Source organism: Pinus tabuliformis, chromosome 8 (assembly GCF_031772625.1).
Source record: "Pinus tabuliformis cultivar Carrire ecotype Pingquan chromosome 8, CPIR1, whole genome shotgun sequence".
Lineage (NCBI taxonomy): Eukaryota > Viridiplantae > Streptophyta > Pinopsida > Pinales > Pinaceae > Pinus > Pinus tabuliformis.
The window spans coordinates 1,046,649,593-1,046,721,681 of record NC_142294.1 but is presented as its reverse complement, the minus strand read 5'-3'; the positions used below and the strand labels follow the sequence as shown (position 1 = coordinate 1,046,721,681).

General features: G+C 37.9%; 1 pseudogene; it reads right to left on the bottom strand.

Annotated features, from left to right (window-relative positions):
* Nucleotides 1-28,352: 28,352 nt before the first annotated feature.
* On the bottom strand, nt 28,353-55,005 carry LOC149238943 (ketol-acid reductoisomerase, chloroplastic pseudogene; annotated as a pseudogene).
* Nucleotides 55,006-72,089: the final 17,084 nt, after the last annotated feature.

Here is a 72,089-nt window from a genome sequence, read left to right as displayed (position 1 = left end):
AGTCCTTCCTTTCTATTATCCATCAAAATGAAGAGACACAACCTACAGTAGATCCGCTGTAATATCCTTTGTTTTCTTTCACAGTCTCACCTCTCTATTTCTCACTCGGAGAATACACACATATTCCACAGCCTCAATACAATACCCTCATAAAGAGAGGGGTTTCCTTCTAGGGCAAAAAAACCCTAAACTAAACATAAATTCTACTGTCAGATCATCTACCTAATGAATGGCCCAGATTGACTAGAAATTACTAGACTTTTACAAGGCAATTTTACATCTGTTTTTAGCTTCGGGGGCGCTGCCCCCGAAACCCCCACCGAGGAACTGCTGGCCCCCGAACCCCTGCAGGGGGGACAAGTTCCCCCCACATCCCCCTGCGTGGAGGGGTGTACAATCTTCCTGGGGTATACATCAGGCTGAAATAAAGACCTCTAAGTAATCATGCTTCACACCCAACAAGAGATTCAAAATAGGCCTAATGGTCGCACTTGTCATTTATCCCTCCTTCTAGCGTCACTTTTTGACGGTGTTGGAAATCCACCAACAAAAGGGGTCTTCTCAGTATGAAGTCCCAATTAGACCTCACACCATTTGGAGTAGGAACCCCATATGGATAATAGGTCTGGCCACCATTATTTTTAAGTATTTTCCTTGGTTGCAATTATCAACATAAGAGTTAATGCAAACAATCTTTGAAACAAGCAAGTTGACACTATGAGGCATACTATTGTAATGTATGTAAGGTACTTTCATGGAAGGGAAAGAGAGAGTGAGCCTCTAGAAGAAAATTAATAGTATTATCTTAAAAGAGGCACACAAGAGCATGGAAATAATCATTAGTTAACCTACAAAATAGTTCAAAAGATAACAACGATCATAAATAAAGCAACATTGCACATTCAACAAGATGCATACCAAAGATAACAAAATAGTTCATTTTCATTAATATGTGTGAACATAAACATACAATGAAAAAAAATGAAAGAATAATCTTACAATCATTCATGATATATATGCATGAAAGTGTACTGGCTCTGAGAGCTTCATATATTAAGTGAAAGTCCAAAGATACATGATTACAACGATGCAACACTAGTCCCAATAGTGGAACATTATGCCACCACTTTCTCCTCCAAAGAATGATTTTCTCTCCTATGACAAACTAGAGAAGCCAAGGTGAAAATTCCTTTACTTGAGCTATGAGGTGTATTTATAACAAATGAGGTGACTCTCCACCTCCTTTGTGACTCTTGGCCTTCCCTCATGACTCTTGAGCTCCCTATTTGACTCTTCAAATTCCTATGTGACCTTTGAGCTTCTACATGAATTTAGAATTTTCTAGTGACTTTTTACATTCCATGCAGGACCCTTGGGCTTCCAAACATTTTACATTTTCTCATTTTTTTGGAAATTACATAATTACATCCATAAATAATGTGGCAAAAATACATTAACAACATATGGTTATGGTGGTGACACTTTGAGAAGCCATGACTTGGCGATGGTAACATAAGACTTCATTGTAATGTACCGATGCTAATTTATTCTCTTTGCTACTGTTATGAAACCATCTCAAGAAAAGATAGAAAAGATAGATCAACGCCTTAGAATTCAGCCTCTTTGAGGGGGCAACCTCCTGTACATTACATAAATGAACAATTCTTGGATGATTCAAATGACAAAACCTCCTTTCTATATATAGGAGTCTAAGGAGTCACAATATAATCTAGCCGACCTAACAATAATAATATAAAGCCACAAAAATAACAATAGAGGGATTCTATGGGGCACAATAATAACAATATGGGGGCGATAGGGGCACAACAATATTAATAAGGGGTATAACTACAATAGTAATGGGGTAATCACTAGTATTATAGGGACCCAACAGCTACCATATCTTCAATTATTCATGATTGATTTGCAAGGTTCTTCATCTTCATCCTCCAAAGGATCTGATTATAATACTAGATCCTTTCATGTAATCTCAGTCTCCATCCATCTATCATGGTCCAAGGTTCCTCTACTCTTGCATGATATCATCTTTGTGAATTATCTCCACGAGTGTCCTTCTTGTAATATATCTTACTGACATCTTTGATCATCATCATGCCATGATAGGGTGATGCCACCTACAAATGAAATTCACTCATGAAAATATAACATTAGTCCCATAATCACCTATTCTACCTTTGCTCATGTGAGGTTTCCTGCGATGGGATAGTGAACAAGAATTGAAAGGGAAGCCTGGGGATTTCTCAGTGCATAGAGATAGGAGGTTAAGGGCGAGGGTCTGGGCACTACAACTATACAATGAACAATGGATAAGGATAAGGTAAGTCATGGACTGCACAGTGAGAAATTTCATGAGGTAGGGAGGAAATACTAGGCACTGTAACTGTATAATACACAGTGACTGAGAAGAAGACTCTTGGGAATCTGCAACTAAGCACTAGAGTGACGCAAATATGGCTCAACATTCCACTAGAAATGTGGAATGCATAGTTGAGGCAAGGAAGGACAAGGGAGTGCACAGTTGAGAAAGTTAGGGAGATAATGGAGGCATGTTTGGGCATTGTAATTGTGAAATGCGTAGTGATTGATGAGGACAATCATAATACTACATAGTTGGGCACTACAAGAGTCCAAAAGAGGCTCCAATTTCCATTGTGATTGTGTAGTGTGTAGAGCAAGGGAAGTCTAATCAAGGTTACACATTGAGAAGGTGTAACTAGTAGATATGAGTGACTGAGCACTAGGATTGCATAGGGCACAGTTGAGGGAGACTACCCTCTAAGATTGCATAGTGTGTAATTCCAAGAGGAAGAAGGTGCTTCACTGTGGCTTAGGACTACACAGTGCACAATTGGAGGAGGTTGAAAGGTCAATCTTTGGACGGGCAAGTCTCGAGGAAAGTGAGAACTCCGAAAATTACTAAGTGTGGGATGGTGAGACAAGAAGGTAAGAGTGAAAGCATATAACATGACTTGAACATGATCACATACTCATAAAAAATCAACCACATGACAAGGAGATACACATTACCCAAAATCAACAAGCATACTGTGAAACGACAATAAAACAACACTTGTCCCCAAGTGCGACACTTAATATGTACCTTTAAGACATAAGTGTCGCAGTGCAACCAAAAAATGTGGCATGCCATAGCATGTGTCCAACACATGTTATAATGATAAATAGTATCAACTAATGCCAAAGAATGTGCTAGAGATGCCTCTAGAAGGCCTGCCAAGGTTCTCTTATGATGCGTGAAAATAAATAAAAGCGACACATGCCAACACAAAGAAAACACAAGTTGCACATGTAAGAATGAGAGAAGACAAAAGCGACACTTGTGAGAGTAAGAATAAGTGAAATGAAACTTGAGAAAGCTAAATAAAGTGAAAGCGACACATGCAAAAGAAAAATAAAGCAAAATCAACACCTGCAAAAGTGAAATCAAGCAAAAACAACAATCACCAAAGTGAAAGCAACACTTATGAAAACAGATGCGCGCAAAAGTGTTGTTACACAACATTTTGTCACTATCCCTATACTCCCCATCCCATGATCTTGGAAGATATCTACAGCAAACCATACATGCTTTCCCATCATGAAGAAACTCCCAGTATGTCCCTCTTCATGAGCATAATGATTCCCCTTTACACCATTTCCCAAGAATCTTTATTCCATCCCAGTTTACAAGACCAACTCTACTGACTAGTTTCCTCCTCACGCTGATTTACAGAGGTTAAAACTAGCCCTCATGCCGATCAGATTGACTGAGCCCTTTTCTAGTTGTGTTGATCCTCTTTTGGAAGGTTTTTTAAATAAGGAGCCGAAGCTTCCATGTCTAGAAGCTTTGTAACGGAAGTCTGGTAGATGGTTGGGCCGAATAGAACCAAGGAAATCAATTTGGGCTCCTTTCCCCTATTAGGATGGAACAACCACAAGAGATAAGACCTTCTCCCATGATGATAGGAACCATCTCCCATCCATCCAAGCTATATAAGCCTCTCTTTTTCCCAAGCAAAAGCTAGTTGGAGTTTTAGAGAAATGTTGAATAACCAGCAATTCATTTATAGCTTGAAGCTTTCTAGTGTGTGTTTGAGGGAGAATAGTGTGATTTTCGTTTGGTTTGAGACTAGAGGGAAAGAGGCCTTAAAACTTCCATTGTTGGGGCTATCCATGAAGTGCTAGCAGAAGTGTGGGAAACCAGATACGTCGAAGGAGACTAGCAATGTTAAGGAACCAGTTGTAATCTCTTTCGTATTTATATTAATGCAACTATTGATTGATTTCGTACATGAAGTGTCATTTTACATCTTTATGGCTTAATGTTCCTTGTCCAATTAAGTAGGATGAATACAATATTGCATGCTGTCATGTTTGTTGTTGTTGTTATTTGCTTGTTTCAGGTATTCGAAGGAAGGAAACGGAAGATAGCTGGAGGGAGGAAGTAGGATCATCACCAAGCGGAATAGCGTTTTAAGAGGTAGGCCCTCTTAATTGATTCTAGCTTAAGGAGATTTTCCATAGATTGTTTGTTTGCGGCTAGACCCGCTCTCTCGGGCTAGAGGAATTGTTTGTGTCTGCACTGAGAATTTACTTGCACCACAAATTGGCGACCATATTGGGGATTTTATCCTTCTATTTGATTGTTTGTAATTTCATGGTTTTATGTGAACTTTTCTAGTATCACCATTTCCCTTTAGTCCTGTCTTCTTTGCCTGGTTTACTGCTCTGGGTCTGAAATTTATAATAGCAAGTCTAGTCTCAGCCTTAGAAATTTTTTTATTTTTTCCTTGCATCCTCGGTCAGCGCATTTATTTTCTTGACATTCGTGCCGATCAGCGCGAATTAATCAAAAACAGTCGCTCCGACCCCCTTCTAGCACTTGTTGTCAGTTAGGCAGTCGTGCCAATGCCTGTAGGTAAAGATTAGGGTTTTCCCTAGATCTCGACTAGTGTGTCTTGCTCTCTTGATTTCTGCCTCTAAGCTTGTTTAGGCTATGTTCTCCTTGATTGGAAAGCTTCATTTGGTTTCGTTTATGTGCTTGTTGATTTTCCTTATTTTTACTTGATTTCTTGAGTCCTTGGATGGTTGGTGGTCCTAAAGCATCCAGGTTGTCATCCATTCAGCTAATTGTGAACTTAGCGATTCAAGTGGTTGGTGAATTTAATCCTTGCATTTTTCTTGTAGTCCTCTTGTTGCTTTGATCTACATCACACAAGTTTGAAAGGTTTCGCTTGCTTAAGCATCTCTTTTCCAGCATAGATCACATTGCTTGTCTTGTTTTTGGTAGAGTCATTGCGTCATTGGTTTGGAAGAAAATCTCTTTTGTGTCTTTTCATTTGCTTGAGGATTGATTGTCTCGAAAACTTTTTCATTGAAGTGTTTTATGAAAGATTCATTTTGTCATTTCATGAAAAGTACATAATTCTAGTTTGTTGCATCAATATGTTATGTTAGTTAGCATCATTGAAGACTAGAGTTGCATTTGCATTTGAAAAGAAAAAATAATTCTCTTTACTTGTGAAAGGACTGCTTGAAGTGCACTTATTAGGAAAATAGGAATTGGAAAGAGTTTTTCATTAGTTTATTTTCAAAAAGTAAAGTAGTGAAAAAATCATTTTGCTTTTAGTTGCTTGATTGTTTGCATTTGATTGTGTTTTCTACTCTCTCTAGTGTAAACAATTCATCAAATTGAAAGAGTCTTGTCTCATTTAGCTGCATATAGGATTTTTCAAGTCACATCACTAAGGCCTGAAAAACTGAGACATAATTGAAGATAAAATTTAAAATGAACTCAATTAAACTAAGGCGCATTTGAAACCTAACAATCACATCTAGGTCTAGGCTAGAGATGTGTTCCGACGTATTTAAACCTAGTATCTGTCGTTTGCTTCGACACTAGACAATTCTAGTACAGACTTGTGCTCCCCGTACCGTCGTGTATGTAAAGGGAGACCCCATTAGGTTACAATCCTTTATCCATAGGAAGTTGAGTCTGCCACCTTGTAAACATGATACACTAAACATAACATTCGGGGAGATTGCCTGCTCGTAATTCTCGATTCGCCGGGAGGTATTCTGCAGTTCATGATTACCTGGTAATCCTTTTTACCTAGATCATCCTGAGTAGTCATTTGATCTTTTTGACTCATTAAAATTAAATTATCATCCGAGCGCTTGTCCTTTCTAGCTCGTTTCAAATCAAAATTGATATAGTCATCTTCGTTTCTTTCTCGACTCTTAAAACATGAAAGATCACCAGTTTGTTTATGTGTCTTGAAAAATTGTTGCCCACGATCTCATAACATCCCTATTCATATTTTCTAGACGAAATCATGAGTATTCCTTAAAGTAAATTTTAAAACCTTGAAATTTATCTCTCTTTTCCTGTTATTTGAGACGAAGTCATCGTGGTTGAACCATTTGGTTCACCTAGTTCCTCTTCCTCTCCTCCATTTGAAAGATTGTCTGAGGATCCGTTTCCTAAATTACCATAGTCACTTGAGGACCAAGGTGTTGAACTCGGAATTGTTCTGAGCATTCAACTTTTGTCATCTCATCCTCCACCTCCGTCAGATATTGGATCACTTTCTAATATTGGCCCGAAATCTCTGGACAATCCTGTCCAGACTCCTGAGAGTTCACCGACTACTAAAGGTCAGCTTGAACTGGTTGTTTATCCTCTAAATCCTTTGTTCGATCCTGTTTTGATATCACCGCAACATACTTACAGTCCCTACGATCAGCTGAGTATTCCTTTGGAATTATCCCGTTGAACATCTTCGGTTGTTCGTCGCTGCTTGTTTCCACCTATGGAATCTAAAGTCGAAATTCCAGTCTCCTCTCTCGGTCACTCAGAGGTCTCCACTCCACACACTGTCGAAGAGGAGGAATATCCTTTTCCACCTAAAGGTTTCCCCTACACAGGAATCATTCCCATCAGTGTTTATCGAGATTTACCACTTAATTATGGGACTTTAGTACAACTGGTCTCAGGTGCACCTAGTGCCTCATCGCTTTATCATAACCATGTTTGGGCATATGGCGTTATGCCTACCACAGGTTGGTTCATTTAGAACCCGATCTCCCAACAGATGGTGATTTCTGCAGTTACTTTAGTCCCAATGCGACCCACCATTCTGAACCCTCTTGTCTCGTCAGTTTAAGTAACCCGTCCAGTTCAACCAACGGTCTCGATTCATGTCTCTCTTAGTTCATCAATCCCTCCAGTAAGTGGATAGGCCATGCCGCCTGGGGGAAAAATCTGTCAGGCACAACCAACGTGAGTGGCTCACAAGCTCACATGGTTGGGATGAATCAACCTTCCTCTAGTGCTATTCAAAACCCTACTGGTCTTGCTGGATCAAGCAATGTCCAGTACCAATAGGTCCAAAATCCCGTTGGTCCACTTGGGTCAAGCAATTTCCAGTATCAGCAGCCTTATGAGGCTCAAGTTCAACACCAAACTCCTTATGTTCCATATGGTTCCCAAGGAATGGTCAATCCAACTTACATCCTTCACTCTGGACAATATGTTCAGCCTGGTTCATCCACCATTCCCGGTGGCTATGGCCAGATATAGTTCAAAAATTTTCAAGGTATCAATCGGGGAACTATTCAAATACCCTTACAGCAGCAAAGACAACCTCTGCAGCAACAAGGGCAACCTTTTTTGCAGCAAGGGCCATCCATGCAGCAATAGGGGCAGGTGATGCCGCAGCAAGGACAACTGCAATAGCCGCAGGGTCAACCCTTGCAACAGTTGCAGCAAACCATACAGCCGCAGATGCAATATGTTCAACAAACCTCACAACCTATGTATTCGCAATGCCAACCTCTACAGCCGCAGGGACAACCTTTGCAGCTGCAAGGTCAAACCCTATAGCAGCAAGGCCAACCCGAGCAGTAGCAACCCTTATACTCATATCAATGAGGGCAACCCTTGCAAGGACAAGGTCAGGGTCAAGTCCTGCAGCATCAAGCCCAAAATCCTAATGTCCAAGGGCAACAGTTTCAGAATCCTTTTGTCCAAGGGTAGTAGATCCAAAATTCTTATGTCCAAGGATAGCAGGTGCAACATCCCTATGTCCAAGGTCAATAGGCTCAACAACCTTTTAACCTGTATGTTTCTTATCAAAAACCTATGGCTGGACAATTTCAAGGCTTTCATGGTCAAAATCCTCCCTATGGGCATGGTAACCTATAGTGGGGGCAAAATCAAATGCCATACAGACAAAACCCTCCACTATGGGGACAAAACCCTTACCAGTAGGGATGGTCTTCTCTGGTTGGACCCGCTTAATTACCTCCAATGCCTTTTAATACTCAATTTCTGTTCCTGGCTACACAAGAGTTGCCAGATGTGTCTCGTCTCACAAATGATCCAATTCTTCATTCGCCATACTGGCCTCGAGTCCCTTCCAAGATTCTGAGTGCTTGTCCGAAGTTTGAAGGAAAAGAAAAAGAGGACCCACAAGCCCATGTGATGACATATCACCTATGGTTCTCCTCAAATTCTTACGTTGATGATTCGATTCGTCTTCGTCTTTTCCAACAAACTCTTATAGGTGCTGCAACTAAGTGGTATATCGAGCTACCTCGAAATACCTATCATGACTTTAACACTCTCGCCATGGCCTTTCTCACACATTTCCAATTGCCGGTTTTCTATGAAACTAACACCCATTTGTTAACGTCACTCAAATAAGACACCACGACTCACATCTCCGATCACATCCATGAATGGAGATGTAGGCGTCGTCTCATTAAGTTTGAAATTGCTAATCAGTTGTTGACCGAGTGGTTCACCAAATCCTTCGTCAACAAAATTGTTGAGGACATAGCTATGGGAGGATGTATCACTAAGGAACAAGCTATCGCGCGTGCCGAGTATCTAGACCTTGTCTATTCATAGTCTGGCACGTTATATGATGTGTTACCTGATGCACCCAGACCACCATCTAATCTGACGTCATCTAAGTCTCCTGCTACACCTCCTGTTGATGGAGTAATTAATTCAGTGACTCAGACCCCTGAAAAATATTCTTCCAAATAGAAGTCGGTCTCCAACACTGCTTCCAATGAGTCTTCTTGTAATCAGAGGTCAACGTTGTTCACTCTACCATAGCGGACAAATCCTCAAAAGGTAAGAAGAAAGGCAAAGGCAAGGGTAAAGCTGATGCCCCAAAACAGGGTCCTCCTAAGTCATCTATTGGAGATGCTTCCCAATGGAAGCCTAAGTATCCGTGTCTCATTTGTGAGGAGGATCACTATACTAAGGATTGTCCTAGATGATAAGAAGTTATTTTTTTTCTCAAAGGGACCCCAACTGTCCTAAAAGAGCCATTTCCGTCCCAGCAGACCCAAATGGTAGACCAGCCTCAGTCGTCTGCTTCCTCAGGTTCACAAGTGTTCATGATGAGTATGCCCATTAATGTGGCTACTAGATCAAAATATTATCAAACTCCTACCCTGACCGCAATGAAAGAAAAACAAGCTACCCTTCTTCTTCTACCCCGTCAAGTTCTGGTCCTCTTCATATAGAGTGACCTAACCCTGATTCCGCCGTTCGACCACCTTCTTGAGGTGTGCTACGAAAGTCCTCGTACAATCCCAACGCTTGATCCGCTCAACACTATAATATTGTTGAGGATTTGGCTCAGGCACCATCAACTATGTCTACTCTCGAGGTGCTTCAAATCTTCCCGTCTCTGTGAAAATCATTACTGTCGGCTATTGGGGGTATTGATCATATTGATTCAAATATTATATGTTTGATCTAGAAAACCACATTCCACGTCTTCCTCATTAGATTTCCTTTCTCATTTAGGTAATCATCAATGAGAAAACCATTCATAGGACCGTCATCGATGAAGGTGCCTCTACCTACATCATTTCAGTCGCTTGTTGGAAGTCAATTGGCTCTCCTACTTTGAACCAATCCCCTAAAACTTTGGAAGCTTTTGACAGGCATGATTCGCGACCATTTGGTGTCTTACCCAACCTTGCCATTACTTTGGAGGGAAAGACAGTACATGTTGAAGTAGAGATCGTTGATGCTAATCTTAATTATAATCTTCTACACGGATGGAGTTGGACCCATGCCATGCATGCTATAGCCTCCTCCCTATTCCGGGTGATTTGTTTTCCCCATAAAGGGAAGATAGTCATACTCAACCAACTGTCCTTCTTTGCCTCTTCCTCCTTAGATGGCAATGTTCTGTATGTCAAGCACACCAGTGCTCCTTATGAGAGTGTGGGGGCAGGGCTTTTTAAAGATCCTGCTTTTATGGGAATTTTTCGCTCCCGCCTCCTCATGTTGCCTCTCTCAACATGATCTTGGTCAAATCTAATCCTTGGGTCATACCTTCATCGGATCTTGTTGATACATGGGGCGAGGTTATGCTGTTAAGTCCCGTCGAAATTTATTACATGGAAGTTGTTTTGACTTCACCTTCGGTATCCTCTGGTCATCCTGTTTCGAGTTCATCTCTTGACGTGTCTTCTCATTCCCTGTGCCTTCGTTTCTGGCCCGACGGTCATGTCTATGTGTCTTGAGAAGTTCTCTTAACCCCTGCCTATTGACATGTCAGTTTCTCCTGACATTGTCAAAATATTTCAACTGAGGGCACCTTTATCTCTTCATGGATTCAGGTTTTTTGTCCCTCCCTGAGTTTTTACCGATTGCCCATTATTGTAATGGGGTTGTCATCTGACTTGTAACCCTCCCTCGCCCAGGGGGCATGGGGGCACAAACTTATATGAGTTATACTCTATTATTTGTCTGAGTCGATGCTTACTCATCATGACAACTGTAAAACTCCAATCTTCATCTGTGTTGATTGATTACCTGAGTCCGAGCATGGACTCTTTAAAAAAGGACTATGCTTAGGTCATCTTGCATGGCTACTTTTTTACAATAGTGTGTCATGGTTTGGTGTGTTATTTTGCAAGCAACTTATTTGCTTATTATGTTTTTTCCTGCTTGGCAGAAGTCGGTGTCCCCTCATGTCGGTTTCGCTGATGATGCTTGCCGTAGTACCCGGAATCTATCATCTGCGGCATGGGCCATATATGACCCCCATTGTGAGTTGATTCATATTCAAGGTATATGTCTAGGTCGAACAACTAATAACATCGCTGAGTATAACACGATTATCAAATTATTCTCAGAAGCTATTTCTCTTGGCATCCGGGAATTGGTTGTCAACCTTGATTCACATCTTGTTGTTCTTCAACTCAATGGGAAATATTCCGTCAGAAACCCTCAGATATTGAGAATATATCTATGTATTCATTTACTAGAGAGAAATTTTGATTACATTACATATCATCATATTCCTCAACACATGAATACATTAACATATGCATTAGCTAATTATGTGCTGGATAGACATTTTCAAAACACGTAACAACTCAAAAACATAAAAATTTGTACCATAGTAAGCAAGGAAGTACATCATATATATATGTGTGTGCCAGTAATGTTTGTCATACATCAAAACCTCAAAAAATAATGTGTGTTAGAAATACATCGGTTGCTCGGAGGCCTAAAAAATATGGAATGCTAGACCTATGTACTAAACAACATGATGCTCATGATAGCTTGTAACTGCTCGTACTACGCGAGTCAGTAATAGGCGAATTCGATCTGACACCCCCACTGTATTCCTCTGGTATTGGCATGGGACACCACCCATCCGAGCATAATCTGGGATCCCATGGGTCAAACCCTCAAGATTCTACACAATCTCCTCCTCATTGTCGCTTCCCTCCTGATAAGGAGTGACATCAAACTATCGAGTGACGTGCATGGCAATTAGTGACATCTCCACCGGAAGTTCTGGTCCAACATCTGCATTCATAAAATCGAAGTGTCATGAACACATATATTTCTAAAATAGTAAAAAACATCAAAAAACTAAAAAATTGTTTGTTTTTACCTCCATCATCAAAATCCCCCCCTTCTGGGAGCGGCATATCCGGGTCTTTGCTGAAGTCGGTACCGCTCTAAGGCCAATCCTCCACTATGATCAACTGTCGTCGTAGCCACGAGAAAAAGGAGGGCTTGTAGGACATCTTTTGGCCCCCAGTGACCTTGGGCATGAACTCGCTCCAACAGACCATTCGTGGGTCTCGAGGCATCGACGGATCTACCTCAGTCAGATGGTATTGGAACAATGGAACACGCTCCAGGAAGAAGGTCACTAGCACCGATCCAAAGCAAAACTGATTTAGGTGTCCCACCTTAGCTTTTAATAGCTGGTGCTTCATGTTGATTTTCATTGCTTTCGCCCAATTAAAGATGGTGGGCACCATGCAGTCGATAGCATACTGAAACTTCAAATTGTTGGTCTTATGTGGCATTTGGGACCCGATCACTCTGTTGATGGTCAACAGTAGGACTCTCAACACAATATCCCGAACATTCATAATCTCGATCTTGCCAATTTTGGATTTGAGAGCTTCTGGGAAATGTTCAGCAAGTAGAATAGTCACACTTGCCCCAATTAGCCTTGACCCATATAGGTTGACTGGTTCCCCTCTTCGGGACAGTCCTGTGATGAAATAAATGTCTGAAGTCTCCAACTCCAGCTCTTGGTCATCGATGATGAAAATTTCCCGATTTATGTCCCAAAGACTAATCAGGTACTGTAGCAACTCAAGTTAGGCCCATATACCTAGAGTAACAAAGAATTTGAGGAGCCCACAATTCCTTAAAGCCTCCAAGCAATTTGGATCAACTATTGCTTGAGTATCAATATCCTCATGCTCACGTTCTTTCCAATCTACCATTTTTCACGATTTCTTCCTGCAAAAACCATGTAATCAAGTCAATGATCATCCTTGGCTGGAAAAATTTGGGTTCAAATGACTGAATTGAGCAAGGAATATGAAATTTTTTTCTCACGGCATCGGCGCAGTTGGAAGTTTTAACCACTCCCGATCGACGCGATTCCATGCCTGGAAATTGCGCCAATTGAGGGAAATTTTTTTTTTCCAAAAGCTCCCCATGAAACCCAAAAAATGGTTAAAAACAAGAAAAATCAGTATGAAAATGGAGCTTAAGGTCTCAACTCTTACTTGCAACTGACGGCTCAACGAATGACCTCTTGGATCTTCTGCAATCTGCTCTGGAAAAATTAGGGCACAAGTGGGAAAAAATCTCTTCACACAAAGATAAAATGGTAAATGGTAAAAAATAATAATTACTTTTGCCCCATTTTATTCATTTTTTCATGAAATATTAGGGTTTTGAGTATTTTTGACCTATTTTTCCTCAAAACTGGATACTGCCTTTACCTTTTCTTGTGCAACGACAAGTGATGGATTCTCGATGATGGTACTAGAGTCGTGTCTCAGCTCTTCTCTCGACTCGTAAATCTCAAATGAAAAAATCATCGAGTATTTTTCCCTTTTTGACTTGTAAAAAGATAATAAAATGGGGGGTCTACTTTCAAGCTCTTTTCCGATTCTTTTAAACATGAAAATATTACCGAGTTCTTGTCGTTTTGAACTTGTTAAAGGAAGTGAAACATCATTTACCCAATATGCGCTTACCCCTTTTTTTCAGGCTGGGATGAACTATTTACGAAAAAGGTACTCCTTGACTGAAATGGTCAAGCGGTTCTCTCAAGTATTATTTTCTACCTTTTCGGGCTTGAAATATAGAAATGTAAGAAAAGGGACCATGTGGAGGTTTCTTTTCCATGTCTTTTTCAAACTCTCTAAACATGAAAAAGATACCGAGTTCCAACTTTTTCAGACTCATTAAAATATTAAATGACATCAGACTTGTCACCATGACGAACATGAACTTCTCCTTCCTAGGGCTCATTAAACTTACTAGGTTGGATTCATTCGAAGGATGGACTTACAGTGCAAGCACATGCTATCCCATTTAAGCTTGCGATTAAAAAATAATTGGGGTACCTGCCAGAAATCGTGGGGGAAAATGGGAAATTTTATTAGTCACGTCGGCAACTTACTCTTGAACATGACACTTTCTACTTTGTGTCGGGTTGGGATATCCTCCTTTTCATTATTGTCCTTCTTGGGTTGGGTCGATCAATTTTGCCTTCCATTTGATCTCTGCCACGTCATCATGACCACAGATCCTATGGATCCAACAACTGCCAAACTCTGTAATCGTGTCGCTAATATGTTTAAGAGTTAGTCCTTCTACAGTTACACTTACTCCTGATTCTTTGTATCATATAAAACCGCTTTCATCCCTTCGTTTTGTGTCGATGATGTGGGATACATCATGGCCCTCCTTCAACACAGTCACTTCCTGTTGACTTCAGCTCATTATCCAGGAAGTTGGCCGAGAGGCTCCCTTCCAGTGCCTTAGAGCTTGCATGCCCTAACGACAAGTTCTTCGCACTCGACGGAATGTTCACATCATTGGATTTTGATCGAGTGATTTCATGGGTGTTCGACTTCAGTTCCTTTATTCACATTCTGTGAATTGTGCTACTAGTACCTCGAGGACCATTGTCATTATTGGTGGTTTCTCTCGCACTTATTAACAATTCACATCATTGACTGGTAATCAAGCCATTTTCTAGCATGTTCGACGTCAATACATCCATTCACATGTTAGAATTTGTACTTTGATCGGGTCGTGTTGGAGCGTAAGACCCTAGGCTCAGATTACAAAAGTCCAGGTTGCGAGGCAATGTGACATGATTGTGCTGATATACATGTCTCTTTCAGATGGATGGCTGCGACCATACCATGAGTTGTTATATGTGATTCTTCTCATTATTGGGTGGCTGTGACTATACCTTGGTTTCACTATGATCCTTTCTGTTGGATGGCTGCGCCCATGCCTTGGATCCATTTACATGATCATTCTTTGGATGGCTGCATCCATACCATGATTCATGTATTATTATTAAGAGTTTTTAGTGATGTATATGTATCTATGCTTGCTTGCAGGTTTTCCGATGACAGACTCTGTTTCCCCACTTCCACTTATAAAGCATTTCACCCCTCACTCTAGTTCGACCTTCACGCTTTAGGGAGAATTTGTTACACAACATTTTGTCACTGTCCTTGTACTCCTCATCCCATGATCCTGGAAGACCTCTACAGTAAACACTACATGCTTTCCCATCATGAAGAAACTCCCAGTATGCCCCTCTTCATGAGCATAATGATTCCCCTTTACGCCATTTCCCAAGAATCTTTCTTCTATCCCAGTTTACAAGACCGGCGCTATTGACCAATTTTCTCCTCGTGCCGATTTACAGAGGTTAAAACTAGCCCTCGTGTTGATTGGATCAGCTAAGCCCTTTTCTAGTCGCACTGATCTTATTTTGGAAGGTTTTTTAAATAAGGAGTCGAAGCTTCCATGTCTAGAAGCTTCGTAACGAAATTTTGGTAGATGGTTGGGTTGGATAGAGTTGAGGAAATCAGTTTGGGCTCCTTTGCCCTATTAGGATGGAACAACCTCAAGAGACAAGACCTTATCCCATGATGAGAGGAACCATCTCCCATCCATCCAAGCTATATAAGCCTCTCCTTTTCCCAAGCAAAATCTAGTTGGAGTTTTAGAGCAAATTTGAATAACCAACGAGTCATTTATAGCTTGAAGCTTTCTAGTGTGTGTTTGAGGGAGAATAGTGTGATTTTGGTTTGGTTTGAGACTAGAGGGAAAGAGGCCTTAAAACTTCCATTGTTGGGGCTATCCATGAAGTGCTAACAGAAGTGTGGGAACCCAGATACGTCAGAGGAGACCAGCAATGTCAAGGCACCAGTTGTAATATCTTTCGGATTTATATTAATGCAACTATCGATTGATTTCTTACACGAAGTTTCATTTTACATCTTTATGGCTTAATGTTCCTTGACCTATTAAGTAGGATGAATACAATATTGCATGCTGTCACATTTGTTGTTGTTGTTGTTTGCTTGTTTTAGGTATTTGAAGGAAGGAAACGAAAGATAGCTGGAGTGAGGAAGCAGGATCATCACCAAGCGGAATAACGTTCTAAGATGTAGCCCCTCTTAATTGATTCTAGATTGAGGAGATTTTCCATAGATTGTTTTTTTGTGGCTAGACCCGCTCTCTCAGGCTAGAGGAATTGTTTGTGTCCACACTAAGAATTTACCTGCACCACAAGTGTCAGTTGATAAAAATCACTTGAATGATAGTACACTTGTGACTAAGAGTGATAAAATGCTCCTTATGCTCCAAATTGTACAGAGCTCAAAAGTGAAAGAAAACTATGAAAAACTCTTCGAGTTAGACTCTTCATATAAGGAGAGAATACAGGAGTGAGGTGGATTCCACTGAGAGGTGTAACAACACAAATTGAAGAATTGCATTCTCACTATGAACTGGAAATGTGTATTGACTGTCAACAAAGGCTGCGTAGGCACTGTCTTTATGAACTACGATGTCACTACCACCAAGGGTTTCATAATAACTATCATCAAGGGTTGCGTAGTTACTATCACTAGGCATTGTGCAGTCACTGTATCTAGGGACTACGCGGACACTATTTCTAATGACTACACAACCATTGTATTCAAGGGTTGTGCAATGCCTATCTTCAAGGATAGACATTGACTGCTAAGCTTGTTAGAATGAGGTATAGTTGTGAATGCATTGAAATATAAGCATGTGCTACCAAGTGGCTTCGACACTTGGAACCTTTAGAAGAATACTTAAGCACTTAGAAAAAAACCATTGACCATGAAGTGATTGTTGGAAATAATACTGAGAGGGGGGGGGGAATCAATATTTTCAAATTCTTATCAATCTATCTTCCTTATTTATACTTTGAATAATTCTTCAAATATTGATCATTACTTTGTATGTCAGTATAATAAAATAATGAGCAGGAACAAGAAAAGCAAATAGTCACACAAAAGAACACCAGATATAAGGTGGAAACCCAATGTGGGTGAAAACCACCTGCTGCAATATGTCTCTATCTTCTTTCAATTAGAAACTTCTTTTACAATGATTTTGTACTGGTGCAGTCCTTTACCAGTATGTAGGCTACAACCTGCAGAGAGCTACAACCCTCTCTCGTTCTCCAGCTTCTCCTGGAAGGGAGCTACAACCCCCTTAGCTCTTGTACTAGCCAAGATACTAGTACGTAGGTGCTGGCCTACTGAAGGCTACAACCTTCTCTTTCTTCCAGGGACCACGTTTCATAAATTTTCAGACTGGATACATGAACATCAATCAACCATCAAGTATATCTGCATCAAACAATCTCCTTTTCCCAATTAGCACTGAATCAAGTAAACACTTCTCTGACAGCTGTACCCAGAACACAGTAACAGTAACCACACACCAAATTCTGAACCCAGAATACTGCAGCAATAGACAGAGGCAGCTAGATCATAATTTAAAGATATACGCTACTTCAACAACCTGAAACCTGCGTGCAGATCTATAAAGGATAATTCCTTCTTTCAAATATTCAGACACTAATTAACCCAGATTGTCAGATTTATAGATCAAGCATGCGCCTCATATAACAGATCAAAATCATGCAAAGATACTATTATTCAAGCATAAAGATTATGGCCCATCAAAAGAACTTATCCTTCTTTATGCGCTAAGGTTCCTCCTTCATTCAGATCCAGATCTGCACCATAACTCAATCACAAATATTTCAGATCTAGCACTTATTAGATATTCAATTCATTCAATGATGCTTTGCCAAATGATCTCCTTCCGCTTTTATAGTCTTAGGCCTTCCACAATACCATGGTCCAAAACCATAGGATCAAAAAACTGTTGGACTAATACCATGAACCAACCATGAAAGAGCGTGAGATCAATACTTTTGGATGCAATACCACGAGCCAAAACCATAGGATCAAAAAACTATAGGACTAATACCATGAACCAACCATGAAAGTGCGTGAGATCAACACTTTTGGATGCAATACCACGGACCAAAACCATAGGATCAAAAACTGTCGGACTAATACCATGAGCCAACCATGAAAGTGCGTGAAATTTTCTCTTCATGAAAGGAACTTTTCTCTGCATGAAAGTGCGTGAACTTTTTCTCTACATGAAATAAACTTTTCTCTGCATAAAAGTGCGTGAACTTTTCTCTACATGAAATAAACTTTTCTTCTTCATAAAAGTGCGTGAACTTTTCTCTACATGAAATAAACTTTTCTCTACATAAAAGTGCGTGAACTTTTCTGCACTATAATTTATCATCTGAGATGAGTGGGTTGCCATCAAGTACAACACATGTATCATAATGCCAACAGTGATTATGAAAAACTTGAGACAATAGATCATAAGATCACAAGAAGGCTCCAAAATTCAAGTGTAGGAAGATTTTTGGAGGGTGTTTGTCGCAACGACAAAAAAAATCTTCTTAACCCAACTGAGTTTAGGTTAAGTTAGGTGTCGAGTACCTATTTTAGAGCTAACTCCATGAAACTTACAAGTCTCTACCAAGTCTCACAACATTGATCCACTTCATTAGAAGCAAAGTCAGTCTGTACCTTATAGGTCCTAAAGAATGCATTGAAGTCACTCCAAAGGATATATATCCCAAAGAAAAAATTTAGTAAGATCTGGGTAAATCTTAACAAACAGGTCATCATCATTGTAGCCAAAAAAAGAAAGGATGTTGAGGGACATAGTAAATTGTAATATTTTTTTTTGAAAGAGTGGGCTTGTCTAAACTCTTATCAAAATGAATTTATAATTTTTATCACCATCACCAAAACCTTATAATGGAAGTCATCCTATATGAGAAAAGACACATCCCAAGAATTAGGAATGCCTTGCAATATTTATTTTTCATTTCTAAAGGTTAGCGTCTAATGATATTGAGAGGCAATTGCAAAAACCATCAAGTCCCAAATTTCTTGCAAGTATCATTAAAAAAATCACTTTGAATTAAGAGTCCCATCCCTAAAAGTAGTTACTAAGGAAATTAATAATTATATCATAACAATTCCAGTAGGTGATAGAGATGCTTGTGACCTCACAAGGACCCACAACCATCGTCATTTATCTAGCCAGGGACATGCCACCAAAAATGGCAGAAATCGCAAATAACCACCTTGATATTATGGATTGTAAGGCACTTGTTATCCTTCCCAAATGCCACAACTTGTGTATGAACTCTTTTAACATCATCAACTGAGAGATTCCTAAGATATTTGTCCAAATGATTGTGATAGAGAGGAGGAAAAAAATATTTCAAGGTCTCAGGGCTTGTAAATGATATTCAACTAATAATTCCATCTAGGGGGTGTTGTCACTTCTAGGTGGGAAGGTTTTTTATTATATGCAATCAATATCCTGGTTGGTTGTTTCCAACTTGTGTTGTTAGCAGACAAACTGTGGCTTGGAGAAGAAACTCTACACATGTCTCAAAAAGAGAGGACAACTACTGCCATAGGGGGCAAGAAGAGGCACGTGATCTCATTACTCCGGAGTCTGAAGTAGTATGGAGTATATGGACCTCCACCTTCCAATTTCAGCCTCAATCAGATAGGGCAACCATAAAGTAGACTTAGGAGATGATGCTCTCAAGAGTCTCCTGCCTTAGTTGAGAACCTAGGGTCTGATATCTGAGACTGAACCCTTATCTTATGTAGAGAGCAAGGAAACTATGATCGATAAAGTGGAAAATAGTGGAGAGGGATTTCCCCTATGTTTCAATAAAAAAATTCTTGCATGAAAACAATGGCACATTTCACCAAACATCTTAAAAATAAGGAGAGATTTAAAACCACTGGGTAACAACCCTAGTTAAAAATCCATGAAAAATATATAGGGCCACAGTCATAGGACACGTATTACAATATGAATGTTGGGCAGGACATCCTGGTGTGGGTTGTGGCTAAGGAAATTGGCAAAGGAAATGGCTAAGGCTTTGGAAAGGCAAGTGGCATTAATTGGCATTTTATTTATGAAAATAATGGAAATTAGGAGAAAAGGAAGGTGAAAGGTCACAGGTTGCATGTGAGGAGGAAAATGAAGTAAAATAATGGAAAATGAAGAAAATAGAGACCTCATTGATAAAATAGCTTCCGAGGATCAGTGGGAAGGCTTGGTCAATGAAGCTTGGTCAGTTTAGTTTTGGAGCTCTCTCTCTCTCATACTCTTGGACACTCAGATTTTTCTTGGAACACTCTTGGAGAGTGTGGCGTGCTTGGAGTTTTGGAGAGAGAAGGCCAACAAAGAGCAAGAAAGTGCAAGAGGACTTCGGTATCAACAACTAAAATGGGTTTTGCTTACAGGTATCGAGTTGCATGTATGCTTTACTCACTAGTTTTGGCATGAATGGCTCATGCATGTGGCTTCTTGGTTATGATCTATAATTGACATGAGGATTGCCTGGATTGACAATGGATTTTCCTAGCATTGCCATTTCTTGGATATCCATGGTGTTGTGGGTTCATTTATTTATTTTTTGGGTCGGTTCTCATGTTTCTTTTAACTTGGATTGAGTTGTTAGTTCCTGGAGCCTTGGTTGGACAAACGATCTAGAAGCCCTGTAACAACTTGGGTTGAGTTACTAGTCCTAGAGCCTTGGTTGGAAAAATGCTATGGAAGCCTTGTAACAACTTGGGTTGAGTTATTAGTCCTAGAGCCTTGGTTGTAAAAACGCTCTGGATCCCTTGGTGGGTTGAATTACTGGTCTGGGAGCCTTGGTTTGAAAAATGATCTGGAGCTTGAAAACAACTATGGGTTGAGTTACTAGTCCTAGAGCCTTGGTTGGAAAAATGCTCTGGAGCCCGGTAGCAACCGTGGGTTGAGTTACTAGTCCTGGAAGCCAGGTTGGAACAAATGCTCTTGAGCTCTGGAAGGTTTGGGTAGACACCAATCTGGTGATGGTTTTTTGATGTCCGACCGTGAGGTGGAATTACTGTTTGATGGGTTGAGGTGGTTGGCCTCTGGAAGCCCTGGATGATTTTGATTAATATGTTCTATGAGATACCACATTCATGCTTGGAATGTGGCACGAGGGTGAATGTCTGAAGAGAGATTTGGCTCAACCATTCTATGGTCAGGTGGAACGTGGTAGTCCCTTCCTGGGTTTGGATTTTGCATCATCATTATGAGGTTATTTCTCATTGTTATCTCATGTGTATTATACTAGTTTATATGTGGATTATATGGCTATTGTTTCCTTGGTAATTCTATTGTTATTATGCTCATTATAAATATCTATTATGACAATGGTTATGTATGCTTCTCATCATGTTTCTACTTGTAAATGAATGAACACTGTGTCAATGGCCTAATGGATGAAACTGCAGGTAATGTGATAAGGAAACAATGCTTCATAGCGAATCACAGATAAGTATGAGACCCCTATGCTTAGATCTATCATTTACACCTGTAGATTGCATTGATGCCAAGTGTTTGATAGAATGTCAGTCCCGATTGGGGATGGCCAGGCCTAATCCTAGAGATAGTTTTTGGTTTATTAGTCTTGTCATCATGTGTTTAATGGATTTCAGAAGTTACAACAAGTTTTTGGAAGTGGACGGAATTCTAGACTTGAAAAGTGCCTTAAATTCCCCGGACTATGGCACAGGTCTGCTGGAAATAGTCCCTAGACACGGGCATGCAGGCTTGTGGGAGTGTCCAGAGCTCTTTGGATACTGGAATGCCCGTAGCATGGGAGAGTCTAGACTTCTCTGGACGCTGGCATGCACATAGCATGTGAGTGTCCAGAGGTTTAATAGCTTAAAAATTCAGTGGCACCCAGGGGATGGTTAGCAAAAAGGTTGGGATGGTTCCTAGAGGTCCTATTGTTGATGTTGAAGGTATGTATCGTGTGTTTTCGTTGGTTCCACTTCATTAACGTGACTTAGGAGATCGAATCATATCATAGTTACTTCTCATCACATGTTCACCCCAATTGGCAAATCACATGGGTAGGCGTGGGAGGAGGGTGTTACACACTGAATATATAATATTTCATATACTAAGTGGAAAAAAGCATTTCAATGTTGATCATTGTCTAGTATAGTAAATACAATTTTTGTAACTTTCTATAAATTTTTGGATTTCCCAAAAAACTTGGTTCAAGAATGCATTTTTTATGTGAAAATGTGCACCTTCTCTACATTAATTTGCATTATTGATGGGTGCTAGACTCAATACTACTAATAGAGATGAATTCTTTGCACTGAGGATTTTGATGATTCGTTGCAAAAAAAGGTGTTTATAGTTTGCAGGTGTTGGGGGACTCCAAGTTAACGATGGTTTATGCAAATGATAAGTGCCATATTATGAAATTGGATCTAGTATTATGCATAGAATCTTGGAGATAAAATCACAGTTTTAGTTCATCTCCAAGTTACCGGAAACATCTAGGAAAAGGGAGGATATTCCATTGTTCATTTTAGAAACTGAAACATAGAGGATATGGCTTGGAAACGTTATTGAAATATTTCCAAGACATATGCAAAAAAATGGAATGTTTCCAAGTTGTTTCCAATTGTTTCAACATGATCCTGAAACATGTCTTGATTTTTTTAAACATATCAATTGCTACAGGGCAATTTTACAACCAAAAAGGGTGATTTTTAACATGAAAAACAAATAAATAACCCTAAAGGAAAAATCTGAAGCCCTAAAAGTAAAATAAGCCTCAATGATTATAAATCTAGATTGAAACCCTAACGATAAATTTAAGAATGAAATTTTCTTTGCAAGTTTGTCTAATGCTTTCATTTCCATTCCTCACATTGCTTGGAATCATCACTATTAATATCACCTATGCATTTATAATAAGTAGACTTGGATAAATTTTTTATTTTTTTTTCAAACATGCATAACTATTTTAACAAAGGCATGCATTGAATACACCTTATCACATGTAATATTGACAATTCTACACTAGAAGCATAAGTTGAAATTGAAACTCTAGTTGCCAACATCATCGATTTGGAATAAAGAATGGAAGTGTTGTGTATGAAGCTTGATTATCCTCTTGATTAAGAGGTCTTTTTTTCAGCCGTGTTTGGATCCTAGTTCCTGATGGGGGGGGATTGCACCCCCTTTACTGTTGCAAGGGGGTCCCGGGGGGAGGGGTGGGGGGGAACCTTTGATCCCCCCCTAGAGAGGGTTTGGGGGAAGCACTCTAGAAAGGAAATTTTTGAGAAAATTGCCTTGTAAAATATTGTAATTTCGTAGTCAATCTGGACCATTTATTAGGCGAAAGATATGGCGATATAAGTTATATTAATTTAGGGATTTTTTCCTTAGAAGGAAACCCTCAATTTGTATGAGGGAATTGTATTGCATCTGGCTATTATTCTATGTGAGAAATATGAGACAATATGAGAGCAAAAAGGAAGTTACAACAAATGTGTGGTAGGTTGTATCCCTTTATTTGTTGGATAAAATAAAAGGAAGGAATGACTGTTTCTCCCTTGACGTAGCCCAGATTGGGTGAACCACGTATATCTATGTCTCTTGTTTTATGTTTTTATGTATTTCAGCAATATTTTGTTTCATTTCTCTATTATTCATTCCTAACATGAAGTTAAAAATGATTCAACCTATTACCACCCATAAAGTATGCCTAATCTATTTATGTTAATGAAAAAAACTCTAAATGACATATCCTTTATCCTATAGTAACTATAACAGGTGTTTTTTTACAACATTTTTGGAATATGTCTTGAAATTAACTTGAAAAACTTCAATTGTTTCAAATAGAAATATGAAGCTCAAACTAGCCTTCTATTCCATACACTTTTTGCTATATTTATTATACTTGAACCTTATCGATCCTAGACATCTTCAATTGCCTTCATTTTGTGGCTTGAGATTTTTGTTAAGTTTGTGCCTACTCATATAGTTGTAGAGTAGACACCATACTAAGAATATCATATTCCACTAGGAGGCAACTAGAATATCATATCATATTCCTCAGGAAGACAACTAGAGACCCTAAGGGTAAATTAAAAAAAAAAAAAAAACAAAAACAAAAACAAAAACAAAACAAAACAAAAAAACAAAAACAAAAACTCAGTCAAACACTTAAGCATTAGAGAATTTTTCCAGTGCCTTGTAAGCACTATTCTCAGTTTATTATCATGACTCTGACACTAAGGGATGGGTGTCATGACAAAAGAGTTGGTTTCACTTGTAAAGGTGATAAAATCATTGGCTTGGAACCCTTGATATTTTCAAGAAAATAACTAAGCCAACAATCATTTTAAAATCACTGCAATGGAGACCATTACTTCCTAAGGGGGGAGAACTAATCCAAGTGGATATCAGTGGCCACCCACCTATTCCATTAGCTCAAATCATAGTTCTCAATCTTCGCAATTTTTCTACAATTTTTTGGGTCATGAACTTCTGGGGTTGTTTTGAGGACCTAAAAGACATTATTTTGATGTTGTAGGGCCCATGGAATAACCATTTTCTTTGGCTTGGGCCTAGTAAGAATGTGTATTTCTTAGCTAGACCTATCTGGTGAACTACCGAGCTCGCCAAACATAGATCATATGCAAAATTTACGACCTCGAGAAGTTGACCTACCAATTAACCCCATCGGGGCCCACACATATTTAATATTTCATCTTCTAGGGTTAGTTTTTTAGGGTTTTCTCATTACTAATTTATGTTAAAGATGGGATTTCAGCCTCATTTTAATGCGTTATGGGGAATACACATAGTCGTTACATATCTTCTAAGAGATAAGCTACCACCATTCAAGAAATTTTGTTTCATTCCACATTTTAACAATTTCAGCACATTCCATTTATTAATAGAAGTTAAGTTTTATTGTATCTCTATGTTTTTGTTATAAATCAATATTTCAACTTTTTCTCTTTTTACATCTGGATCACTGATCCAACCATCTTTCATGAGAATTTGATGTACTCCTTATTTGTTGAGGACTAAGGAAAATAGTTACTTTGAATGTTGGAACATGACAAACATTTTTTTTTCTTCTAATTCTTGGAAGAGAAAAGTGGACTAATCCTTTTCCTTGAGGAGTACGAGTGGTGCCATATGCCAATATGTTGGATTTAGTTCCATATCTTGATATGTACATAAGTAATATTTTATGTAGCACATATGTTGAGTATTTTCTATATCTAATACCCAATTATCTTCAAGATATTTCCTCATCAATGTTTTGGTGGTCACTATGTATACAAAGCCATTCTCCCAATTTACCATCAACACATATTCATAATCCTCTTCTTGATTTTTTGCATATTGCGACGAAGTTGAAGAATTAGAATTAGAATGTTACTTGCGAGTTTGTTTATTCTTCAACAAATTCTCATTATGAGTTCTACACTCTTTTGCCACACGTCTAATGCAAATGGCATATTTCGCACTTGACTTGAGATACGACTCACTTTTTTGAGAATTACCTTAAGATATCCTCAAGTATTGTTGATTTTGATAATTTCTTCCTCTTCCTTGAATTTTTCCTTGATCATGACTAAAGTTGATTTCTTCCTCTTCCTCTATAATTTGCACTATATGAGCCTTATGGCATACCCCCAATCCAAGGTACATCTGAAAACCATGTTCTTTGTGCAATTTGACTTATAATACCATTTTTTTAAAATCAAGAAATTCAAGAAACCATGCAGGAAAAACAAAGGCTCATGCAAATACCAAGAAACACAATTAACTATGCACTTCCATCACTAATACAATATAATAATAATTCATTAGCATACATAGAAATAAAGAAGTAATTACTCAATGAATACATAGTAGAATATAAATACACAGACACAAAGACCTTTATTGCATACTCACTCTCTACAACACACTACCCTATAGTTGAGTTATGATTCTACAAAGATGGGTGCTTAGGCCAATTTTATCCCTCATAGACAATTATCTCACAAGCTTTCTATACTCACACAATGACATAGAAATCATAGACATTACAATTACTCATCTAGTCCCATGACAATCTCAAATCCTAGCTCTGTTTTGCCCTTCAACCTACATAACCTAACGAAAGGAATCCATTTCTTTGCAATGCAATACCTTAGACTATTCCATTTCCCTCCATAGAACCAATGCTATTGGTTAGGAAATAACAATGATAGAGGCTCCTGAGAATCATAGCTACATATAGTTTCACCAACAATACCAATGTGTTCATGCACTCAAGAACCTTCTCGTGTTGGGATAATAACAAGTATTAACACATAGCCACAATGATCATTCTCAACAATATAATTCTTCTTGTCTCCATAGAGAAAGAACATCCACAAAGAAATAAGAATAATGAATGAGGAACCCCCAAACCACCCATTGATGGGAAAAATGCACCATCAACAATTAAGGGGATCTACCCAGTATGAAGCCCCAATTAGACCTCATACCATTTGGGATAGGAGTTCCATTTGGCATGTGTGCTTGGCTACCACCACGTGTGTTTGTTTTCTCTTGGGTTTTTGGTAAGGAGATGTTAATGTGAGGACAAGTGTGAAATACACAAAGTGTGAATATTAATCAACTCACAGATGATAAACTTGAAGCACAAAGTGTAGGAATATAACGACACAATAATAAGACCAAGTACATCGCAAGAGGAGTTAGTTAGAAAAACCATCCAAAACATACAAGAGTAAAAGAGCACTAGAAACTAATTGCAACGTAGTTCACAGCTAAAAAATAGTGTAATGTGTGGAATGAAAAAACAAAGATCCATTAGAAGGTATGTGAGTCATAAGCCACAAATTAGTTCATTAATATATAACTCATGTGAAAGAAAACATGCACACACAATACGAGTATCAGATAGGCATTACAACCATCATGAAAGTGCATGTGAATCTTGCCAAGAGTAGAGAGCTTTTCATTAATAACGTTGAAATATAAGGTACATGTACCACAAGTCCATCAAGATCCAATAGTGGGAGAAAGACTGCTCATATCATCTCCAAAATAAGTCCCCTAGCTTCACAATAGTTGAATCCTAAAAATACAAAGAGAAAGTATGATCCCAACAATCGAAGTGCTAAATGCTACCTAGTGCTAAAATCCCCTTTCCTTAGGGGTATGAGGGTATATTTATCCAAATGGGCAGGTGACTCTTCACCTTCCCATGATTGTTTAACTACCTCATGACAAATTCAAATCCAAGTGACCTTTAATATTATTATTGTCTTTTACATGATTTTTTGGTATTTCTCTATTTTCATAATTATGATAAAAATAATATTTGCAATATGACAAGAGAAATACATGAGTCAAAACTATGACATGTCTTCATGGATGATGAATGAGGATACCAGCCGTGCTTTCTTGGTTCTAATTGCTTGTAGAAAATATGGAATTCCTAGAACTTGTGTGCATGCTGCTACTACAACGAGTCCCTCCATTATGAAAGCCGGTATTCAGATGCTTTGTGTATGAGAAAGACCTAAATTGATTCACACCACTATGGATACTAATTGACAAAACAGATGTCCCTGTTCTCTTTTCTTTTAACCAATGCTATTACTTATACCATTTGGACATATGGATCTCATAGGGCTTGCAAGAATGCTTCTACTCTGGCTATTCAATTGATTGGATAGAGCAGTAGAAGAGAAAGACCCTTGTGAGAAGACATGGTCTATCAATGAAGAAGGCCTGAATTGACTTGCTGCATTTTGGCCAATGTTTGAGGGAATTGACTTGCTGCATTACTACATCTAAACCCTTTTGATTACTTCTATTAACCAGAAATGTAGATTTCCCATTAGATAATTGAGGTGTGACATCATTAATAACAGGTGGTGATATCATTGATGTTTGGTATGCCTTGCTGAAGATTTGTTTCAAAAGTTCAAAGACTTTGACAACAAACCCATGTTGTGAATACCCTCAAACTTGGTTTTGACAATGCGGGCATGTACTTGTTTGCCATTTTCCGATTCTACAAGACTAGCACAAGCATTAACAAGAACAGTGAAAGTAATTGCATTAGGTTTGACTCCTTCCTATTGCATTTCACAAACCAATTTCAGGGCCTTCTCACAAATTCATTTTGAACATATCCTACAACTATTGTAGCCCATGAAACAATATTTTGTATGTGCATTTTCTCAAACAATTGTTGTGCATCCCAATTTCATATACATGTCAACAAGGGCATTAGAGACAGAGACATTTTCTTCAAATCCAATTTTGATGATATGAGAATGCACCTGCTTGACAAACATAATATCATTTATGTCTGCCATATCTTCTTCTTTTGGATTTTGTTTGTCTTACATAAAATGCATTGTAGAGTGTCTAAAAGTTTCCCCTAAGTGTAATATGCAATTTTCCACCAAATATGACATGAAAAGTTCTAGAACCACTCCATACTTCTTGTTAGTACACTTCACTACCATAATTTTGGCTTGACATAGTTAGCATTGGCTATAACTGCTATGTCAATGGTCAGACACAATTTTGCACAAACTTCTATAGCATTGTGTACAGGATCAGAAAGAAGGTTACTTATGAGATCTCTGTGAATGGGTGAGCCTACATCAATGGCCACAAAATCTTGTTGAGTTAAAAATATAGTCAAATCCAGGGGTCCACTTCCTTGACCTAAGCCGTGATTTTGTTGATATATTATAAAACATGAAAGAAACACCCTGTTTATGCATGAAAGGATTTAAATAGTCCACAACTTCAATAACGCTCTCATTAATAATCTCCGAGTATGAATAGTTGAAAATCTCAATTTGCACCATCATCTATGTCACCTAATGATCCAGGTGGATATTGGTGGCCACCCACCAATTACACTCATACCCACACCATTATTACTTTTAGTTTTTCAGTTTCCTTAATTGTAACACAATTTATTATTTTTAGCAATTTTTCGGGTCTTGAACTTTCAGAGTCGTTTTGAGGCCCTAAACGACGTTTTTTGGGAAAATTGAGAGAAACATGGGTGCATGGATTGATGTTATTCTTTCCAAAGTTGTAATCCTCAGATAGATCTTTCTAATGGGGTATTGTGTGCATCAAACAGATATCGTATGCCAAAGTTACGACCCCGGGAAGTTGATGTACCAATTTACCCAAAATGGGGCCAATAGTTTGGCGCTTCATCTCCTAGGGTTAGGTTTTTGGATGTTTAGGGTTTTCCATTGTTTCTCAACAATAAATAGGCCTTCGAGCCTCATTGTAAGATAGTTCAGATGAAAGTAGCCGCCACATCTCTCCTCAGAGATAATCTACCATCACCCGAGCTAGTTTATTTCCATTCTGTTTGTAAGCATATTTCAGTATTTTACATTAATGAAATGAAGTATTATTTCTACTGCATCTCTGTATTTATGGTTATGTCTATAATTTGTTGCATTCTTGTTTAAATACGAATCAGTGGTATCAGAGTGGTCTACACTTTCTCTTTTTTTCTTTGGATGTCCCCAATGAGGTCGGGATATATGGAGTAGGGCTTGAACTGGTTGAATCTTTGCAAGACCAAGCTTGCCCTAACGGCCTCCCATGGCGGATGAAAAGAAAGATGAGGGGGTAGGAGATCCTATCCAAATATTGCTCGAAGAAGTCCTCGAGTGACAAAGGAATGCGATGATGGACAACTTTTCCCAGATCCTTCAGCGGCTAGCCAGGGGCAACACATCTACTTCCAACAGCTACTCTGGAAGCGCCACACCCTTTAAGGTTCAAGTTAACTTTGACATTCCCATATTTGAGGGTCAGATAGATGTAGACGCTGTAGGTAAATGGTTAAATTTTCTTGAAGGGTATTTTTCTGTTCATGATTTTTCCGGCCGGGAAAATATTACTTTCGCTCTTCTCAAAGCCGCCCCCCACGTCAAGGATTAGTGGGAAACCTACTACGAGCAGAAGGATGAAAGTAAAACCTCACTTTTTTCAGTCGCACCCACTTGGAATTCATTTCGGAATACCATTAAGGAGAAGTACTACCATGTCAAAAGCTATGAGGATAAATACATAAAGTGGACCACGCTGCAGCAGGGAAGGGACCAAGACGTGCTAGAGTTTACCAATATTTTTCATACCCTTTGTAGAAAGTTGGGTATCAAGGATTTTGAGTTGCATTTGGTACTCAAATACCGCGATTGCCTACATAGGTACCAGGGAAAATTTTAAGGATGGAAATTTAGCTTAAAGTTTAGAAACCTTGGCGAATCCCACCAGTCCATAATATGAAATCTATAAAATGTTTGGAGATATTTTTGTAAATATATTCAAATTTATAATATTTTTATATAGCCTATATATAAGTTTTTGGTGATTTTTAGGGTAAAATAATTCCATTCTATAAAATTTGGGCGAATCATTTTTACAAAAAAAATGGAAATTAGCGAATCATTTTTTTGGAAAAAGTATAGAAAATTAGCCCATGGGCAAATATTAGCCCCTAAAATTTTCCTTGATAGGTACATCCAGGATGAGATGGAGTTCCTAGACATCTCCTCACTCGGCACGACGTACCGATATGTTGTCAAGATCAAGCAGAAGTTTAAACAAAAGAAGTGAGACTTTGGATTTGTAAATTCGAAGCAAGGGAAAGGTGCCTCCAAACCGCTGAACAAATGACAAAGCCAAGGCGGGGTGACTCGAGACAACCCACCAAAGCCGCAAGAAAAGGACAACACTGCGAAGCCGAAGAAGGACATGGGAAAGTGGTGTGAGTTCCATAAGAACTCCACTCACAACACAAGTGAGTGTCGGGCCAAGCAGCACTAGTGGCCGAGCTAAAGTTTTTAGAATCAGACGCATGTTCAAACTCTGAGTCAGAACCCAATAAGGGGAATGACAAAGGGAAGCATATTAAAGATGCAAAACCCAATGCCATCGTTTCCACCATGAAGCTCCAAAATGAGGAACCCAAAGATCCAGAGGAGGAGCGCCTCTTCCACTCCCAGATGTAGGCAAAGGGCTCCCTGCTACAGTTCATTTTCGACAACAGGAGACAAAAGAACCTCATTTCGACAGAGGTCGTGAAGAGACTGGGCTTACCGACCACATCACATCCACAACCGTGCACCATCGAGTGGCTTCACCAAGGATGGGATCTTCACGTGAGCCAACATTGTTGCCTTCCATACAACATCAAGCCCTTCACAGATGAGGTTTTGTGTGATGTTTCTCCCCTTGATGTTTGTGATGTATTATTAGGCCAACCATACTTGTGGAACTGACATGATTTATATGAGTCAAGGCCTCGTGCTGTTATTGTTACTTTGGGAAATAAGTTGTACAGGCTACCAGAGGTAGCACCGCCTACCACCATCTCTTTGGTTACTACAAAACAATGCAGTAAGATCATTTCCAAAACTGGGAAATTTGTTTTCCTGATGATATGCCCTCAAGGAAAGAAGAAAACGGTGGCCACGACCTTGAGACAGGGCCCCTCCGCACGATAACTACAGATGGACAAGGGCGTGGAGGAGTACAAGGACATCTTCACCTCCCTCGCAAGGGTTCCTCTGCACTATCAAGTCAAGCACTCCATCGATCTGACCCCAGGTGTGCCGCTGCCCAATGGACCAATCTATCGGCACTTTGTTCTGGAGAAAAATGAAATCAAGAGGCATATTCAGGAGCTGCTATAGAATGGTCACATTCTATCAAGTTCATCACCCTGTGGGAGCCTGATCGTATTGGTACAGAAGAAGGATGGGACTTGGAGACTCTGTATTGACTATCAGGCGCTGAACAAGATCACTATCTGGAATAGGTACCCGATCCCATGGATTGATGACCTTCTAGACCAACTGAACGAGGCAAAATATTTCAACAAGATTGATTTGAAGTCAGGATATCACTAGGTACCAATCGAACCCTCCGATGTACGGAAGACTGCCTTCAAAGCCAAGGAGGGCCTTTTCGAATGGTTGGTTATGCCTTTCAGGTTGATGAATGCTCCTGCAACCTTCATGAGGCTAATGGATGACATCTTGCGGCCATTCACCAACTCATTTGTAGTGGTATACTTGGATGACATCCTGATCTTCAACCAGAGTTGGGAAGAGCACCTCCACCACATCCGACGGGTTCTCCAAACACTGCGGCAACACAAGTTATGTGCCAATTTGGAGAAATGCACTTTTGGCATGACCCAAGTTCAGTATCTGGGATACATTATTGATGAACAGGGGGTGCATGTGGATCCATCCAAGATCCAAGTCATTCGGGATTGGCCATCTCTAACCACTCTAACAGAGCTCCGCAACTTTTTGGGTCTTGCCAACTTCTACCGCAGGTTCATGTTGGGATTTTCTCATATCACTTGGCCCTTGAGTCAAGTCACCAAGGGAGGAGCGAAAGAAAAATTATTTTGGTTTGAATCTCAACGGAGGGCATTCATAGAGTTGAAACATCGCCTCTTCTTGGCACCAGTGCTCACATTACCAGACTTGCAACAACCATTTGAGATCGAGACAGATGCCTCTAACTATGCTATTGGGGCAGTCCTTACTCAACACGGGCATCTAGTGGCATATCACAGTGAGACACTTTCAGACACAGTCCAGAAGTATCCCACTTATGACAAAGAGATGTATTGTGCAAGCCTGCTGACAATGGAAGCATTACATTTTGGGGAAGGAAATAGTCATCCACATAGACCACTAACCCTTGCAATTCATATAGATGCAAGGGAAGTTGCAAAATGATTACCATCAGAAGTGGTCCACATACCTGCAACAGTTCCATTTGAATATCAAGTATAAGAACGACAACACCAATAATGTTGCAGATTGCCTCAATCGACCGCCGATCATGGTGTTAACCACCTTGCTCAACTCTTGTGGGAACGAGACTCCTAATTGGCCACCTCTCTACAAAAGCGACCCAAAATTTGGCCACACACACCAAACACTCTTGGAGGGTTAGCATGTTCCATATTTTCACCTCCAGGATGCCCTGTTATGCCACCTGGGTCACCTTCGTGTTCCTTCAAGCGAACGTGCCAAGATGATTTGGGAAGCACACTACAGTTAGGCTATTGGGAATTTCGGGGTTGAGAAAATGGTGGCAATACTGTAAAAGTATTTCTATTGGCTGGATCTTCGACAGGATGTCGGGAATTACATCAGATCCTGCACTACTTGCACCATTGCCAAACTGACCATCAAGAAGCAAGGCCTCTATACTCTGTTGCCTACCCCTAGTCGACCTTGGGAATCCATCTCCATGGATTACATGTCAGGCCTTCCTTCTACTAAGCATGGAAACGATTGTGTTTTTGTGGTCGTCGATAGGTTCTCAAAGATGGCCATTATAGTGGCCTACAAGAAGAATATCACAATAGAAGCCACTGCTAAACTCTTCTTTGAATGAGTGTGGGTACACTTTGGGATCCCACAGTCTATCATCTTAGATCGGGACAACAGGTTCCTCAGTACATTTTGGTCCAGTCTCTGGTCGATGCTGGACACCAAACTCACTAAGTCCAACACCTTCCATCCCAAAATTGATGGCCAGATAGAGGTTTTCAATAGGATGATCGTACACATTATGCGCATGTACAACTCAAAGAATGCACGCACATGGGATGAAAACCTCCCCTATGTTCAGCACAACTATAACCAGGCTCTCCATAGCTTGACTGGCCACAACCATTTTCAGGTGGGCTTGGGATTCCAACCACTATGTCCCATTGATGTGGCCATGCCATTTGCAGCTACTCAGGTAGATTCGACTCATGTCTAGTCTAAAATAGATAAGGCAAACAACTTCATTGAGAACATCCAACATATCTGCCAACAGGTCCACGAAATTCTGGAGAAATCAAATGCCAAGTACAAGTAGCGACATGATCAACATCGGGTGCCAAACAAGTTTAAGGTGGGTGACAAAGTCTGGTTGCATTTGCAAAAGGAACACCTTACCGGAGTCTATCGAAAACTCAAACCACTCTAATACAGTCCTTACACCATTACCAAGGTTGTGGGCGACAATGCATTTGAGCTCAACATTCCCCCATTCCTTGGCCTGCACCCAGCGTTCAATGTGGACTGCCTTTGGCCATACTTTGCACCATTACTAAACACATCCGACATTGCAGAACAACTCACACCAACAGAGTTAAATCCAGATTGCATGGAAAAAGCTGCAACTGATCAAATCATGGACATGCATATCAAGCACACTCACCAACAGAAGATCCAAATGTATCGAGTTGCCAAAGTAGGCCAACTCCTTCACTAGGGCAAGTGGCTCACTAGGGACCAAGTTCAGCAGCAGTTTCCTCATCTCATGGAGGAACTCAACACAATGGGGACCATTGCTTCCTAAGGGGGGAGGAATGATCCAAATGGATATTGGTGTCCACCCACCAATTCCACTTGGACCCACACCATTGTTTCTTTCAGTTTTTTAGTTTCCTTAATTGTAACACAATTTACTATTTTTAGCAGTTTTTCGGGTCCTGAACTTCCGAAGTCGTTTTGAGGACCTAAACGATTTTTTTTCGGAAAACTTGGAGCAAAATAGGTCCATGGTCCAATGCTTCTCATCCTAAAGTTGTAGTCCTTAGGTAGATCTTTCTAACGAGGTATTGTGCGCATCAAACAAAGATCGTATGCCAAAGTTACGACCCCGAGAATTTGATGTACCAATTTACCCAAAACGGGCCCATAGTTTGGCGCTTCATCTCCTAGGGTTAGGTTTTTGGATGTTTAGGGTTTTCCATTGTTTCTCAACAATAAATAGGCCTTCAAGCCTCATTGTAAGACAGTTCAAAGGCATGTAACCGCCACATCTCTCCTCAGAGATAAGCTACCATCACCCGAGCTAGTTTATTTCCACTCCGTTTGTAAGCATATTTTAGTATTTTACATTAATGAAATGAAGTATTATTTCTGCTGCATCTCTGTATTTATGGTTATCTCTATAATTTGTTGCGTTCTTGTTTAAATCCGGATCACCTAAACACCAGAAGCTACATCCTCACAGCACTTGTACAAAACTTCCATGCATGGGGAATATGAAGCATTGTATGATGTCTTAAAATCCTTCCTTTCTTCTTCATTTACAGAATTTTATATAGATATCATTCCCTTTGTTGAGATAGTTTTTTGATACGACCCTAGTTATCCCTTCCGCTGTATTTTTGTAAGTGAGTTTTTCATTCATATCACCCTCAGTATAAATGCTTTAACAATGATTTAACTATACCATGTACAACTCCCAACAAGATTCCACGTTCCCCAAAATATCAATCTTGTACTCATCCTCCAGAGTAGCTACAAATGTAAATGGTGAACCCAAAGAAACTCTCCACTTCAAACTTTGGTTTCCAATATTTGTCTCGGTATCCCTTGGTGTCAAAATCTTCACCAACAGTCAAAATATTATCAAAGAACATTCCATCTTGCACAGTCCAGATCTCAATTCTTATAGCGATAGATGCTTCCAAGCTTGGACAATCCAACACAAAATAATTAACAATTTTGAAGCTTGGATAATATGCCTCAGCAGAGTGTAATTTTAACCTTAAAGTGATTGCACTTAAATTCTCTCTTGGATTTTAACATTGTGATTTGATTTGCAGTATCTTTTCGAGAAGGGATTGAGATTGAGTTAGACCATGATGACTTTGTTAACTAATTCTTCGAGATTGTTATTGTATATTGTATAATATGTAATTAGTTTTACATTCCGTTTTTACGGTTAATAAGTTATCGAGACACAACTGTCTCGTACCTAGATTGCACATGTATAAATAAGTAATTTTATCATTAATATGATGCTTTTTCATTGTGCTCTTTCATTGTGTTCTTTCATTGTGGAGTTTATTTGGGCTTGTACAGTGGTATCAGAGCCCTAGTTGAGTTGTTCCTAAACTCCATGTATTTGAAGTCTATGGTGTAAAGGAGACACAGAGCGTGAAGACTGTGAAGATAGAGTGCAACAGAAGGTTAATCCAGTGGAGCAATGCAGTGGGATGCCCAAACTATTGACTCTCTGTAAGTTTCATATCTTTCAGTCATAATGAAAGACGATTGGAGAAATTGAGTGGCATAATTTTTTTTAACATATCCTTGGAAGTTAGAATACAAATTTCCAATATTGAGTCTAGTACCAATAATTGTTGGATTGTTTGCTAAAAGTATAAGTTCCATGAGGCTTTATTTGCCTTTACTGCATCAAACGGGAGTTTACTTACAATGAAATTTCTGAAAGATATTATTTTCATTTACCGTAGTAAACAAGAGTTTAATGTTAGTAAAATTTATGAAGGATAGTATTTATATTTACTGCAACAAATAAATTTATGAAGGATACTTAAAATGAAGTATATATATTTTGGTGGCTTGAATACAACTTTTAATTGAAGAGTGGTCAATTTTCTGGTGATTTGAAACACATATTTTTTTAAGAAGCCATTGGTAAAATAAAATCTATTTTTGGAGGCTAATAATATTTGAACCTATCTCTTTGCTAGGCTATTTTTGAAACTTACGACTAAACCACAAAGCCAACTTTGTTAAAGCAAGAGGAGAAACGAATTTATATCTTTTCAGAAGTATTGCATATATTTTGAATTTGAAAGTATTTGAAGGATATTTGGCTACATAACAATTATGAAGTCAATAGTTTCCATAGTTGGAGTTGTTCTTGATGGAAAGGAAAATTATCAAGAGTGGTTTAGAAAGCTTAAAAGTGCCCTTGTTTTTAATTATTTGTGGGAAGTTTGTCAAGGCAAGAAGGATAGTGATGGAAAATAAATTGCACCAGATCCAATTGATAACGAGAAGCAGCATGCAATTTGGGAGACAAAAGACAACAAGGCATATGCATTAATAACTGCATTGGTGACAGAAGAGGTAAGTAGATATATCGTTTCTTGTGGTACTGCATTTGAAGCACTAAATAAGTTGAAATAATTGTATGATTCACACTGAGAACCCGAAATTATTCAGTTATTGTTAAAGTTGTTTAATTTGGAGATGAAGGATAATGATCCTCTAAAGGGTGCCTCTGAAATAAAAGCCATTTTTCGTGATATAGAAGCCACTGGAATTAAAGTAGATTTTACAACTTACAACTTTTATAAAAGTCCTTCACCTTGCTTATTCAAACTATTTGGAATCTCTCCAAGCTAGTGGGCAACTAAAAGACACTACATTTGATAAACTAGTAAGAAAAATAGCTGAGAGAGCAAAAGCCTTTGGGAAGAAAGAGGCTCCACCTAACTCTAATGTAGAAAATTTATGCCTTGCACAAAAGGATCAAAAGTCTCATGCTGAAACTTCTAGAGGTGATAAAAGTAGAAGAGGTCGTGGTAGGAGAAATTATACAAAAATAATCAGGGAGACAGACAATAAAATGATAGACAACAAAGGAATTTTAATGATAGATCAACTATCAAATGTTTTAGATGTGGTAAAATTGGTCATACTTATACTAACTTTAAAATTCCTTGGGAGAAAGTGAAAGGAGAGAACAATTAAATGAAAAGAAAGATCAACCACCACCAGATAAGGGAAAATCATCAGAGTCTACACATTACATTGTTGCTCACTGTAATTTTAATATGAATGATGTTTTCAACATTGCATTTTCTTCATGGCGAATTAGTTGGATTTTGGATTCAAGAGACACTTATCATATGACATTTAGGCGAGATTTTTTTTAAACATTCAGTGATGATATTGATGGTGCTATTTACTTCGCTGACAAGTCTCAAATTAAACCATCTGGCATTGGTTCTATTCGTTTGAAGATACCAAATTTTGCAAATTATGTTCTACATTATGTACTTTATATTCCACAATTTCAGCGAAATTTGATGTCTCTTATCCATATTGGGCAGCAGGGGCATTCTATTCATATATTTGATGGAATCATCGAGATAAGAAGATCATCTAATCATGCAGTTGGTATGACCGGTGTGGAAGAAGGTATGCTTTTAAAATTAAATGGTACTTCATCTACTAATTCTCGTGATTTTTTTTTTCTTTTTGCGCAACAAAGTGATATCCTGTCTCCTAGCTTGTTGTGGCATGCTCGATTTGGTCACATCAATTATGGTAGCATCAAAATTATGAAAAATCAAGATATTAAAGGTGTTCTGACAGTTCCAAGAAATATTATACCTTATGATGCTTGTATTATAGGAAAGCAATGTAAACAACCTTTTCATAGTTCTTCTTTCATATCTTCACAAAAGTTAGGTCTCATACATTTAGATTTATGTGGACCTATGCCTGTTGCAACTGCAAATGGAAATAAATATGTGCTAACATTTATTGATGATTACTCGAGAATGTGTTGGTTGTATTTGTTGAATAATAAGTTACAAGTGTTTGATATTTTTAAAATTTTTCATTTGATGATTAAAAATGAAATTCAACAGAATATAGGCATTCTCAAAACTGATAATGGTGGTGAGTACACTTCTCATGTTTTTGAACAATATTTGAAGGACAATGGAATCAAACATAAGACTACCATACCTTATAATCCACAACAAAATGGCATCGCAGAACGTATGAATAGAACTTTGCTTAATATGGTTAGATCTATGATGGTCTTTAAGAATGTTAAGTTGACGTTTTGGGGAGAAGAAGTGTTTTGTGCAACTTATATTCACAATCATTGTCCTTCTTCTGTCATCAATAATAAATATCCTTATGAAATGTGGTATAATCGTCTTCCCGTTGTTCAACATTTTAGAGTCTTTGGTTCTCTATGCTATGCATTAATTGCTAAACATCAACGCAACAAGTTGGGTGCTAGGAGTCGTAAATGTATTTTCTTGGGATATTCTGCTACTTCCAGAGCTTATAGATTGTATGATGAGGAGAATGAGAAGTTCATTCTTTCCAAAGATGTTATTTTTCTTGAATCAGATAAAAGTAATTCCGCTGTTGATAAGCAACTGGCTAATTTGGAGAAATTTGCATCTAAGATGTTCTATTTTGAATATGATAATGTTGTTCCACACACAGAAGGGGGGGTTCCCATTCTAGATCAGCCTATGGTTCTTCCATATTTGACTCATGAGAATGTTACTACTAAAGAAAATTTGGATGATACTAATGTTTTTGCAGGACCATAAATTTATCTTGAAGAGCTTGTTCTTGAGCCTATTTTTCAAGACGAGTAACCATTACAACCACTTTAGCAACCTTTACACAGATCTACATGTGCTCGAAAAGTTCCAAGCAAGTATGATGATTTGAAACAGGAAAGTCTTCTAAAGATGATTTAGGTAATGTTTCTCATGACTATGAATTAAATCATTGTACAATTTGTGAACCTAATTGCTTTGAAGAAGCTGTTAATTGTGATGAATAGAAGGATGCAATGCAAAAGGAATATGACACACTTATTAAGAATGGAACTTGGAGGTTAGTGGATCCTCCTGCAGGTGTCAAACCCATTGGTTGCAAATGGGTGTATAAGATCAAATACAAAGCAGATGGTTCACTTGATAAATACAAGGAAAGACTTGTAGAAAAAGGCTACGCTCAGAAGGAAGGCGTTGACTACACAGAGACATTTGCTCCTACAACAAAATGGGGCACAATTAGAACTATGTTTTCTCTTGTAGCTCAGAATAGCTAGAAGATACACCATATGGATGTTAAAACAACTTTTTTGAATGGTGATTTGAAGGAGGATGTTTATATGTTTCAGCCTGAAGGTTTTTCTATTAAAGACAAAGAGCAAAAGATATACAAATTGGTTAAGGATTTGTATGGACTGAAACAATAATCTCGTGCATGGTATGAAAAGTTAACTGAACACCTTCTCAAGTTGAATTATAAGTTATTTGATCTGGATGATGCAACTCTTTTTGTTAAGAAAATTGGAAAGTCAGTTGTATATTTGGTTGTGTATGTAGATGATTTGATGATCACAGGAAACAATGATGACTATATAGCGTCCGTTAAAAGAGAATTATTGAAAGTTTTTGACATGACAGATTTGGGTTTATTACATTATTATTTAGGGATTGAAGTTGATCAGAAACCCAAATATATTTTCATTTCTCAGAAAAAGTATATTGGACAAGTAGTAAATATATTTGGGATGTAGGATTGTAATCCCGTCGCTACTCCTATGGAGCATAATTTGAAATTTACTTCCACTGAAGGAAGTAGGTTTGAAGATCCTACGAAGTATAAGCAACTTGTTGGAAGTTTGAATTTTCTAACTACTACTCCACCTAACATAGATTTTGTTGTAGGGATACTTTCCAGGTTCATGCATAAGCCATGTGAAGGTCATTAGAATGCAACAAAGCGAGTGCTCAAGTATTTGAAAGGCACTCGAATATATGGCATTAAATATTCGAAAGTCGTAGATTTCCATCTCACCGGCTATTCAGATTCTAATTTTGATAGAGATAAGGATAATGGAGTCTCTCCTTCTAGTTATTTGATGAGTCTTGGATCAATAGCCATCAGTTGGAGATCACACAACCAATCCGTTCCTGCTGATTCTACCACCAAAGCTGAATATGTTGTAGCAGCTCAAGCTACAAAATAAATCATTTGGCTTCACAAAATACTTGAAGACTTGCAGGAGAAACAAAAGGCTTCAACTCCACTACTCGTCGAAAACTCTTATGCAATTCAGTTTGCCAAGAATCCTAAGTTTCATGATCGAAGAAAGCATATTAACACCAAATATCACTTGATTCGACATTACGTAGAGACCAAAGTTATTCATCTGACACATTGTCCTACTTCAGAGTAGATCACAGACATATTTACAAAGCCATTGGGACGTGAAAAGTTTGAAAAGTTCAGAATGTTACTCGACATTTTAGATGTCCCTTCATATTAAAGGGGGAATGTTAACTAATCCTTCGAGATTCTTATTGTATATTGTATAATATGTAATTAGTTTGACATTCCGTTTTTACGGTTAATAAGTTACCGAGACACAATTGTCTCGTACCTAGATTGCACATGTATAAATAAGTAATTTGATCATTAATATGACGCTTTTTCATTGTGATATTTCATTGTGGAGTTTATTTGGGCTTGTACATATTGTCTTCAAATTACATGGTCCATTGATCTCTTAATTTTGCTCGCCCCATCACCATCTATGTTGAATATCCAAAGATGCCCCTTAGAAAATATATGGCCTTATTGGTCAACTCTATGCCATGGGTAGGTGCTCGTTTGAATAATGTTGTTTTGTTTATTCTTTTTTACAATAATGATCTAATGACTAAGATGTCCTGTATTGTCCAACCTAATGACTAAGACGTCCTGTATTGACTATTAACTAAGAAATCCTGTATTGTTGATCCAATGACTAAGATGTTCTAATGAATAAGGCGTTTTGTATTGACCACAAACTAAGACATCCTGTATTGTCGGACCCAATGACTAAGACATTTTGTAGACCACCACAGACTCGAGTGAAAATGACTATCAATATTTGTCGAGCTATAGCTTCATTAATGCACTAGGGCAGTATATTCCAGCTATTGGTTAACAAGATATGCCAACCATTAGATATAACCAAGTACAAAATCCAATAAGTGGCATACACTACCCCAGTGCGTTAATGGAACTATAACTCCACAAATATTAGTTGCCAATGAAAACTCCCTAGATTGTCTACTCCCTGTACCATAATGAATGTCTTCAAATTACATGGTCCATCGATCTCTTTATTTCGCTTACCCCATCACCATCTGTGTTGCACATTCAAAGATACCACTTAGAAAATCTATAATGTTATTGGTTAACTCTATGTTATGGAGCAGGTGGAAGGTGGTCATCTCTAAGCTTAATCTCATCATTATAACCAAACTTTTGCAAAATTGTTCGGGTGTTTTCAAGCCATCCTTTTTCAATAAAAATGCACGAAGAAAGAAATCCTATCAATGTGAAGCCATGTTCATTGACGCCTTCTAGAAGCTTTTATGAAACAACTTCATTCACCCCAATAATTTCTGAAGGCTGAAGAGAAGAATTAAAGCATTTAATCTGAAAATCATTTAGCCCAACATCACTAAGAGCTCCATCTCTATCATGATCGCATAGAATGAGGATTCTCTTCAATGCCCCTACACAATGAGGCTTTAGTGTTTGGGCTTCTTGATCAAATAAAGGTGTTGTCGGATGGAGAACTACCTTTTGAGCATAGTAAAATACTTCTATAATCTGAATCTGCTTCAATGCCAAACAATCTATACATTTCTCAATCTCTTGAAACTAATGCATGATGTGTGTCATTACTTGCTCCAAACTTAGTTATAGATCATCTCAAAGATCTAATTTATAACCAATCATAATGATTGGTACTTTTTAATTATGAGAGATGAAGTTTTGGTAGCCAGTAGGAAGACAACTGCTCAAGTGTGATAGGTTGGTCACATGGGTATGTTAAAACAATTGCATATTGCTTCATGAATTATGCTCCTAGCTTGTTTCAATCCTCATATTTGGATGATGTATCAATATCTTCCTTTAAGTGGTAGTGTGAAAATGACCTTAATTCTGATGTAGAATCTGCAAGCCCCTCCACCATGCCATCCTCAATAGGAAATCCCCCTGCATCCCTGTTTATGAGGTTTCTTCCCCACATCATTATCTTTCTCCACCATATCAACTCCAAAAATATTGATAATCTTTCCATCTTAACCACACGAAACCTTGAATTTCAGAAGAGTTCTGTGTTTATTTTCATATGAAACTATATTCAGACATGCAACCGTCATGAACTCATGAACATCTTCTTGCCTTCCATATCCAATACTTCCACTCATCTTGGGGATATGGAAAAGTATTCCTAATGGTGAAAATGGTTCTTCCCTTTGCTTACCCCACCAAACATGATGTTGAAACTCGCATAAAAACATCAATCATTCCTTCACATGGTTTGATTCTTTTAGGATTCACCAATATGCCATTAGTACTTAGTATTCTAGTTTGTGGCCTTGATTCCAATGCTAGGTTTTCCATTCCAATGAGTTGTTCCCTTGATTTTGACCTATGTCGACAAAGAGATGCCTGAATGGCCTCCATGCAACAAACAAGTTTTCATTTAAGCATAGTCTAAAGAGACCACAAATTAGCTTGGAAAATAATATAAATTTCGGCAAGATCATGATAATATTTGGCAGAAATTTTTGAAAATTTGGGTTACAACTATCAAACTTCAGGATTTTGGGTGCCTGAAGGGTTCTTGATGGTGCTGAATCCATTTCCACCATCAAAAAAATGATTCAAACACTCCAACATTTTGATTTTTTGAAATTTTTTTAACCGGATTCTGGCAGGAAATCTGTTTTCCGGGTGAATTTGTGGCGTCGATAGACAATGGCTTCCCTTTACACTCCAAACAATATGCGTAAGCCACATTATTCACACACATATCAAGAGATGGAGGGATGAAATTTCACATATTGATTGGATTCTGATGAGGATCTTGATGTCTTGCTATTATATTGACTACTAGGGTACATCGTGAGACAAACAAGACTTCCTGTCAAGACAATAATTCATTAATGGACTGCATTGGGATATATTTAGGCCATTTTAAAGAGATAATCTAAGTAATGCAACATAAATTATTATGAAATTTATGAAAAGAACGGGAACTTAAGAATTTTAAATATACAGGGTGGAATTTTGGGAGCTATCGTAGGGCTACAACACCACCAAAAAGTTAAGATTGAATGTGCATGCTCTCATAAAGTTATGTACAATCCCCAAGAAACTAATATACTCATCTTTTTCTCAATTAATTCAAATATGGGTAAGTAAAACATAAATAAAAAGGTCTAGCTTCTCTAGCTACCCCCTCTCGGGGTATCATAGACCATATGCTTTTGTCCTTGTCCATAAAGAAAAAGGTTTGTAGATAGTGATATATTTTATTAATCATATTTGAAATCATTACAAAGCCAAATTCTTTAGACTTCCATCATATACAACATACATTATTAAATCGGGGATCAAAACCTAGGGTATGCAAGCCTCTTCCTCTTGTATTTTCACTGTAAGCACCTCTTCCTCTTGTAATTTCAATGTGATTACCTCTTTGAAGATGTTTTTTTTTAATGAAGAAACTTGTGATTTGGATTTTTCTTATTCATTAATCCATCATGGTCTTCTCATCACCATGATTCTATCATCATACCAAACTCTCCCTACCATGTCTCCTATAGTCTGTTAATTTCCAAAAGTGTCCTCAGTCACATAATTTTATTTTATTGATGAGAAACAAATCATTATATAATAGGTGAGAATCGTGTATATATATATATATATATATATATATATATATATCATTTCTCTAGTGTCATCTCGACATACAATGTGTCATTACTAAGATAAAGATACAACAAGGCCAATCTATTTCATAGGGAATACATAGCTTCTAGAATAACTTTATTATTCTAGAAAAAATACCTATTTAAAACAACTTGATTATTCTAAGAAAAATTACTTATCTAGATATACTTTAGGATTATTATGCTAGCATTAAACAAATCAATCGACTTTAACCTATAGTTGAGAACCTATTTCACAACATTATACCTTGTATTTTATAATTATTTTTTGAAGTCATTTGACTAGATAATTTACACCATCTTAGTGTTGAAATAATGCAACAAATTAATTTTATCTATATATTTTTTTAATTAATTCACTAAACCGTTTTGTGTTGTCATTACTAGAATCAAAACACTTTATTATTTTAGGCTATATCATCATTAAAATAAATGCAACTACTTCATTTCTCTTAGACATATTAAACATATAACATTAGCATATATTGTATTAATGCAAACATCAATGGACTATAATGTGTTATGTGATAATATACAACTTGCAAAAAAAATATGTTGACAAAAAAAATGTTTTTTCCTTTCATTTATTTGAGTAATTGGGTTATTTTCTAGGCTCGAGCATTGCACAGATTTTCTCCATTCCCTTGAGCATCTGCATCAACATTTGAGGGATTTAGATCAAAGGATGAAGCGAATTGAAAAACTTCTCCGCAGACCCCCCCTTGATGGGGAGAACCATTGGGGATAATAAAGAGCTCATCCAAGCCATTGTTTCGTATTTAGACCCCTCTGTCTAGTTTTATCATGTCTATTTTTTATGTGTCCTTTGTTTCAATCACTTTTCTCGAGAGTTGCTTATGCCAGAGTTTTTATGTTAAATTTTGTCTCTTCATGTACCCAGTTATCTCTCTCCTCTCTACTAATTTTGTCTCTCCATGTACTCAAATATCTCTCTCCTCTCTACTAAGAGCAAATTTTTCCATTTGGTCGGATTTTCTTACTAAGAAATGACTTAAATATTTCAACATATTTTATTGGTAATACATTTCACCTATGAAAAAATAATTATTTTCTAAAATCAATGAAATAGAATGTGATCTTTAAATCAATTCATTAGAATAATTTTATTTATTTATAAAAAGTTTTTATTTAATTTTTGTTGTTATTTGTTAATATAATCCTTTTAAATAAAAATATCATTACTATATATATATATATATTTATTTATTTATATATATTTATATATATATATTTATATTTTTACATCTTTATCTTTATATTTATATTTATATTTATATTTATTTTAATAATTTGATTTTTTCCTTAATAAATAAATGCAAATTTTACCTAATAAAAAAGATCTTGTCTTATTCCGACATGATCATGTAATTTATAACTTATTATCAAAAAAAAATTCATTTAAAAATATTTTTTCTCACTAGACATGATGCTTTAATTTATGACTTATTATCGAAACAAAAGAATTCTCTTAAAATTTTAGATACCCTTTAAAAATAATTCTCATTAAAAGTTTAGATACTCTTTAAGATTTCATGATTACCATTTTCAATAACATAATTATAATTTTTAAAAATGTTTATATTTTAAAAACTATAATTTCAAAACTTTAAAATTTGCATAATTACAATTTTTAATGTAAAGTTAGGTGACGAGAATATATTTTTAATTACTTATCATAAATTGCTCATTTATATCAACATAGATTGTTTCTTAGAATCAAAATCCATAGGAAATGGATTTAAAAAAAAATATCTTCATTATCTTTATTTTTTTATATATTTATTTATTTATTCATGTCATATTTATTTTTTCTCTGTGGGTAAGATTGCATAATTCTGGCATCCAAAAGTCTTAGAAGGAATCGGTAACCTGTTAGGGAGATACATTAAGATGGACTCAGAAAGAACAAAAGAAGCAATATATACTTTTGCCTGAATTTGCGTAGAGGTAGACCTCAACAAAGGGCTTCCTAATCGTATCCTTCTAACACACAACAACTAGTGTTGGACTTAGTTCTTAGATTATGAGAATACAACATTTAGATGTCGCTCTTGTCTACAAACTGGTCATTTACAAAACGCATGTCCTTTGAAAAAGAAATATCCTAGAAAGAGAAAGAAACCAGTCAAGAAGCCTAAGGGATGGCAATTCCCAGCCCAACAACCTGATGAAGAAGAGGAAGAGGATCCCATAATTGAGGATAACTCAAATCCACAAGCTCCCCCAACAAGCGAAGGAATCAATAAGGAAGGAATGGTGGCAGCAAGGTTGCACAATCCAGATGTAGAATGAAATCTTGATCAAGAGAAGGATAAGGAAATGAAAGGATCAAAACACCCTTTTTCCTCTGAGAGCTCAAACTCAGATAAAGAACATCCAAGGAAAACAACAGACAACCAACAAATCATTATAACGTCCACTCATGATGAAGGAGATGGCTAAAAGTAGAAAAGAAGAAGGGTAGAAAAAGGTGACTAAACATCTTTTCTTAGTCCTAGTTTCTTTCTTTCTGGTTGGTTTTGGATTTTCAGGCATGAGCTATTGATTGACCATGTATTTTTATTTTTAATATTTTTTGTTTTATTTTTTGGGGCATTAATTGAAATGCAGATCTAAAGGAATGCCTACAAACATCTGCAAAATGTAATTTTGTTCCTTGATTCTTAGGTTGAATAAAATTTTACGATTTTTCATTGGGAAAAAAAATGTTACATTTTTTTTAATTATTTCATTCAAAGAAAATATAATAATAATAATTATTAAAAAATGATGATAAACTATATTCATAATTTTTTAAAGAAATAGGTAAAAGGATTATATTAATAAAGATGAGATTCAACCCAAAAATGTTACAATTCTTTTGAGAACAAGAGCTATCAAAATTCTTCGAAGATTTGGGCTAGAAGACATAGGATCAACCCAAATATTTACAAGACACCTCCTCGATACAATATATTTAATCTTGTTCCAACTGAAATCCTTCCAGAAGAATCCTAGGATCCATATATATTTGCAACCCATTCTCAGCTTATACTCATATTAGCTTTGAATGACTTCTTTGGAGAATTACTTTTCATGTTTCTTCCGACTTGAGTCCAACCCAAGTTTTCTATAGAGTTTAACACATCTCCATTCTTTGAATGACCTTTGCTAGAAACTACAGTCTTTTGACCTAAAGAAGGGTCTTCCACATCAACCAGATCGTCCTAAGAGGGGGCCTTTTCAATTTGTTCTAGAGAAGCACACTCTGAGGTTTTGAATTTTGTAGCAATATTCTTTCCCTTGTCCATTGTTAGATGAACAACCCTGAAACTATTTTTTTCAAAAGGATTCTCTGGAGAAACATTTGCATTACTATCTTTTATTGTGGTGTCGGTGATCTGATAATCACCCTATGAGTGACCTCAGTTATAGATTTATTAAACAAAAAGGTATTACAGACCCATGTGCTGGTGTGTGTGTGTTCTGTGTTATTGAAACAACGGATCGATCAGATTGCCAATACACAGAAAATAAATGGAAAGACAGTAGAGAAATACAGTAAGCAACACAAAGACACAAGCAGTTTTTAATAAGGAGTTCACCCTATTCTCCAGGGCTACGTCTCCGGTCCAGCTTCAGTGGTGGCCTTGTTTTATTGTGTCTTTCAGCAGAGAAATTACAATGCAGGGACTCAATATGAGTTCTCCTGAAGCAGATTTTGCTTGGTAGGGTGGTTCTTGGATTCCCCAAGCAAGACTCTTGTTCTTCCTACCAGCTCTGTGACCCTTGGTCTACAGTGGAAAGAGCCAACTATGATGCTCAATCCGGACAGATTCCTCTATGGGAAGGCTTGATTCTTCAAGCTCTCTGGTGCTCGATGCTGCCTGTGGTCAGCTCGGCCCTTTGTCTCCTCTGCTTGGCTTTACTACTCTCCGTGCTTAGTCCTCCTCTCAGGGTTCACTGTTCACTGTCTCTCTTGGTCGCTTGGACTCTTCACTCTCTCTGAATCTCTATTCAACTATCTTTGTTCATGGCTTTAGCCATTCGATCTCCATGCCTGTTCGGTTCCTCTCCCGCCTGCGTCGATTCGCCTACCGCCTGCGTGCTTGGAGTTCCCTGTTCAGCGTCAGCATGAACGCTCGGGAAGTAGCCATGTGTCTCCATCCGAACAACACCAGCCTGTTCATCGATTCGTTTCTTCGGTTATGTCGTGGATACGTTCTTTCTCCATTGTAGCAGTCAACGGATTCCAAATCCCCTTAAATCGGAGTGTAATTCCCTGTTGATTCTGCCTCTTTCTATCGGGTGCAATCTCAGTCGTCTGATCTGGGCTCCTCCAGATCCAACGTCATACGCACGTCGAGCGCGGTTGAATTGCTTGACCGATAACGCGTGATCACGGTGGTTTTTCTCTCACCTCCGCTGCCACGCATCGACCGTTGAGTGGGATTGCTCCGCTCTCCTCCAAAACCTCTTACCGTCCAAGGGTGCCCCGATCAAACCACCAGTTTCTAGGTCGTGGGTCCCATCTTCGTACGTTGGCGCTTTTCGTTTCTCCGTCTGTAGTTCTCTGGCTCCCAATGTGACCAAGGGCTTAAGGCCCCTCCATTTCGGCCCTGTTTTCCTAGCTAATCGCGCATCGAAAATCAGCTCCTTTTCCCATTCCGGGGCTCCCAGGGGCTACATCGACCTCTTGCATAGTCTCCATGGGCCTCGGTCAGCGCACTTTGACCGAGGTCCTCGTCGTTCCGCGCCAGCTGCCATGGCCACTGGTTCAGGGTGTTTTCAATTGCTGGTTTGGATTCTTCAAGTATTTGTTTCATCCCGATAAAGTCAGGGTTCTTTGACAGTCGTTTATGGATCCGATTCAGATCACGACCTCCCTATCGAAAAGCTTTTGGACAACCAAAAGTTGGTTTTCTTCAAGCATCGACTAAGTGAGGAAACTGTTGTCTCACTTGTCCAATCTCAATCCACTTCGCACTGCTCAGCTTCGAACCTTTAAGCCCAATCCTGAGGTATTCCACCTGTCCACTGCGCGTCGTCCTTACCTTCCTGTCCAACACTGTATCTTCCTGCAACTCATTAAGATATTCAGGTAGCAGGTCATCAACAGAAGGTAATTGACTCTGCTCTTCAGGGTCCTCAATCATTGAAGGGTCAAACAACCTCAAGCAATCTACGTTCACGACTAAGTAGATGTGCATGTAAGCTGGTAGATCAAGGCGAAAAGCATTTTCACCAATCTTCTCAAGTATCCTGAAGGGTCCATCCCTAATAGGTTTTAGCTTCTTATCTTCACCTTGCATCCTGTTCTTGCTGATATACAGCTAGACTTGGTCTCCAACTTGAAAACTATGCTCCATCCGATGCTTATCATGCCTAGCCTTGTACTTGGACTGGCTCTTTTCCAGCTGTTCCTATACTGCCTGGTGGATCTCCTGGATCTGTTTAATGAACCTAGTTGCCTTGTCCACATCACTGTGTCCATCAACCATGGTATCTTTACCAAAGACAAAATCCAAGGGAGACCTTGGTATGAAACCAAAAAAGGTCTCAAAAGGAGATCTCTGGCTAGAAGAGTGTTCGGCTCTGTTGTAATCATGCTGCACATAACACAAGTGTTCATCCCAAAGCTTAGGGTGTTTGCTGCAATATCCTCTTAGTAACTGGATCACTGTCCTATTAACTACTTCTATCTGGCCATCTGTTCGTGGATGAAAAGCTGTGCTTTTCTTTAATTTGGTGTCCATTAGTTCCCACAGACTGGACCAAAACTTTCCCACAAATCGGGTGTCTCGATTAGATATAATAGAAGTGGGTAATCCAAAATGAACCCATACATGTTCAAAGAATAATTTTGCAGTTTGTTCAGCTGTAATCTGTTTACTACAGGGTATCAAAATACACATTTTGCTAAACCTGTCCACAACAACATATAGATAATCATGACCTTTCCTAGATTTAGGCAGTCCTCCAACAAAATCCATGGAAATGCTTTCCCAAGGGTGAGAAGGAACTGGCAATGGAGTGTACAAGCCTAGTTTTCTGTTGCTGGGCTTGCTTTTAGCACACATAGCACACCCCTTTACATATCTAGAAACTGTCTCACTCATTCTCGGCCAATAGCAGAACCTTTGCAGTTGTGCAACTGTTTTACTTACCCCAAAGTGACCTGATATCAGAGAAGTGTGTGCTTCCCTAATTATCTTTGCTCTCTCAGTTTGTGGAATGCAGACCACAATGATATAAGAGTCGGTCCTTCACATGATAATCCAATTCTTCTACTCTTTTGACTTGACTCAAAGTTGCATATACATCTTTAAAGTCCATATCCCGAGCATACTGTTCTATGTAGCTTTCATGCAGCACAAAATTATGCTTAAGTATGGTAGATGCATTTATAATGGGTCTAGATAACATGTCTGCAACCTTGTTATGTATGCCCTTCTTATATCTAATGACTAAATGAAACTGTTGTAGAAAACCCATCCATCTGTAATGTCTTGACTGTTGCAACTTAGTTTGGGAGTGTAGATATTGAAGTGGCTGATGATCAGTATGTATTACTGTTTCTTTTCCCATTAAGTAATGTTTCCACTTTTTCACACTCTGAACTAATGCATACAATTCCTTATCATATGTAGGATAGTTGACTACTGTAGGATTAAAAGTCTCAGAATGATAACATATGGGTTTACCGTGCTATGTCAACACTGCTCCCATGGCATAGTCACTGGCATCAGTTTGGATCTCAAATGGTCTTTGTAGATCTGACAGTGCTAGTACAGGTGTTGTACTAATTCTTTCTTTCAAGGTGTCGAAGGCTTTCTGCTGTTTGCCTCCCCACTGAAACACCTTGTTCAATCCTGTCAAAGCATGTAAGGGAGTTGCAATTGAGGAAAAATTTGAAATGAAATTCGTCCAATATTGTGCTGCTCCTAAGAAGCTTCTCACTTCTGTAGCAGACTTGGGTTTATGCCAGTTTACAATGACTGCCACTTTAGAGGGATCTATTTTCAATTCACCTCCCCCTACTATGTGACCCAAATAATTTAGAGAGGTTTTGCCAAATTCACATTTGGAGAGTTTAACATAAAGTTTTTCTCTTTTCAAAACATCTAATGTCTGCTTAACATGATTTAAATGTTCTTCCCACGTTTTACTAAAAATAGAATGTCATCCAGATACACAATAACAAAATCATCAAGAAAAGGTCTGAGTACATCATTCATTATTCTCATGAAAGTAGCAGGGGCATTGGTCAAGCCAAAAGGCATAACTAGCCATTCATACAATCCCTCCTTTGTTTTGAAAGCAGTCTTCCATGCATCTTGCTCTGCAACTCTGACCTGATGGTATCCACTATGCAAATCCAGCTTGGTGAAATAAATAGCTTCCTTCAGTTGATCTAAAAGATCATCTATGCGAGGAAGGGGATAACGATTTTTTATTGTTATCTTATTCAGTGCTTGATAATCAATGCACATTCTCCACGAGCCATCTTTCTTTCTCACCAAAATGATTGGTGACCCACATGGTGATGTGCTAGGCCTGATGAACCCTTTCTTGAGCAACTCCTGCACCTGCTTCTTGATTTCAACATTTTCTAAAGTAGATAACCTGTACATCCCAATGTTAGGCAAAGGAACATCTTGCTGCAAAATAATATCATGTACTATTCCCTTTTTGGGTGGCAGACCTTGAGGTTCTTGAAACAAGACATCATACTTTGAAACAATCTTTTCTATATCAGCTTGTTGATCAAAATTACAACCCTCAAATACATTGGTTTTATCAATTTTCTTTTCCTTTACAACCAATAGTAAGAACTGTTTGCATGAATTTATCATTCTTTTCATCTGTCCTAAGTTTATGAGAGTATAACTATTCTTGAGCTTATGAGCTCTTACAAACTATTTGATTCCATCTTTAAAAAGTAGATACTTGTTCTCGGCTCTATAGAAAATAGTCTTTCTATCATACAAGTAAGGACTTCCTAAAACAATTCCACACCCAAAGGAATTACATCTAACTCAACCTCATCTACAAATGCTGACCCAAAAGAAAACTTGAGTTTGCACTGTCTAGTCACTTGTAGTTGTGCTTTATCATTCAACCATCCTAATGGGTATGGCTTCTTATGAGGTGTAGTTGCCAATCCAAATTTATTTACAATTGCTTCATAAACCAGATTTACTTGTGAGCCACTATCAAACAAAGTATCAATCTTTTGATTTTTGGAAACAACTCGAATATGGAAAAGGTCATGCATTTTTCTCTCATGTTCTTCATCAATAACAGATTGAGCAGAATTACTAGTAGATGCTTCAGAATTCTTACCTTTTATACCTGTGGCTGCAATGATTGTTTCATCTCCCGAGTCTGACCCCAGATCTTTCTGAATAGCTGCAAAATCTTCTTCTTCTTGCCCTCAGAATTCTTAGGTCTTAGCTCTGGATGTAGAATCCAACAGTGCTCATCATCATGCCCCTCCTTTTTAAAGTGAGTGCATGAGGCTTTTCCTTTCTGTGCAGTGTTAGCCTTCCTTGCTTTCCACTTCTGCTTTCTTTTCTCCTTGCTCTTGCTTACAGTGGGTTGGGATGGTCCCCCAACTTCTGGATTTCCATTCTTTCCTCTAGCTTCTAGATGAGTAGCTTGTACAGATACCTCATCTATACTAGTGAGATTAAACATGAGGATGGTATGCCTCATGTAGCTATGTAGACCACCAATGTACTTCAAAAGAGTTTCTGGTGAGTCTAATGAAATACCCAACATCAATGCTCTCTTTCAGAACTCTTGAGTATACCCTTGTACACTTTTCCCTTTCAACTGCCGAAGAGTTTGCCAACTCATCATGGCTTGTTGCATGTAGGCCAATGGATAGAACTGCTTTTTGATTGCAGTAACAAATTCACTCCAGACAGAGATGGTCTTACCATGCTTCCTCATATCAGCTTGGGTTCTGCCTTCCCACCAAACCAAGGCAGTGCCCCCTAGGCGAAGGCTTGCCAGCTGAATCTTGATCTTGTCTGAGTCTATATTTTGTACTCTGTAATACACATCAATTTTTCTAATCCAATTGTCCAACTTTTCAGCATTTAGCTCTCCATCATATATAGGCAAATCAAATTTAACATCTAACCTAATCAAATATGCCTTCTTATTATGCACAGGGCTACTAGGAGGTGTAGGGAAGCTTTCTTCTTTCCCCTTTCCTTTGGAGTGGTCATGAGAATGAGACTCATCTTCTTCTTTATTGCTTAGAGCCTGATGAATCTTCACCCTTATGCTTTATAAAGTCCCTATACATTTCTTCTACCATAGACTTTATAGCTAGGAAACTTTCTATGAATTGAGGGTTTGGCCCTATAGAACCTTCCTCTGACATTGTCTTCCAAGAATAGACTCTCCCAATTTCAGGATTAGTTTCCACCAACTCTCCTTCTCCTAATTTGAGCTTTGATCTAGTGAGCATTCACAGCTAAACCAACACAAGCTTGTCTAACCTTACAGCCTAGAGCTCTGATACCATTTGATCTGATAATCACCCTATGAGTGACCTCAGTTATAGATTTATTAAACAAAAAGGTATTACAGACCCATGTGCTAGTGTGTGTGTTCTGTGTTATTGAAACAACGGATCGATCAGTTTGCCAATACACAGAAAATAAATGGAAAGATAGCAGAGGAATATAGTAAGCAACACAAAGACACAAGAAGTTTTTAATAAGGAGTTAACCCTATTCTCCAGGGCTACGTCTCCTGTCCAGCTTCAGTGGTGGCCTTGTTTTATTGTGTCTTTCAGCAGAGAAATTACAATGCAGGGACTCAATATGAGTTCTCCTGAAGCAGATTTTGCTTGGCAGGGTGGTTCTTGGATTCCCCAAGCCACTCGGAGTACACATACTCTTGTTCTTCCTACCAGCTTTGTGACCCTTGGTCTACAGTGGAAAGAGCCAACTATGATGCTCAATCTGGATAAATTCCTCTATGGGAAGGCTTGATTCTTCAAGCTCTCTGGTGCTCGATGCTGCCTGCGGTCAGCTCAGCCCATTGTCTCCTCTGCTTGGCTTTACTGCTCTCCGTGCTTAGTCCTCCTCTCAGGGTTCACTGTTCACTGTCTCTCTTGGTCGCTTGGACTCTTCGCTCTCTCTGAATCTTTATTCAACTGTCTTTGTTCATGGCTTTAGCCATTCGATCTCCATGCCTGTTCAGTTCCTCTCCTGCCTACGTCGATTCGCCTACCGCCTGCGTGCTTGGAGTTCCCTTTTCGACGTCAGCATGAACGCTTGGCAAGTAGCCACGTGTCTCCATCGGAACAACACCAGGTTGTTCCTCGATTCGTTTCTTCGGTTATGTCATGGATACGTTCTTTCTCCATTGTGGCAGTCAACGGATTCCAAATCCCCTTAAATCGCAGTGTAATTCCCTGTCGATTCCGCCTCTTTTTATCGGGCACAATCTCAATCGTCCGATCTGGGCTCCTCCAGATCCAATGACATACGCACGTCGAGCGCGGTTGACTTGCTCGACCGATAACGTGCGATCATGGCGGTTTTTCTCTCACCTCCGCTGCCATGCATCGATCGCTGAGTGGGATTGCTCCGCTCTCCTCCAAAACCTCTTACCATCCAAGGGTGCCCCGATCAAACCGCCGGTTTCCAGGTCATGGGTCCCACCTTCGTACGTTGGTGCTTTTCGTTTCTCCGCCTGCGGTTCTCCGTCTCCCAATGTGACCAAGGGCATAAGGCCCCTCCATTTCGGCCCTGTTTGCCCAGCTAATCGTACATTGAAAATCAGCTCCTTTTCAGGTTCCGGGGCTCCCAGGGGCTACATCGACCTCCTGTGCAGTCTCCATGGGCCTCGGTCAGGCACTTTGACCAAGGTCCTCGTTGTTCCGCGCCAGATTCCATGGCCACTGGTTCAGGGTGTTTTCATTGCTGTTTTTTATTCTTCAAGTATTTGTTTCATCCCGATATAGTCAGGGTTCTTTGACAGTCGTTTATGGATCCGATTCGAATCACGACCTCCCTACTGAAAAGCTTTTGGACCACCAAAAGTTGGTTTTCTTCAAGCATCGGCTAAGTGAGGAAATTGCTGTCTCACTTGTCCAATCTCAATCCACTTCGCACTGCTCGGCTTCGAACCTTTAAGCCCAATCCTGAGGTATTCCACCTATCCACTGCGCGTCGTCCTTACCTTCCTGTCCAGCACTGTATCTTCCTGCAACTCATTAAGATATTCAGGTAGCATGTCATCAACAGAAGGAAATTGACTATGCTCTTCAGGGTCCTCAATCATTGAAGGTTCAAACAACCTCAAGCAATCTGCGTTCACGACTGAGTAGATGTGCATGTAAGCTAGCAAATCAAGGCGAAAAGAATTTTCACCAATCTTCTCAAGTATCCTGAAGGGTCCATGCCTAATAGGTTTTAGCTTCTTACCTTCACCTTGCATCCTGTCCTTGCTGATATATAGCCAGACTTGGTCTCCAACTTGAAAACTATGCTCCATCCGATGCTTATCATGCCTAGCCTTGTACTTGGCCTGGCTCTTTTCCAGCTGTTCCAATACTACCTGGTGGATCTCCTGGATCTGTTTAATGAACCTAGTTGCCCTGTCCACATCACTGTGTCCATCAACCATGGTATCTTTACAAAAGACAAAATCCAAGGGAGACCTTAGTATGAAACCAAAACAGGTCTCAAAAGGAGATCTTTGGGTAGAAGAGTGTTTGGATCTATTGTAAGCATGCTGCACATAACACAAGTGTTCATCCCAAAGCTTAGGGTGTTTGCTGCAATATCCTCTTAGTAACTGGATCACTGTCTTGTTAACTACTTCTGTCTGGCCATCTGTTTGTGGATGAAAAGTTGTGCTTTTCTTTAATTTGGTGTCCATTAGTTCCCACAGACTGGACCAAAACTTTCCCACAAATTGGGTGTCTCGATCAGATATAATAGAAGTGGGTAATCCAAAATGAACCCATACATGTTCAAAGAATAATTTTGCAGTTTGTTCAGCTGTAATCTGTTTACTACAGGGTATCAAAATACACATTTTGCTGAACCTATCCACAACAACATATAGATAATCATGACCTTTCCTAGATTTAGGTAGTCCTCCAACAAAATCCATGGAAATGCTTTCCCAAGGGTGAGAAGGAACTAACAATGGAGTGTACAAGCCTAGTTTTCTGTTGATGGGCTTGCTTTTAGCACACATAGCACACCCCTTTACATATCTAGAAATTGTCTCACTCATTCTCGGCCAATAGCCGAACCTTTGCAGCTGTGCAACTGTTTTACTTACCCCAAAGTGACCTGATATCAGAGAAGTGTGTGCTTCCCTAATTATCTTTGCTCTCTCAGTTTGTGGAATGCAGAGTTTCCCACAATGATATAAGAGTTGGTCCTTCACATGATAGTCCAATTCTTCTACTCTTTTTCCCTGACTCAAAGTTGCATATGCATATTTAAAGTCCATATCTTGAGCATATTGTTCTATGTAGCTTTCATGCAGCACATAATTATGCTTAAGTATGGTAGATGCATTTATAATGGGTCTAGATAACATGTCTCTAACCTTGTTATGTATGCCCTTCTTATATCTGATGACTAAATGAAACTGTTGTAGAAAACCCATCCATCTGTAATGTCTTGACTGTTGCAACTTAGTTTGGGAGTGTAGATATTGAAGTGGCTGATGATCAGTATGTATTACTGTTTCTTTTCCCATTAAGTAATGTTTCCACTTTTTCACACTCTGAACTAATGCATACAATTCCTTATCATATGTAGGATAGTTGACTACTGTAGGATTAAAAGTCTCAGAATGATAACATATGGGTTTACCGTGCTGTGTCAACACTGCTCCCATGGCATAGTCACTGGCATCAGTTTGGATCTCAAATGGTCTTTGTAGATCTGGCAGTGCTAGTACAGGTGTTGTACTAATTTTTTCTTTCAAGGTGTCGAAGGCTTTCTGCTGTTTGCCTCCCCACTGAAACACCTTGTTCAATCCTGTCAAAGCATGTAAGGGAGCTGCAATTGAGGAAAAATTTGAAATGAACTTCCTCCAATACTTTGCTGCTCCTAAGAAGCTTCTCACCTACGTAGCTAACTTGGGTTTAGGCCTGCTTACATGACTGCCACTTTAGAGGGATCTATTTTCAATTCACCTCCCCCTACTATGTAACCCAAATAATTTAGAGAGGTTTTGCCAAATTCACATTTGGAGAGTTTAACATAAATTTTTTCTCTTTTCAAAACATCTAATGTCTGCTTAACATGATTTAAATGTTCTTCCTACATTTTACTAAAAATCAGAATGTCATCCAGATACACAATAACAAAATCATCAAGAAAAGGTCGGAGTACATCATTCATTAATCTCATGAAAGTAGCAGGGGCATTGTTCAAGCCAAAAGGCATAACTAGCCATTCATACAATCCCTGCTTTGTTTTGAAAGCAGTCTTCCATGCATCTTGCTCTGCAACTCTGACCTGATGGTATCCAATGTGCAAATCCAGCTTGGTGAAATAAATAGCTTCCTTCAGTTGATCTAAAAGATCATCTATGCGAGGAAGGGGATAACAATTTTTTATTGTTATCTTATTCAGTGCTCGATAATCAATGCACATTCTCCACGAGCCATCTTTCTTTCTCACCAAAACGATTGGTGACCCACACGGTGATGTGCTAGGCCTGATGAACCCTTTTTCGAGCAACTCCTGCACCTGCTTCTTGATTTCAACATTTTCTAAAGCAGATAACCTGTACATCTCAATGTTAGGCAAAGGAACATCTTGTTGAAAAATAATATCATGTACTATTCCCTTTTTGGGTGGCAGACCTTGAAGTTATTGAAACAAGACATCATACTCTGAAACAATCTTTTCTATGTTAGTTTTTTGATCAGAATTATAGCCCTCAAATACATTGGTTTTATCAATTTTCTTTTCCTTTACAACCATTAGTAAGAACTGTTTGCATGAATTTATCATTCTTTTCATCTGTCCTGAGTTTATGAGAGTATAACTATTCTTGAGCTTATGAGCTCTTACAAAGTATTCGATTCCATCTTTAACAAGTAGATACTTGTTCTCGGCTCTATAGAAAATAGCCTTTCTATCATACAAGTAAGGACTTCCTAAAACAATTCCACCTATATCCAAAGGAATTACATCTAACTCAACCTCATCTACAAATGCTGACCCAAAATAAAACTTGAGTTTGCACTGTCTAGTCACTTGTAGTTGTGCTTTATCATTCAACCATCCTGATGGGTATGGCTTCTTATGAGGTGTAGTTGCTAATCCAAATTTCTTTACAATTACTTCAGAAACCAGATTTACTTGTGAGCCACTATCAAACAAAGTATCAATCTTTTGACTTTTGGAAACAACTCGAATATGGAAAAGCTCATGCCTTTTTCTCTCATGTTCTTCATCAATAACAAACTGAGCAGAATTACTAGTAGATGCTTCAGAATTCTTACCTTTTATACTTGTGGTTGCAATGATTGTTTCATCTCCTGAGTCTGACCCCAAATCTTTCTGAATAGCTACAACAATCTTCTTCTTCTTGCCCTCAGACTTCTTAGGTCTCAGCTCTGGATGTAGAATCCAACAGTGCTCATCATCATGCCCCTCCTTTTTACAGTGACTGCATGAGGCTTTGCCTTTTTGTGCAGTGTTAGCCTTCCTTGCTTTCCACTTCTGATTTCTTTTCTCCTTGCTCTTGCTTACAGCAGGTTGGGATGGTCCCCCAACTTCTGGATTTCCATTCTTTCCTCTAGCTTCTAGATGAGTAGCTTGTACAAATACCTCATCTATACTAGTGGGATTAAACATGAGGATGGTATACCTCATGTAGCTATGTAGACCACCAATGTACTTCAAAATAGTTTCTGGTGAGTCTAATGAAATACCCAACATCAATGCTCTCTTTCGGAGCTCTTGAGTATACCCTTGTACACTTTGCCCTTTCAACTGCCGAAGAGTTTTCCAACTCATCATGGCTTGTTCCATGTAGGCCAATGGATAGAACTGCTTTTTGATTGCAGTAACAAATTCACTCCAGAAAGAGATGGTCTTACCATGCTTCCTCATATCAACTTGGGTTCTGCCTTCCCACCAAACCAAGGCAGTGCCCCCTAGGCGAAGGCTTGCCAGCTGAATCTTGATCTTGTCTGAGTCTATATTTTGTACTCTGCAATACACATCAATTTGTCTAATCCAATTGTCCAACTTTTCAGCGTTTAGCTCTCCATCATATATAGGCAAATCAAATTTAACATCTAACTTAATCAAAGATGCCTTCTTATTATGCACAGGGCTACTAGGAGGTGTAGGGAAGCTTTCTTCTTTCCCCTTTCCTTTGGAGTGTTCATGGGAATGAGACTCATCTTCTTCTTTATCTTGCTTAGAACCTGATGAATCTTCACCCTCATGCTTTCTAAAGTCCCTATACATTTCTTCTACCATAGACTTTATAGCTAGGAAACTTTCTATGAATTGAGGGTCTGGCCCTATAGAACCTTCCTCTGACATTGTCTTCCGAGAATAGACTCTCCCAATTTCAGGATTAGTTTCCACCAACTCTCCTTCTCCTAATTTGAGCTTTGATCTAGTGAGCATTCACAGCTAAACCAACACAAGCTTGTCTAACCTTACAACCTAGAGCTCTGATACCATTTGATCTGATAATCACCCTATGAGTGACCTCAGTTATAGATTTATTAAACAAAAAGGTATTACAAACCCATGTGCTGGTGTGTGTGTGGTCTGTGTTATTGAAAAAACGGATCGATAAGATTGCCAATACATAGAAAATAAATGGAAAGACAGCAGAGAAATATAGTAAGCAACACAAAGACACAAGTAGTTTTTAATAAGGATTTAACCATATTCTCCAGGGCTACATCTCCGGTCCAGCTTTAGTGGTGGCCTTGTTTTATTGTGTCTTTCAGCAGAGAAATTACAATGCAGGGACTCAATATGAGTTCTCCTGAAGCAGATTTTGCTTGGCAGGGTGGTTCTTGGATTCCCCAAGCCACTCGGAGTACACAAACTCTTGTTCTTCCTACCAGCTCTGTGACCCTTGGTCTACAGTGGAAAGAGCCAACTATGATGCTCAATCTGGACAAATTCTTCTATGGGAAGGTTTGATTCTTCAAGCTATCTGGTGCTCGATGCTGCTTGTGGTCAACTCGACCCTTTATCTCCTCTGCTTGGCTTTACTGCGCTCCGTGCTTAGTCCTCCTCTCAGGGTTCACTGTTCACTGTCTCTCTTGGTCGCTTGGACTCTTCGCTCTCTCTGAATATTTATTCAACTGTCTTTGTTCATGGCTTTAGCCATTCGATCTCCATGCCTGTTCGGTTCCTCTCCCGCCTGCGTCGATTCGCCTACCGCCTGCGTGCTTGGAGTTCCTTGTTTGGCGTTAGCATGAATGCTCGGGAAGTAGCCATGTGTCTCCATCGAAATAGTGCCAGCCTGTTCGTCGATTCGTTTCTTCGGTTATGTTCTGGATACGTTCTTTCTCCATCGTGGCAGTCAACGGATTCCAAATCCCCTTAAATCGCGGCGTAATTCCCTGTCGATTCCACCTCTTTCTATCGGGCGCAATCTCAGCCGTCCGATCTGGGCTCCTCTAGATCCAACGTCATATGCACGTCGAGTGCGGTTGACTTGCTCGACCGATAACGCGTGATCAGTACGGTTTTTCTCTCACCTCCGCTGCCACGTGTCAATCGCTGAGTGGGATCGCTCTGCTCTCCTCCAAAACCTCTTACAGTCCAAGGGCGCCCCAATCAAACCGCCGATTTCCAGGTCGTGGGTCCCACCTTCGTACGTTGGTGCTTTTCATTTCTCCGCCCGTGGTTCTCCGGCTCCCAACATGATCAAGGGCTTAAGGCCCCTCCATTTCGGCCTTGTTTTCCCAGCAATGCGTGATTAGCGGCGCTAATTGCGCATCGAAAATCAACTCCTTTTCCTGTTCCGGGGCTCCCAGGGGCTACATCGACCTCCTACACAGTCTCCATGGGCCTCGGTCAGCGCGCTTTGACAGAGGTCCTTGTCGTTTCGCGCCGGCTGCCATGGCCACTGGTTCAGGGTGTTTTCGCTTGCTGTTTTGGATTCTTCAAGGATTTGTTTCGTCCCGATACAGTCAGGGTTCTTTGACAGTCGTTTATGGATCTGATTCGGATCAGTCGGATGCCTCCACACTATTACTTCACTTTATTTACTGTTGAAACTCCTTGATCATTAGCAAGATCAATCTTGTGCTCAATTTTTTTTAAACATTTTTGCAAATTAAACTTGTTGCAAAGAACTAGAGGAGAATCCTCCTTAGAAATTGTATAATTGTCAGAGTTAGTGCCCTCCCACCACTTAAGTTTTCAGTTGATATTATTTTTTATTCTTCCCAACTTTGGGGAAGTTTTTCAAGGTATGCCTGGTCTCATAGCAAGCTCTACAACAACAAAAAAATGTTTTTCATAATCCAATTTTTGCACCCATAAATAACCAGGCCTTGTTAACTTTAATTCAACAGAGAAACCTTTTCTAAATTCTATTTCCACACATATGCGAGCATATGTAGGTTTCAGATAATATTTTGTATCTTCACAACGACAATAGAATCTTCCTAAAACATTACCAATTGCAGTCAAAGAAGCAAGATTTCACATATGTAGAGGGATGTTGGGGAGCCTTACCCAAACCAAAGTAGTCAAGATTGAAGCCATAAGAGGGTTGAAAGAGGGAAACCAAGGCTACAAAGAGAGCCCTGTACTTCCCCAGAACCATGGACCAAATTTAAAAATCAATTATGAGTCATTAGGTTTGTCAAAAACAACAATAAAGAAACCTCTTGCCAGAGGGTAGATGTTCAAGTCATCAGAGATTAATGGCTTCCGCTGCTCAAAAATCTAGGAGTGGAGGTCAACAACCCTCAACCTACAACCCATTGAACCTACAAATTAAACCAGCTTTTGAGAAAAAATTAGCCTTATTTAGTGTCTCACCCACTAAAGGGGCCTCAATCGATGGAGCCTCAAGAACATGAATCCCAACGGAAGGGGAGCCAGAGCTAGGATTCACAACAATGCAACATGACCCAAAGGGAAGACTGTTGGAAGAAAATTTCACTATGTCGCATAAGGATAGAGGAGGCGTCACTCGTTAAGAACCCACTTGGCAAGATAGAGGAACAACACTCTTTTCACTACTAACTGAAACATAGTTCATAATTAAACTAGCCGACAAAGATGCAGGGGACATTGCAACATATTTGGCGGTGATAAGATCTGAGGCTAAGGAAAATGAGAAGCATGCCATAAAAGAGAAGGGAAGACTCATCCCCATAACATAAGATGAAGACTTGGATCTGGTCGCATGAATCAAAGTAATGAACGAGGACATAGGAGAAGTTGAGGATTCAGGTTCCATGAGTGCTGGAAGCTTCACCAGCAGAAAAACACGGAGAGAGAAAGGAAAAGTGATCGACTAGGTCTGAACCCTCACTGTCACAACAAATGGGTTCCACAATGCCATGAGTTCAATGTTGTCACCTTTAAAGCAAGCGAAACAAAATACAAATTTTCATAAATGCCACAAATGGGTTGATTAGAACATGTGTCCAAAGAATTGAACCCATGCAATTGGAGAAACAAATTGTTCACCAAACCACCCAAGCTAAGATAAATTATTTGAATAGTTATTTGTATACACACAACAAACTAATACATTTTTTTAATGTTTAATTCCATTTTAAAATCTAATTTTTTATTATATATATATATATATATATATATATATATATATATATATATATATATATATATATATATATATATATATATATATATATATATATATATATATATATATATATATGTATATATATATATATATATGTATATATATATATATATACATATATATATATACATATATATATATATACATATATATATATATATATATATATATATATATATATATACATATATATATATCAATGAACTCTTTATTTTAGAAATTAACAAAGTGTTTTTTTTAGTGAATTGAAACACTTCATTTACTTTAAAAAACTGGGTTACATCGAAGAAAACAAATGTTTAAAGGGAGAAGAATAAAGCTCGACCTTTGTTTCCATGAAAAACTACAAATACTATCTAAACTGAAAACATATATGTCATTTCCATAACTCGCCAGGGAGCCACCACATACAATATAAAATCTGAAACAAGAGTCGAAGATATAGATCGGACGCCTGTACCTCAGGCTTGTCTTCATAGACACATAGAAACACAAAGACAATCAACCCAAACACCGCACCAGGAGAGCCACCATATAGAAGGGAGATAACATTATCGACCAACAAGAGAAGAGACCCCCAACGACAGCCTAAAAATCACCTCTTCATCCAAAACATTCATAATAGTCGCATAACATCATACATTTAAAGCCCCATATACAAAAGAAAGCTTTGAATGCTGAAACTTGAAACCAAAAGAAAACCTCAAGAACACACGACTGCAATTTGAATATATCGTTGTAATCTATAGATAAGAAGACCACCAAAGGGCCTTTCGAAGACACAATTAGGAACATCAAGAGAGACCCAGAATTCACACACCACCTCCCATACTCACTATTCATTCTCAGAGGGGGAAAAGTTGGTCGAAACCCATGCAGTAGAGCTAAGGAGTCCAACTTCTCTCCCCCATCTCAGTCACATGCTCTGTGACTCTCCACATGTATCAGATGAGCCTCAATTTTGTCCATGCCAAACCTTAGGTTCCTCAACATTCTCTTCACATCCTTTAAAAAGGTGAAAATATCATACTTTTCTGCCTGCTTGTCTCTTAGAACCAACCCCAGAAGCGTCTTCATTTTCCCATTGAACGTTATCGAATTTAGATACTACTTGTGCCTTCCCTTGGTGTGCCTAGAGTCCAACACCCATCCTGACATATCTTCCAACAATTATGAGTCCGAAGGGGACTATCTCTCTTCCCCAACTTTGATTTCAAGCCCATAGATATCCTAACAATTCTTAGGTGGAATGGCATTAAAGTAAGTCGCCAAAGAGTCATGGGCAAAAATCTTTTCCTTGCACTTACTGGGTTGGGACTTTCTGCAACCTCCCCTCCTACTCCTCCCCTCTTCCTTGGCCGCATCATAGAGTCACAGGAGGGTTCCTTGATTTCTTTATAGCGGCTTCCTCTTCCTGCGGAAGGGCACAAAGACCCACTTGACCCTACCTTAGCAAAACCAAGATACCAACAAATAATATCATCACAGAAGCTCCAGACAAATGACCTGACTTTTGATGAAGACCCACTAGAGAGTGCATAGGACAATTATTTTTCGGCCAAAGACTCAACCCCCTTTACCATTGAGCACCCAAGACTCCACCCTAGAACTAAGAAGCTTCTGCGTCCAAGAGTTTGTGAATAATTAACCAAACCCAAACCACCAAACTTGGTCAGCTTCGCAATTAAAACCACAAAGGCCACCCAATGCAAAGAATTCCAATTACCAACTCCCATGAGAAGAGACTGAACTGACACCTAGTGCTAAACCACTTTCACATACCCAACAAATACCCTAGCCCCCAGGACACAAACCACACCCATTTACTGAGACACTAAACCCAAAAAACCTGCACTCTCAAAACCACTAAGCATGAAAATAAAAAATAACCAAGACAAGGCCAACAATAGCACCCAAAGCTTACCATCTATGAATGTCGACAAGAACCTCAAGATGATAACTACTGCTTTACAACAACCACACCAAGCCAACAACTCACCACAACTTCCAAATTAAAACAATGCAAAACATTTCCTTTCTTTCAAACCACACCAACACATCCCTTTACACCAAAACCTCAACACCAACAAACCTTTCTTTCAAACCACACCAACACCTCCCTTTACACCAGAACCTCAACACCAACAAACAACAAACCTTGATTTTTGACTACTCCAAGGCGTCGAGAGACTTGCCTCTACCCAAAAGAAAAATCCACCATCTATCCCCACCATTATATAACCCCTCCGCTAGAAGAGTTGCATGCTCGTGCATGCGAGATACCAAGTAAAATCCTTTCTTCATCCATTCGCAATTATCGCAATTACTCAAACAAAGGTGGTGGACACATTGCCGCCAAACCCTGCTCCCTCCAAGTTAACACCCCATCGTGGGAAATTAACAAAGTGTATTGAAGTATGGTTTTATTTTAATAATTTACTAGAATTATTGACCCAACTTTATTGTATTTCAAATGGCCAGATGAAATTATTCATAATCTTAAGCAACGTTACCATTTGTCTAGATTGTAGTTACACCGAATGACACGTATCGTCAAATTTGGTTAGCTAAACATGCCACGTCCTCTATCGTTGTCTGCATTGGGAAGCAACTGGAAGCTTCTTGCCATATATGTTTGCTAAAAGCATAAAGACACGCTGCTACTCGGTGAAGAAGCCATGATTTGGTCATGGTATTGGCCACATATTGAGTCCGTGAGGGAAAACGATACTGTTTAGTGACGTTGGCATTGAAGAGCTTGGGATTCAAGCGAGAGCCGCTGCAAATAGCAATCCAAGAAGGCGGCCTCGCAGGAGAACAAAAGTATAGCTCTATAAGGCACAAGTGATATTTTTGAGTCAATTAAGATAGCAATACATGTAAGACCCTTCACCATCATCTACCCAATTTGCTCGATACCGTTCGCAGCGTTCTTAGTTTACCAAGAATTGCGACTTTGACTTACCAATTATTCTGCTTTGGGATTTCAAGCTGACGAGGAGGAGTTTTTGTTTGGAAGCGTTGATACATTTATGAAGTTGGTTGCAGGAATGTTTCCTAACCAAACCTTACGTTTTACACAAACAATTATGTCAATGGTCCAACCAATAGAGAGCAACAGCAATTCAATTTATGGTTCAACCCAAGAACATATTACCACAGATTGTGCAGCAGATTGTTATTCTCGTTGATGGTTTGCCAGTTAGAGTATTTGCAGGCAACTAGGTACTCTGAGGTACTGTTTGAGTTGCAAAAGTTGAAGGGGCCGGTTGATGTGAAGTACGATAGCTCTATTTAAAAAAAAAAAACACACTCACAAATTTTATATTATGAAAAAAAAAAAAGGGAGTTACATCAATTTTTTCTCCATTTATTGGACTTTTCATGTTATTATATCAATATTATTATCCTTTATTATTTCTCTGATTTTTTATTTTTATTTTATTTTTATTTTTTTTGTTGTGTATGTCCAATAAAATACCTCCATAGTAAAGTGAGTTACATTTGGGAATGTAACAAAAAAACAAAACGGTTTTTTCACCATTTTGGAACGGGCTTGGTCACTTGTTCTGCCTTCTAGTAATAATCTATGCTGCCATCATTGGTGAGGATACCCTGCTCATAAACAACGAAAAGAAACTTACCTGAACCATAGTGATGCCCCTTTTTAATAGGTTGTCTGTAATCGTATTTTGTTTTCTATATATCTATTGGGAAGAGTTTTAAATTTTCTAATTTACCAGTAACGTGATGGGCATCATCCAGTTTGATAAAATTAAAAGATTAAAATTTGTATAATTTTATACCCAATTTATAATCCCCTTTGCATCTCCATAAATTTAAAAATATTCTAGATCCAACTATTTTACAAATAAAAAAATGCTCCATAGTGCAATGATCTAGAATTATTACAAAATGCTCCATAGTAAAAAAAAATGTTAAATAAATAGCTAGAATTATAATATTATGTACTATATAGTTATAAAATTATTGTTTTTTTATCTCATATAGTTTAACAAATTGCCTCTAATTTAAGACTTTCAAGCGATAGTAACATACTATTATAGGTTAAGAATATTATTTCCCTATTAAACAATGTTAACATACTATTATAGGTTAAGAATATTATTTTCCTATTAACCAATATTAATTTTAGCCTTTCACAACATAATATAATATTTTATATAATTTTTTGGAACATAATTCCTAATTTAAATGGTAGATACTAAACCGCCCAATAATATTTAGTTTAAATAAATTGTTAATTTTACATTTAATACATTACATATAATTAAAATTTAACATCATCTTCATCTTTAGTTTTCTTTTATTTCTTCTTAAATATATTAGTTTTTTCCTTCTCCGTAAATATATTAGTTTACATTTATTCTGATATTTTTCATTCTCACGTCTTAACGACCATTAAATGAAATATTATCTACATGAAACATGAAGATGGAATATTATAAAAAATATATTTTGAATTAAATGCTAATATAGTTTTCACATCTATAGTATCAAATTCAATGGATAGAGGTGACCATATTTTAATGAATTAGAGTGATGATGTCTATAACCCAACTATCATATTTTATATGACTCGAATATGTTTGTGGAAGTGTGAAGTGTGTAATTTTAGCGTGTGTGGGAAAATAGATTTAGTTGGGTTATTTTTTTTTTTTTAATAAAAATAATTTAATATTGTTGATATTAATAAAATAAATGATTTGATTAAAATTTATTCACTTTACAAATATAACATAATTAAGGAGTAAATAATTATATTAATATTTATGTAAAATAATATAATCAACGTAGTAAATAAATTATAGTATAAGTTGATTATATTATATACAATATTATCTAGATTTTAAATTTTAAAAATATATTAAGTTTTTAAAAGTTTTGATTTATGTAGGTTTTTTGTTTTTTGTTTTTAATGGAAAAAATTAGTTGTATTGATTAGAATTTAGTAGGTATAGTAATTATTTTTTTTCTTCTATATTAATAATATTGTTTTAATACTAAGAAGTTCTTATTATTTTGGTAAACAATTATAAATTTCTAATGGTTTCTACTCTATTGTGGATAGATGGTTAACATTGACAAAATGAAAGTTGTAATAATTAAATCCAAAAAGATACTTGTGCTAATTTCATATATGACAATAGCAATTTGAAGGAAGTGATTTCATACAAATACCTAGAAATCAATCTTCATAACAAACTTAACTAGAACTATAAATTTAAGAAAATGATAAAAGGAGAAGAGAAAGCTTATTATGAAATTGAAAATAGCTATAAATCAATAGACCTTTAGTTATGAGATAAGAATAAATTTCTCTTTGATAACCTTTTCATTCCTATTATCTTATATGGTTGTGAAGTTTGAGTTCAGAACATCTCTAGAAAATTGTGGAGAAACATAAAGCAAATCCAAAAGATTTTTATAACTTATGATCTCAAATTTAGAGACAAATCACCCTATCATATCCTCCTCATAAAAGTGTGTCTTCTATCTATTTAGAACATGACTATGACTTGTTATTTAATGTACAAAAACAAGCTAAGCAACATGGAAGATGTGATTCTTTCATTGATTGCTTCAAACTCTAGTCAAAATCATCTATGGCTCAAGCATGGTAGACATAAAAATGCCAATTGTTGGCTAAATCATTAGGGAATAAAGGAAGAGGGAAAGGTCGTTGTGCAAAATAATGATATATATATATATATATATATATATATATATATATATATATATATAAACAAGAAGGTGAAGACACGAAATTGGGAAACACTTTTAGCTTATTTTTGACGTGGGAATTTGTGAATTTTTATGTTTTTCAACTTCAACGACTTTATAGTAAAAAGCAAGATTTGTAGAGAATTGTCTTACCTCTGTACTCTTTTTTTTTTATTTGTTTTAGACATATAGCTTGAGAAATTTGGTGTTTAGAGTGAGTTAACAAACCACCATGGTTTTTAGAGATAATGATTCATTTTGGTAAAAAAAAGTATATTGTCACAATCTACACATATTGCACTAGGACAAGGACTACTTTTAGGGAATTTTCAGATTCAATCCCTATTTTCTATCATTTAATGAAATAAGGTACGACAAAAAAAGGGTGAATTTTCAACACATTCGGTGATCCATCACTTTTATTTTTAATGTGACCATAAAAAATCACTTGAAAACATTGTTTTGAAGACGACATGAAGAGGAAGCTATAAGAGTTTTTCCAAATGATTTGGTGTTTTGATTTTAAAGTTATTGAATTTTCATTTGAGTTAATTTTCATAACTCTCAAATATATGCAATGACACGATTTAGTATAAAATTAGTAATAAATATCAATTCTTCATGAAAATGATGAAATCTTTTATCATTAGAAACTAGAATCAGAGTTGAATCTACTGGTACCAAGAGTGTCATATAAATCTTAAATTTTGTAGAGATTTGGCTTCTTTGAAGTTGCCATTTCTGAAAAGTTGCGGAATTTTTCCCAATTCTCATTCACAGAAAACTCTCAGACTAGAAAAATTCTCAAATGAGATATGAAAAAAAATTATCGTCCAAGAAATTTGAAACTCTTGTACAAGATTTTTTCGCAACTCTAGTTTGTGTAACACAGTGAGTTTTCCACAATAAAGCTCTTGGTTGAGAGGTTTATAAACTCTTAGCCAAGAGAATTATAAACTCTCAACCAATATTTCTTGCCAAGAATTTTAATTAGAATCTAGATTCTTAACCGAGATTTTTAAATGGAATCTAAACTCTCTGTCGAGAGTTTTAATTAGAATCTAAACTCTCGGCCAAGAGTTCTCTAGGATGAGAGTTTTAAATAGAATCTAAACTCATGGTCGAGAGTTTTAAATAGAATCTAAACTTTGGGTTGAATTCTTGGCCGAGAATTTTAAATTGAATCTAAACTCTCGGTTGAGAGTTTTAAATATACATTTATATAATTAAATATCTTTCGAGCATAAACAAATTTGCATCTCAATTACTTTTGACATAATTAGTAATTGCTTTTAATAAACTCGCCTTACATGTTTTTCAAATAACATAAACCTATTTCAAACATAAATCTATCATAATTAAAGATTTTTAATTGCAACTCAATTATTTTTTTTATCCTTTTCATACTTTTTTTTTTTTTAGTGTGGTTCACAAACACCTTGGTCAGTGAGTGGTCGCTACGTCCATGGAAAAATCTGGGCTAATCACCCCTCGGCCTACTGGCAAGACCTGACCCCAAGGGCTTTGGGCAGATTTGGCCCTGTGACCTCCCGATGGCGAGGCACAGTTTTTGACCAACTGAGCTAACCCTTGGGGCTTATCCTTTTCATACTTATTAAAATATATATGCACTTTATTTAATAGAAACTAGATGAATCATAAATTTTCTATTTTTGATCCATTAATTATTAAAATTGTGATATTTACTATGCAAATTGATTTCAAAAGAAATAATTTTGGTCATATTTTATACTGATTAGATTGAGAATTAAAATAAATATATGTTAATTAAAATACCCTTTTAAATAAAAAATGAAAAAAACATTATCTTCCCATTATTTGAAATTTTGTTGTCAAAATTTTAATTTTTATTAAATATATAAATTCCACAACCATTTATCCTAATTAATTTTTTTTCCCCAAAAATAAATCACTATTTTCAAACAAATTACTTGAGTGAAAAATTGCCAGAAATGGAAAAATAAAAGAGAAAATTGGATGTTCTAATGAAATCTAAGTCCATTCCATGGGGTTAATTGCAACTTACACTATCCTTTGCGGATTTTAGATATGTCTAGTTTTGAAGGATACTTTATTCACACCCTACCATGTGGTTGTGTGAAAGAGCTTGGAGCTTAGAATAAGAAAATCCATTTTTTTTTTACAAATGATTAGACTTGAAACCAGAAGTTGGATGTTGCGTAAAAGAGTTTGGAATAAGAAAATCCCATTTATTTTACAAATTATTGTACTTGAGACCAGATGCTGGATCAATATCCAAAAAATGACCCTATGTTAGAAAGGAATATGAGGAAAGTAACCAAATTGACACACACAAAACACACGAGCTCCGACTCTTCTATTAATCACACAAAACTTGATGATTACAATGAAACTGGTGAGGGGTATTTATAATTTGTCAACTAGTGACTCACTCAAAATAACTTCAACATGCAAACACACTCTAAATTCGACTTTACCACATTAAGACTGAATTCGAATTCACTCACACTTGACTTAGTTAACGGACACTCTTAATTTAGATAAATTTGCATGCAAGAGTAATTAGTTATCTTTAACACTCCCCCTTAATTACGACCGCTAAACTAAGACATGACTCATGACAACTTAAACATGTTTGTTGGTCTAAGTCTCAGCTAGGCTTACAAAACCTAAGTTTCCTCTGTGAAACTCAACTAGATATTTTGTTAATGGCTTAGTGAATATATCAACCAATTGATCATTCGATTTACAAGGCTTTAAATAAACTTCTCCATTGCTCACAAGTTCTCTAATAAAATGATAGCTTGCATCAATATTATTTCTCTTTTGATGAAACACACCATGCTTGGATAGTGCAATAGCTAAGAGGTTGTCACAATAGATTGTTGTTGATCCTTCTTGTTTCTTCTGAGGTCCATGCAAAAATATTCTTAACCATACTACTTGGCATGTTGTTGATGTTGTTGCTACATATTATGCTTACGCTGATGAAAGTGTCATAATAGGTTGCTTCTTAGATGCCCATGATATCACACCTGAACCAAGATGAAACACATAACCAAAAGTGTGTTTCCTATCATCCAAACTTCTTGTAAAATCACTGTCAGTATATCCAATCAAATCCTTCTTCTCCATTCTTGCATAAAACATGTCACTGTCTATAGTTCCCGCTATGTATCTCAAAATTATTTTTCTTGCTCTGCAATGTGAGTCTTTTGGAGACCCCATAAATCTAGAAATCAAACTAACTCCTTGCATAATATCTGGCCT